Source organism: Cucumis melo, chromosome 3, assembly GCF_025177605.1.
Source record: "Cucumis melo cultivar AY chromosome 3, USDA_Cmelo_AY_1.0, whole genome shotgun sequence".
Taxonomy (NCBI): Eukaryota; Viridiplantae; Streptophyta; class Magnoliopsida; order Cucurbitales; family Cucurbitaceae; genus Cucumis; species Cucumis melo.
Window position 1 is genome coordinate 5671492 of NC_066859.1, and position 72089 is coordinate 5743580.

Sequence of the window (72089 nt, forward strand, 5' to 3'; positions counted from 1 at the left end):
ACTCGGCGGAATTTCCGTATTCCGGCCACGAAATGGCGATTGCGGAACTCTGAAATTGGGAGGGGAAGGTGGGGGCAACGGGGGAGAATTATTAACAACGGAGTATGACGATAATGCCGGTGCCTCTGTCAATTGTTCAAGGTAATCAGGAAAGCAGAGTTGTGGGTGAGAGGAGGGGGAGGGAGTAAGATGATTGGGAGGGGGTGGCAGAAGCCGGCCTCGTGGGTGTTGGTGACAAGTAAAGGGGTATTTAGGTGGGGGGACGATTGGGGTGGCCAGTGAGGAGTTGGACGAAGTAGGTGAAGTGTAGGGGAGTTTTAACATGAATGATCTTCGGCTCCACCTCGTACTTGTATCTTACGAGGGGTGGCGGCGCCGTTTTGAGCGGGAGTGGCGGCTTCTTGATATTTCGGGAATGGTTGGAGATTTGAAGTTGTTGTTTTCTTCCTTCCCTCCCTGGAAAACTCATTATTAATTAATGATTTCTTTCTCAATTTTTAATTTCAACCAAAACCAATTATTTATATATTCCTCTTTCTTTCTTTTTTTTTTTTTTTTTTTTTTTTTTAATTATTATTATTATTATTATTATTATTATTATTATTATTATTATTATTATTATTATTATTATTATTATTATTATTATTATTATTATTATTATTATATGAAATGGAAAAATATTTGTTGGTTCCTACATTTTAGTTCTCTTTTCTGTTACTCTTGATGATTCAAATTGTTAATGTTAAACTTTTTATTTACTAAGATTTTGTTTTAATTTGATTCTCCATCTTTTAAGGGATTTTTCATTTTTTAAACTCATTTTATTTCGTTAAATACTCAATGTCAATTTGTTATTAATTAGTTTAAAATAATAAAAAATTTTAATTTTAATTTAATTTTAAAAGCAATAAAAATAAAATTAATTATAGTTTGTTCGATTGTTTTTAATATTAATTAATAGAGTTTAACATTAAAGATACGGAAAATGAAACCTTTAACGAAAAGTTTTAAGTTAAAAGAACGTAAATATAAAAGCTAAATTAAAACTAAGTTAAAGGTTAAAATTTTGATATTTTAATAACTAAATTGAACTTAAGTAGTAAATATGTAACGGATATTTTGAAAATTATAGATCAAATTTAAATAAGTCCTAAAACCTACGGACTAAAAAAGTATCTTTTCCTATATAAAGATTGAAAAATACTTTAATTCATCTTAGTCAAACTCATCTTTATGCTGGCTAACGTAATATAATGTTGGATATTAAATTAAATTTCCACCCATGAAATTGAATTGTTGGATGATTTCATAGCAAGTGATCAAGGGAAGTCCAAGTAGTAAAATGATGAAAATTTAGACTTGTACGAAAATCAACTAGGTACATTCGAAAGTAAACCAATCTTTATTACATCATATTCTCCTCACATGTTCAAAAAGAATTGTAATATGTTTTTATTAAAAAGTAAAGTAATTTTGACATATGACAAATTATGGTTTGACAAGTGGGTGAATATATCTCAATAATTTTCTTTAGGGAAAAATGCACTTTTGGTTTTTGAAATTTGGAATTGGTGTCTATTTAGTCCTTGAAATTTTAAATTGAACACTTTAGTCCCGAGGTTTGAGAAATAGTTCTTTGGTCCCTGAAATTTTAAATTAAACACTTTAGTCTCGAAGTTTGAGAAACAGTTTTAAATGATCCCTAAAGTTTTACTTGCATCGATTATTGACTAATGGAAAAATGATGGGGCCATTAGATTTAATTAGTTTGGCAAAAATATATTATAATATTATTTTCTTATGACGTGGCATCATTCCCTATTCTATTCTCTCCCATTCTCTCCTCTAACCTACTGTCTACTACAACATTTTTTTTTTCTTTGTTAATTTCTAGAATTAACAAGAACAATTTTCAAGCTCCCCTAACTCACAAAGTCATTCTACTCATCATCCCCACAAATCTCTAGCCAATCTTGCAATGGGGATTTTCCAACGAGCATATAGAGTTGGTTTACAAAATACAACAAATTTGTTTCCTTATTTTATCTCTATTTATTTGCTTCCTTTCTTTCACCAAATCTCAATTTTTTTTTAAAAAAATTTCAAATCTCGACCTCCCCTTTTTTTAAGAAATTTCCATCAAACGACCAACTTTAAACCTTACTTCTTTGTCACCATTAAATTCTGCAAATTTAGTAAATAATCCTTCCATTTCCTCCGTTCAAATTCAAGATTTGTGTTTTAAAATCCTAACAAGTTTCATACAAAAAAAAGCATAACGGGCCTAACCAAATCTTTGGATTTGTAGTGTAGAGTAATATTTCTTTTCAATTTGAAAATTTGTTGCGAGAAAAAATAAAAGCCATGGGAGTGGGAAGAAAGAAAAATGAAAATTTTATGATAAAGAAGTAGATAAACATTTATGGAAGTTGGGATTGATTTGGGAGCAAAGAAAGAAAATTAAACGAAAAAAAACCAAAGGTCAGATTGACGTTTTGGATAAGGAGAGAGAATGGAAGAGTGAAGGAATGCAACGTCGTAAGAAAATAATATTATAATATATTTTTGTCAAACTAATCATATTTAATGACAACATCATTTTTCCGTTAGTTGGTCTACTAAACTTTAGGGACCATTTAGACTATTTCTCAAACTCGGTGACTAAAATATTGATTTTAAAACTTTAAGTACCAAATAGACATCAACTTCAAATCTCATGCATTTTGTCATTTTCTTTATCATACTCGATTTATTTTTAAAATGATGTTGACATGGAAAAAGAAAGAAATAGATATTTCTTGAATTTTAGATTCTATACGTGTCTATGTATCAACGACACTCGTAGAAGGCTATCCTACCCAAATCTAAAATTTGTTATGTTTTATAATTAATTGGTCTCATTTAATAACATCATTAATAAACTTAACTTTCCCTCCCTCTCTGTATACATATATATGATTACATTTTAGATACTGTCATGCTGATCTGGTTTGGATAGTTTCAAATAAGTATTATTCTTGGGGTTTTTTTTAACAATTTCTTTAAGACATTAACTACTCCCACTTGAAACCGTATACCAAACAAGGGGGCCCCAACCCTTTTAAATTCACAAATTAAGAAAAATATTGCTACTTGGTGGAGTTCTACCTCCCAGCATGGGTATGCAGACTATTCTTTTATGAGAAGATTGAAGCAGCTTGTCTATAAAATTAAATGATGGGAAAAAACAAAAAGATGGTTGATGAGGAAGCAAAAAGAGCTTGGACTAGAGAGATAGATGCCATTGATAAACTTGAAGCAGAAAACAACTTATCTGACTCTGATAGCCTTTGAAGAACTACCCTGAAAGTGGATTAAATAAGCTTACCTTCAAAGAATCACAAATATTGGCCAAAAAATGCAAGAAATTGTGGAATACTGATGGTAATGAGAACACTGTTTTCTTTCATAGAATTTGCATAGCTAGACAAAGACGGAATATTATTGCAAATATTACGAATAAGAGGGGGCATATTTGCACGGCAATTGATGATATTGAAAAAGCTTTTATCAGTCATTTTCAAAATTTATACACTTTTGCAGGATACAACTTTGTTCTCATTGAAAATCTTGATTGGTCTCCTATATCAGATATTTCAAAATCTCAACTATGCCTCAGATTCAGTGAACAAGAGGTTTAGAGCTCCCTAAAGTCTTTTGTAAATAATAAGGCTCCGGGTCCAGATGGTTTCACTATGGAATTCTTGAAAATGTCTTGGCAACACAATAAGTCTTATTTACTTGATATCTTTGAGGACTTCACATCTGGCATCATAAACAAGGCGATGAATGAAACATATATTGCACTTATTTCAAAGAAAGATAAACATTCCAGTGCTACAGATTATCGACCTATCAGTCTTACTACATCTCTTTACAAATTGCTTGCAATACTACAAGAAAAACGTGGGCAAGGCTTCTACCGATTTTTTTTTTGTTTGGGTACGGTGCGTGGTCGAAACACCGTCGTCTTTTCCTTTGCCCACGTTGTTGACGTTTTGTTAGCAGAAATTCCCACGCAAATTAAAATTGTGGGCAGAAAAGATATTTCTAGCCACGAAAAAAAAAACGTTGACAGAAAGTATTTTTGTCCACAATCATCATCATGTTGGCAAAGATATATTTTCTGGCCACGAAAAAAACGTCAGTAGAAAAGTATTTTTACTCACGATCATCATGACATTGGCAAAAATAGGCTTTATCCATGAAAAAAACGTCGCAGAGAGGTATTTTACCCACGACCATCATATCGTCGGCAAAAATAAACTTTCTAGCCACGTTTGTTTCGTGGGCAAAAACTGTTTTTGCCAACGAAAAGATTTTTGTCGACCAAAAGAAAATTTCTCCCCCCGATTTTTGTCAGCAGATATGTGTCAAATACATTAATATTGTATTCGTTATTAATATTGTATGTTCCTAACAATATATCAAACATTGCACAAAATATTTAAAAATGAAAATATTTCCAAACTTCAATACTTTGTCAAAATGTGACAAACCATAATTCTTTAGCTGTAATAAACAAAATATATAAACATGAGCTATATTAAATTTCATTTTGGCAAACCAAAATGAACAAAAAAATATATTAAATACACAAAAAATGATTAACTCAGTTAAGTCTTCAATAAAATAGTATCTTCCCCGCTACTTTGAAACTACATAAACTTGAAAAAGGTACATTAAAATGAATAAGAAAACAAGTAACTACTTGTTCCAAATGAATCAAATATGAAAACAAGTAAAAACAAATGACATGTATTTAAGATAAAAAAATCCTCCTTATATGCCTAAGTGCCCAAGTCATAAAACAACACTTATATGCACAAGTGCAACTTTGAAACTAAAGTTTAACTAAAAAGTGTGCTAAATAGGTGTAATATCTCTAACTACTTGTTTCAAATGAGTCAAGAATGAAAACAAGTAAAAACAAATGACATATGTATTTAAGATAAAAAAAAGTCTCCTTATATGCCCAAGTGCCCAAGTCTTAAAACAACACTTATATGCCCAAGTGCAACTTTGAAACTAAAGTCTAACTAAAAAGTGTGCTAAATAGGTGTATTATCTCTAACAGCTCCTTGTTTCAAATGAATCAAGTATGAAAACAAGTAAAAACAAGTGACACATGTATTTAAGATAAAAAATGTCCTTAAATTTGCTAAATCTACCTAAAAAGTCCTCAAATGCTAAGTCAAGATGTAAATGTTAAAACAACACTTATAAGCCCAAATGTTTCAAACTAAAAACGCGAAAAGAATGTCCTAAAAATGTTAAGCCAAGATGCAAATGGCTTAAGTGTGATTTTCGAACCCAAAATCTACTTAAAAAGTTCTCAAAAACTATCTAGGTGACATTTTAAGTCTTAAAACAACACTTACATGCCGAAGTGCAATTTTGAAACTAAACTGTAACTAAAAAGTGTGCTAAAAAGTGAGCTAAATAGATGTTAAATGTCACTATATGCATGATTGGCTACCGTAACTGCAGGATAGCCACAAAAGTTTTCAACTCAAGTACAAAAAAAAAAAAGCGAAATATATGCATTGGCTACCATAACTGAAGGATAGCCACACATAATATTAAGACATGCTTTAAGAATATAATTTAATTTTTAGTTTAGAAAAATGCCTAAGTGTTTGAACGTGCATCCTCCTCTTCCTCTTCCTCTCCTAGATCCAACTTTTTTTTTTTTTTTTATGTTGGCCCACCTTTGTTCCCACTTTGCAAATTCATTGGTTAACTTTTGATTTTCTTCTTTAAGGTACGTCATCTCACTCTTTTCTTTCTCGCGTGTAGATGACACATTACTGCCTAACAATTCACTACTTCTTGAGTTGACAGTTTGCATTGAGCGACTCCTTAATACAATTTCGCATGCCTTTGCACTAGAGATAGTCTGAACACCAACTTCAGTTGACACTTCAATGATTCGTCGCATTTTCAACTATATGAAATATCTAGTTAGATTAAATATATTTAATAACACATTAATTTACGTAGTCATGATAAAATGAACTTACATATGCATCTTTTGCCTTATCATTGATTCATCCTTCTTTTTCACGAAAGTGTATTTCATAGAATACTTCTACCTCGTCAACATCACAACTTTTTTTTTCTACAAAAAGAATGCAATTAAGATTATTAAAAAAAGACTCATACAATAGTATAAAAGATAATTACAATTTATCATACCAATTCATGTCGAACTTGGAGAAATGACTTCGCCTCAGTGACATGGTTGAACTTGACACCAGAGTGACTTCTTTTGTTTGTCTCTCATTTTTTTTAATTGAAGTATGGATGAGAACAAGTACATAATATGCATGTAAAGTTTTTTGCTGAATTAAGGAAAACATTCCTTCCATGCATCTGTTTCCCATCTATAACACATAATGTTCCAATCCTCATGTGTTATCATATTTGGTGGATTGGCACGAGCTTCAACCGGGTCATTAAATTCATAGTAATATTTGTGCAAATCTGCTCTAAATTCTCTAAAAGTACTATGCATATTTTCTTCCAAGTATTTTCTCACAACCATGTTAGTGGGATCAAATTCAAAATGTGTCTACATATTCAATAATATATATTATATATAAATGGATTGCTTTTATATTTAAAATAGTATAAGAATGCATAAAACAATCATAAACATACCTCCAATAGATCAATCATAAGCTCCCTTACGCCCATAGGTATCGCCTTCAAATTCTCACAATTCAATGGAATAGTGTTTCGAACTGCAATACCAATGCCTAACGCATTCTTAGAGGCAAAAGCAGTTACTGGTCTTCTTTCTCTTCGTCAATCTCTATCTTGATCTTTCCATGTTTTTCTACAAACTTGTCAAGTTCTATGTTTCAACCGTACCCTCTCACACCCGTTCCTCTCTTTTTAGTTCATGATTGAGATCCCAAAAATAAAACATATTTTAGATAATTTAAGTAACGCATAAGAAATAAACTTACATATCATATTAATACCTGATGGAGTGGAATGATCGACGGATGGAGTGTTTGTTTGTTCAACTTCAGTCAATGTCAATCGTGCTTGATATGGATGTACCATTACGCTACAAAATCAACTATATTAGTGGTTATATTTTAAAATACTTATGTCATAAGTATATACCCTTTACTTATTACCATCTGAATCCAAAGATTCTAGTTGTTCAAATTCGTCGTTTATAAAGTTGTCATCAATTGGGGACTGATCTTGATTATTTGTCTCTTCATGATCAACAATAGTAGGCTCAACGTCGCCTCTACAAAATGAGATATCGTGTATGAATTCATCAACCCTAATTGAACTCGATGCTTCTAACAACTCAAGTCTATCATCTTCTACTTTTAAAGATTATGGGATATCCCATACTTATTTATTTTGGACAATTTTCACAATTTTTCAGTTACTACGGAGTTTTGGGTCGTCAATGTAGAAAACTCATAGTTTGAGTAGCTAATGTGTATGGGTCATCAGTGTACCAGAAAGGGGAAGCATTGATTATTTTAAACCCTAAATCACAATGAAATTTGTTCTTCTTGACATTCGTGTCAAACCAATTACATTTAAAAAGACATACATGTCTACACTTAGGATATTCTAAGTCCAAGACCTCTTGCAATACACCATAATAATTTGTTTCGTTGCTTTTGATTTTTCCATATGCCATGATTCCACTATTCTAAGTAGTCTGACGATTGTCATGCTCTATTGACACTACAAGTGGGAGGGGACTCCTGACACACAAAAACGTCGGAAAAAGTGGTAAAAATGTTGAAAAATTGATTAAAAGAAATGTGTCGGGAGAACAATTCCTAACGCCTCACCAACAAGACGTCGAGAATAACCTTCTCTCGACGTTTCCTTTACCGACACCTTCGATGCGTCGACAATATCTAATTCTCGACATCAACATGTCTAACGTCACCTATGAATCGAGGATTACGACTCCCGACGTCATTATATCCGACTCACTTATGCGTCGGGAAAAACTATCCCTGACGTGTCGTGTGCAACGTATTCCCAATGTTTGTTGCGTCGGGAATTCCTTTTTATATGTAATTTCTTTTTAAATATGTAATTTTTATTTTTTTCCTAAAATAAACTATAATGTTTTTCCATCAAGTCTCTATTTTGTGAAATATTCACATTCGTTTTGGATTAAATTAAAGGAAATTCAAAATAAATTAGTAAATTACGAAATACAAAAACAAATTCAAAAAAAAAATTTAATATTGATAATATAATACAAAGAAGTTTAAAAAATATAATAGCGTTCATAATACAGAAAATATAATGTTCATAATAGAAAAAAGTGTAAAGAAAGTCGTACGTCTTCTAACCAACCTCATACGCCATTCTATACCGTGGGACCTACAATGATACAAAAGTGGCTAATACATATATATCCATATCATCACTGTATACTGGCATTTAAAAAACTTAAGAATAATGGAAGCATATATACGTACCACAAAGCTAGGGATCATGTGGTGGTTCTTGTTGTGCCCGCGTCATGTCTTATATCAACTTCCACATTTGTTCTACTTCTAAAGCTAACGCTTGGTGATTTTTTGTCTGCTCTTCAATCTGTTCCAAAGCTTGATCAAGCTTAGCTTGTAATTGAATCTCTCTTTTTGTGGACTGTGAACATGGCATCGAGGAACTGCTTGTACTCGTCGTCTTGCAAGCATTCGGTTTGGGTTCTCAACCAAGGCCTTTTGAGTATCCTGATCGTCTACCTAACACCTAATCGCATATCTCATCCCCAGAAAGTGGCTGACTACCCTTTATGGTAGGCTGAGACTGGAGTTCCAGCATTTGATTCTGCAACAAATTTAAAAAATAAGTTAGTAAGTCATAAATATATTATCAAAGAGGACAATTAATAAGGGCGTAAGTGTTGCTTTGATAACTTACATGTGCATCCTTTGCGGCCTGTGACACGAACGTCTTTGCTCAAACATGTGTTTCCCAAAAAAACTCTACACGATCGATCGACTCCCCCTCTTTGCTCAGCAAGCTCGTGATGTCAGTGTAGAAACGACTTTGACCCGCTGCTATAATTGTAAGGCTACTTCTGTCTAGCAACCTTGTTCGTTCGTGATTGCTCCTGCATGAAAACAATTATATTGTTTATTTTTTATACATATTAAAAGTTGAAATCATAATTAACCATGAAAAATGGTTCAATTGTTCACTGGAATGCACGACTCATGTAGTGGTCACAGAGGAAGTGTCAATCCTTATCACGTCTTACCAATAGGTTTGAAGTGCCTAGAATGCTCGGGGTCGCTCTACTTTTTGAAGTGCATGTGACAAGCTATACTACTACCACACCTTCAAACCCTAACAAATACAAACAAATTAAAAAAAACTACCATAACAACAGAATAGCCATCTTATCAACAATGCAAAGTTATTCAACACAAACAGGCTACCATAACTGCAGGATAGCCAAAACGGATCTTATCACATATTACATAATTTTTAATACAAACAAATGCCATTGCCCCCCTCAAATTTTCAATTCAAACTCCTCACCCCCTTCAAAATTCCTATTAAACCTCCCACCCCTTCAAAATTTCAATTCAACCCCACACTTCAAATTTCAATTCAACCAATATTCAAAATTTTCATTTCACAAACAAAAATCTATTCCTAAACAAAATCCTAAACTATCTAACAAAAATAATTCATCATCAAAATCCTAAAACAAATTTTAAAAAACAAAACCCGAAATTATATAAATAAACCTAACCTAATTAACTAAAATTAAGGATTTTAAACTTACCTCAACTAAGAATGTGTGGTAGCAGACGGTGGGAGAGGGACAACGGCGACGAGGGAATGGGGCTTCTTTTCTTCGATCGTTTGTAGCTTCTCTTTAATTTTTTCTTCACACAACTGAAACATCGAATTTATAGGAAAACTCTTAATGCAGCACAAAAACGTCGGGATATCCACTTTCTCGACGAATAACTAATGGTGTCGGGGATTACGCGTTACTCCTGACGCCATTCTTGACGCACCAAAATCACGTCGGGAGAGTGCCTTACTCCCGACGCTGTCTCTGACGCCATGCAACATGCGTCAAAAATATATGTCTGAGAAAATTAATGTTATCTAAGTTTTTTACAATCAATTCCCGATGCGACATGCATGCATGCATCGGAATAACTTATTATTCTCGATATTTTTTTCGACGTCTAGATCACGGTGTCGGGAAAGGGTGGCTCGCTCGACATGTGTAAGTGTGCTTTGGGATATTGTGTCATTCTCGATAAATTTTCTGTCGACGCCTTTCTCTGTGTTGGAAGAATCCTGATTTCTTGTAGTGTGAATGAAAACGTAATCCATTTACAAAGCAACCACTGTAAGTGCAAACTTCATTGATAGACCTCAGCGCTAAGGAGTAAAGATCATCAAATGCTTCACCTCTTTTACGAAATGAATATATCTACTAATGTTATGCAAGTTAGAATACCTACTAATAGCTCAATAGTAAAACAATATACTTTGAAGTGGAAAACAACATTTACATGTGTTCTAAACAAATCAGGAAATTCTAATTGGTGCCTTCTAAATAAATCTAATCCATCCTCTCTTCTGGTGTTTATTGAGCTCAAATTTTCTCTTCTTAGTAATCATATCAAACATTAAAAAGAATTTTGAATTAGTCATATACAATATATGAACTGACAAGTAACTGATTATACAAAATTTACCTACGATACGATTCTATTTAACAGCAGTTGTTTAGAACATACCAATGGCACATTCTCTTCTCATCTTCAGATAGCGTCTTCAGAATGAACCCCTTCCTCATTAGTTGCACATTCTGTTTAAATACATTAAAGTCCCCACAACCAAGTTGTTTGTTCATTGAGTCATCATTTCGTAGATTCCTATTGAATCTTGTCTTTATTTCTATTAGATACATCGATCAAAAGGTTAAACATTCATTCATAATGAATGCTTCTGCTATAGAATCCTCATGATGAGCTTTGTTTCATACATATTGTTTTAATGTTTCCAAGATTCTTTCTATAGAATACATCCAGCTATAGCTTACTGGACCAACAATTTTGTCTCAACTGGTAAATGAATTGCAAGATGTATCATTACGTCAAAAAATGTTGGTGAAAAAATTCTTTTAAGTTCGTTGAGAATGAGCACAATATCGACTATCAAACGATTCAGTTCACTGATACATATTATCTTCGCACACAGATCATGAAAAAAATTACATAACTCATTTATAGTTGTACACATATCCTTGTGTAAGTATGCTCGTTCAACAATGGGAATAAGTCGTTGGAGTAAAACGTGAGAGTCATAAGTCTTCAGTCCCCATAATTTTCCTTCATTGACACTTACACATCGTGATATGTTTGAGACAAATCCATCAGGAAATTTAACTAATTTCAAGAACTTACAAAAGTCTATTCTTTCGCTACCAGTTAACGTATATGTAGTATGTAGTTTTATCAACTTAGTTCTTTGTCTTTGCAAATATAATTTCTTTCGTATATTCAAGTCCTCTAGATTTAAATGGGCATTGATTATGTCCTTTGTTTTAATCAATATTTCATAAAGTGTCAAACAAGTTGTCACAAACATTTTTTTTAATATGCATGACATCCAACTTATGCCTCAAAAGAAGTTTAGACCAATACGGAAGTTCAAAGAATATACTTTTTTTATTCCAATTAATAGTACGCTTTCTTTTCTTATTCATCTTGGATGGATGCTTACTTAGTTTTGGAAAGTTCATGGAGTTTATTTATTGTAAGATCTCATCTCCACTCATTACAACTGGTGAAGGCCTGCGTTCAGGTTTCCCATCATGTTGTCGACTTCGGCGCCAACTATGATCAGATAGAAGATAACTTCAATGTCCCACAAAAGATATTTTTTCTTTTATCCTAAACGAAGACGTATCTTATTTACAAGTAGGGCATGCTTGATATCCTTTTATACTCTATCCTGACAAGTCACCATATGCAGGAAAATCATTGATGGGTCCACAACAAACATACATGTAAACGAAAGTACTCCTCATATGTACAGTCAAAGATTCGCACACCATTAATCCTCAACTCTTTCAACTTATCAATTAAAGGTTGCAAATATACATCAATCTCATTTCCAGGAGATCTGGGTTTAGGTACAAGCAAAGACATGAAAAAATTGGATTCTTTCATACACTTCCAAGGGGACGAATTGTATGGTATAAGCACCACTGACCACATGCTGTAGGCAGTATTCATATTCCCAAATGGATTAAAACCGTCTGAAGCTAAACCTAAACGAACATTTCTTGGCTCTGAAGCAAATTGAGGAAATTCTCTATCGAAGTGCTTCCATCCTGCAGCATCAACTGGATGTCGTAAAATATTCTATGTGTCAACACGTTTATCCTTATGCCATCTCATCTCAGAAGCGATATGTTTTGATAAAAACAATCGTTTCAACCTTGGAATTAATGGAATGTGACACAGAACCTTATTTGGAATCTTCTTTTCTTTTCTACTATTTGTTGTTTTATATTGAGATTCACCACATATCAAACAACTTTGACAATTAGCAAATTCTTTCCGAAATAATACAGTCATATTTGCAAGCATGGATGGAATCATATCCTAACTCTAAGTCACATAATTTTTTCTTAGTTTCTTAAAATGATTTGGGTATAAATGTACTGATTGGAAATGCATCTTTCAACAATTTTAGTAGCATATCGAACGATTTGTTGCTCCAATTATTCAAAACCTTGATATGCATTAATTTCACCAAAAAATTTAACGAGGAAAATTTGGTACATCCAGGATACAACGGGTAACGTGCTTCATTCATCAACTCCTAAAAAATGTTACTAATATGAATTTCATTGACATCTTCTGGAAATTCATCATCAAAACCATCTCCGTCATCAAAATTTTCTTCCCTCGCTACCATTGATCCTTGCAAATCAGTTAAAAGATCTAAAATATCATTGTTCTCGTCGCCAACATTAGACTCTCCATTTAATCTACCACCTTGTAATGAAGTAGCACCATGTTCAAATCGAGCTAAATTCGTTGCTTTTCCATGGTAAACCCATTTACTATATGAAGAAGATATTCCATATGTAAATGAATGGCGCTCTACTCCATCCAATGTTTGTGTCATTAAATTTTGTCAATACTTACATGAACATCTAGTTTTCCCCTCTTCATTTACATGACACTTAGCCACTTCCATAAATTGAGCAACTCCATCAATATAATCACTTGAAAATCCATTTTTTAGTTTAATCGAATCCCTAGTCATCTTCAAATAGAATGGACAAAAAGTTAACCCTATAGCAAATTATGACAACGTATTAACTAAAGTGGGAAACCGATCTAAAAAGTTAAAATGTGTTTAAGTGCCACTTAAACACTTTTTAAGTTGTTTTTTTTAGTTAAAGTGTACTTTTCTAACTCCCCAAAATGTACAAAAAAAATGGTATAAGTGGCACTTTAACTCTCAAAACAAGTTAAAACTACTCAAGTTTAACTTTCAAACTAAAAACCAACAAAAATCCAACTACTAAGTGTCTTAAACATAAAACCTTTATATGCATGATCTGATATGTTGACACTTTAACTATGAACACAAGTTAACAATGACTAAGTGCGACTTTCAAACTAAAAATCAACTTAAAAGTGTCTTGAGTCTAAAAAATCCTTTCAAAATGCCTAAGTATGACTTTCAAACTAAAAAACAAGTTAAAAGTGCCTAAATCAAGCATGTTAGTCTTCAAATTAAGTGAAAACTACTCAAGTAGGACATTGAAACTAAAAACCATACAAAAATCGCCTTATAAATGTTAATCTAAAAAAAAAACTTACAAATGTCCAAGTGTACTTTCCTAACTCAAAACCTACCCTAAAATCCCAAAAAATGATCTAAATAGCACTTTAACTCTCGAAACAAGTAAAAACTACTAAAGCATAACTTTCAAACTAAAAACCAACTACAAAACACCACAACCTATTACAACTAAAACATATAAATAAGTATGAAATATATGCATGATTGGGCATCGTAGTCGAAAGGTATTTTGCACATAACATCAATGTCAACCTTAAAACTGTAAAATTATCAATATAACTCAAAAAACAAGTTAAAAAGTGTCTATGTAACACTTTAAATCCCTAATATATATAATTAATATTCAATATATTATAGTATATATTATAACATAATTTTAAGTGTAACATTAGTTATATCCATAGAAATTCTTAACATTCAGTCAAATTACTAATGGTTGGGTCAACTTATAGCAACGAGGGGTCTTTTCGGCAAGCAAGGAAGCTATTATTGCAAGAAGGAAATCGAGGGCGATGGTCGGGGACACGTTCGGCAACCTGTTCAACAACGACAACGTCCGACGTTTTTCTCTATAAGAAGAAAAGGGAAAATTATGGAGTGAAAAATAAATAATAATTGGAGGGGGATGAACAGAACTCAAATGGGGGGCGGTGAACATAAACCAAATTGGGGGGGGGGGGAACATAAATGAAGGGGGTGGGGAGGGGGGCGGTTGTAAAAAATCAGGGGGAAAGCCGATTGTCGGAAATGAAGAGGGGGAGAGGGACGGTCATCGAAAATTAGGGAAGGGATGGGTTTTTCAAAAAAAAAAAAAAACAGGGTGAGAGGGAGTTTCGGGGAAAGAAAAGGGGGAAGAGGGGAGGTTTTTCACAAAATAAAATGGGACGGCGGCGAAGGTGGACGAAAACCAAAATCTTACCTAGGTGGGGGACACTCACCGACGATCGGTGCCAGACGAAAAGTGAACGGTGTGAGGAGAAAGGAGAAAGCTGCCGGCTGGTCTTTTGTCGAAAAGAGAAGGAGAGAGGAGAAAGGTTTATGAGGAGAAAGGAGAAATGCGAGGAAAAGGAGAGAAAATCCAAATTAAAATTATTTAAAAAAAAAAATCATATACCCACATTATTTACGTCGTCAAAAGTATCAATTTTGTGTCGCTATGAATATGTATAAAAAAGTAGGTTTTTCGCCACGTAAATTACGTCGGCAAATATCTAAAATTTCTGCTCACACACGATAGTTGGCCATAAACTAAAATAAACGCCGACAAAAATCTAACTTAAAAGTTATTCTTTAAACCATACAACTTTTTTGTCCACATATATATTTTTGTCGGCAAAAACGATGATGTGCCCACGCAATACACAACCTTTTACGCACGTACATATTTTCGTCGGCAAAAATGAAGATGTGCCCACGTAAGAAAAATTACGTCGGCACATCATATAAAGGCCCACATTTTTTTCTCCGTCACAAGGAAAAAATGTCGGCAGAGCTCAAAATTCTTGTATTGCAAAGACAATTGCCAAGAGACTTAAGGCCACCCTTTCAAGCACTACCTCTGAAAACCAAATGGCTTTTGTGAAAGGAAGGCAAATTAATGCTATATTAGTTGCAAATGAGGGTGTTGATTTCTGGAGAATGGAAAAGACCAAGGGTTTTGTTACAAACTTGACATTGAGAAGACTTTCGACAGAATTAGATGGGACTTTATTGATTATATGTTGATGAAGAAGAAGTATCCCCTAAGATGGAAAAAATTAATATACTCTTGTATCTCCTCCGTCCAATACTCTATCATTATAAATGGAAAGCCGAGAGGGAGGATTAAACCAAATAGAGGTATAAGGCAAGGAGACCCAATTTCTCCACTCGTATTTGTAATTGCCATGGATTATATCAGCAGAATTCTTCTACACCTTGAAAGAACCGACAAAAATCATAGGTTTGTTTCTAAATGATGGCATGAATTTAACCCACCTTCTTTTTGTCGTTAATATAAATAGATCAGTCTTCCATTACTCCGGTTAATGTCGATTCAAGTAGAGCTAAGATTGTTGCTAATAGATGGGGTATAAACAAACAATTCTTTCCTTTTCCTTACCTCGGAGTACCCTTAGGAGGTAAGCCCACATCTCTATACTTTTGGGAGGACACTATTGAAAAAGTTCATAAAATGCTCAGTAGTTGGAAGTACACACATATATCAAAGGGAGGAAAAACCACCCTTATAAAAGCTTCCCTTGCTTGTCTACCCACCTACAAGCTCTCGAATTTTAAAGCTCTAGATAGTATTTATAAAAAAAAATAGAGCAGATGTGGAGAAATTTTCTTTGGAGAAACAATTATGAAAACAGAGTCATCCATCTACTCAGAAGGTCAAAAGTCACTACCCCTATTGATAAAAGTGGGCTGGGAATCACTAGGATCAAGGACACAATTTTTTCCTACTTACAAAATGGCTTTGGAGATTCTATCTGGAACAAAAACCTCTCTGGAAAAGACTCATTTGGGATAAATATGACCTTGAAAGTATTGGGGGCATTCCTACAAAAAGTAAATACAGTAGCAACAAAGCTCCTTGGATTTCCATTACAAAAGGCATCAGTTGGTTTCTAGAACAAACAAAATGGAAAATCAATGATGGGAAGAAAACATCTTTTTGTCATGTTATATGCCTTAACTAAAATTATATGCCTCAACTACTAAGAAAAATGGTAGCAAGTCTAGATATTCAACAATGAGCTGAAATTTCACCTTTCCTTTGCATTCCTAACAGTGATAGGGGTCCCGATATTCCAATTTGGAAGCTTTGTTCAAATGGCATTTCAGTGTTGCTTTTGTAAAAATTGCCATTCATGTGTTTGACTCTAGAGATGAAAGCAACATCAACCCTTCGATATTCAAGAATATAGGGAAATCTTGCATTCCAAAAAATGTAAAATTTTCCCCATCCCTCCTTCACGAATGTATTAATACGGTGGATAAGATTCAAAAAAGGCTTCCAAAATTGCTCAACCTAAATTGGCGTGTCCTATGCAAAAAACATTCGGAAGACTTTGACCATATCTTTACTAACTGTTCTGTTGCTAAGATTGATCTTTTGCTAAAGTGGCAAAATAATTTCATTTCCACAACTTCCCTACGCAAACATATCAATAGCCTTAATCTGGATAATAGGAAAGGTGCCATCCTTTTCAACACGGTGTTGTTTCTCTATGGACTATATGGCTGAAAGGAATAATAGAGTATTCAATAGTAAGGAAAGAATGGGGATGGAAATTTGGGAAGATATCATTGCTCTCTAGAGTACTGTGCTAGTTCCATTGCTCTAAATATTAGAAGCTTTCATTTGATGCTTTTTCGGGTGTGTTCTGGGTTGTTCTCTAGCCCTTTTTTTTGTTTTCTCCTTGCTTCATGTATCGATTCTTTCCTATATCAATGAAACGGGGATGATGAGGATGCTAAGGGGGTATCTATCTAGCAAAGATGTCCGAGTACACCTACTAACCCATGTATCTATTCGTTGAAAAAAAAAAAAGGCAACTCCTGATTGATTTATTCTACTGCATTTATTGTATCATTATACTTTAACATTTTAAGACTTTGCACCATAATAAAGAAATATTAAAAATGTGGAATATATATGGTCTTATGGGTGCAATTTTCAAGTGCAAATTATCTTCAGTATCATTTTCATATATAAACTTTTTACAAACCCATCCTCTACAATAAAACATGGGCGTTTAATAACATTTGGTAAAACCTCCATTAAAATCCTACTTGAAGACTAATGATTTTTGGAATTTATTTCTTTTTTAATAAATTAAGGTTAGTCCGCAAATACATATCTAGTTAGGGGAATTATATGTAACCACTCATCCTAATACTTAATACCATCTTCAATTATTAAGATCTATTTTTGTAGCTAATAATCTGTATATAAGATCTAGTTTACTTAATAATCTTTTTTTTTTAAAAAAAAAAAAAACTAAGTCAATTTCTCTAACTTTTAGTTCAATTAATTTTATTTTTTAATTTTCATTATTTGGCTTCATTGTTCTTGGAAATATTGATAAAATGTAGATAAACAAAATAATTAAGGAATTCAGAAGCCATGGTTTATAATTTGTTTTTTTTTTTTTTTAAGAAAATAAAGATCTATAAAAAATTAATGCAACTATAAAAATTCATCAAGCTATTATATTTGTTTTCAAGTACTTTAGGGTTATGAGTTGATATTTTATTTTTTTTAATTATTATTATATATATAAAAAAAGACTTAATTGCTGAGATTTTTTTTTTTCAAAGTGATTGGAGAAAGTTGTGTAGTAAAGAATGTAGCCAGGAATCCATGGGGAATAATAATTACTAAAGAAAAAGAATTTATAATATTCTCAAAGCATGAAGTAGGAAGAAAATGGTGAAAAAAATTAAGTATTGAAAGTCGTACTGAAGTTGCTGTAGATTTATTAAAAAGAATATTGACTAACTACTCTATGTCCAAAATTTCACATATTAACAGAAAAAGATGAAGGAGATAAAAAGAATAAAGAATTTGAGTAGAAAGAAATGGAATTAATTACTGTTGTTACGGTGGAAAATGATTGGGTGGGAAGAACATAGGAGGCTGTTGGGTGTAGAAACTCGGCGGAATTTCCGTATACATCGACGGAGAAACTCTGAAAATGGGTTGCGGTACTGGCAAAGGCGACGGAGGAGGGGAAGGCGATGGAGAAATATTAATAACAGGAGGGGATAAAGATAAAGTGGGTGGTTCTACTTCCAATTCTTGGAGCAAATCAAAACTGTTGAAATCTTGATCAAACGACGACGGCAACGGAGTAAAATCACCGGGAGAAACGAGCGGGCGAAGAGAGGTGGGAGCCGGGGACAGAATTCCCTGTGGGTGGTCGTCCGGCTGTTGAGGATTATTATAATTGTCGTGGTGGTCACAATTACAGGGGTATACAGGCGGGGGACGGTTGGGGTCGCCGGTTAGGAGTTGGACAATGTATTTGAAGTCTGTGGGGGTTTGTACATTAATGATCCTCGGCTCCAACTCGTACTTTACTACCGGCGGCGCCCTCTTCGTCGGGAGTGGCGGCTTCTTGATATTTCGAGAATTGTTGGAGATTTGGAGCAGATGTTTTGTTCCCTCACTTGGAGGGAATTTCGAAGAACTCATTCTAATTATTAATGCTTTACCCCCTTAATTCTCAATTCTTTACATATCAAACTCTCGCAATGCTTTTTTCAACCTAAGTAGTACTACTCCACTACTACTTCTCATTGCATAACATAACATATATTGTCAATTGAAAGTCACATATTCTTTTAGGTTTTAGTCAAGTACTTGAATTGGCTCTAAATACTGACCTTTTATGACTATGTTTTCTAAATTAATTTATAGTTAAAAGATTGATAAATAATAAAGGGATCTTTTAAAATATATAAGAAAGCGTCAAAATATTTATATGCTATAAAATAATTTCAAAAACGAAAAAGGACTACGTGCTATATGCTGGTTTAGATTTTTCTATTGTTTGTTAGACGATGGTTTACATTTGTTGATTTAGATTTGGCTACAATTTATTTTTTTAATTCTATTGTTTAATTTTATTACACAATATTTAATTTGGTTAGATTTAAATTTGGTTACACCATCATTTAGATTTGATTCAAAATTTGATACTTTAGATTTGGTTAAACTATTTTTTTTTTTAAATTCTTTAGCTATTTTTTTTTTCACCGTCCTTTACTTTTTTACAAGTTTACATTTGGCTATTCCAATCTCGCAGCGAAGAAAGACAAATCTATTAATATTTAAAAAATGGATGTTTTATTATCCGACCGTAAATAGTTTGGTGTTTTATTATATTTACGAAAATTCTCCTAATAAAAATTTTAATTTAAAATTTATTAAAATTAATATAACTGAAATCGAACGTTTTGTACAGATTTGATTACCAAATTTAAACGATTTAGAAAAAGGAAAAGAGAAAGAATCCCAACGAAAAAGAAGATGAAATTAGAGAGAAAAGACAAATATGGAATATTTAAAAAATTACTAATTTTATGTAATTTATTACATCAGCCGGTGTTTTATTACATTTATGAAAAATTTTCTAATAAAAAAGTTTAATTTAAGTTTTATTAAAATTAATATAACTGAAATTGGACGTATTGAAAATATTCTTACTCTATATTACCATGATACTTTAACAGAAGAATAGCACATAGGATTCTCCCACACCCCTATTGGTTTTATAATGTTAGGATAAATTATATAAAAAAAAAAAACTCATTTTCACTTCATCTTGCTTGCTATTTGTTCATAACTGAATCACACATATATTAACACTTTGGTATATACTTATGATTTGCAAAATTCATCAAAATTTGTCTTTTAAAATTTATATTTAATTATTCTTTTGATACTTAGTAAGGGTAAAAATTTAATTAAAACATACAAAATATTAGTTATGTACAATATTGCAAAATAGATAGGAGTTTTTAACCTAGAATTTCTTTTATTCAAAATGATATCAATTTCTATCGAAAAGTTAATCTTCAATGGTTTTTCTAATATAGCAATTGTTGAGCTAGGGATTTCACTCCTAAAATAAAAATTATGTCAATTATTGTCGAACAAAGCTTACTTTCGCATTTTATTAAATTTATTTTTTTAAAATGGCTATTCATTTAATTTTTTATTTGAACTCTCTTCTCACAGTGAGGTTGCAGAGAAAGTAGAATTCAAATTTTAGTTGTTAATAATGTTCAAAAAGTTGAGAGTAGAAGTGAGTTAGGACTACTACTATAATCATGATTCATAGTTTCATCAAGAAGTTGTAAAATTTTGTTTGCAAATTCTCCAACAAAACTTTTAGTATTTATTTTAAAGAAAAAAGAGAGTAACAGTCAATTCTTGATATTTCTTTCAAATTTGAATAACAATAATAAGACTATAAAAGAGTTTGATATTGACATGTAACTCATTTCATGTTATGGTTAGAATATATGGATATTATTCTTGATTAAAAGAGGAAAAAATGAAAATTGACAATAAAGCAAAATAAATGCAAAAATGTTAATATATAATTTTTAAAAAAGCAACGACGAATTAAAGCATGAAGTGGGAGAATTAAACCAGCCCTAATAGATATGGATAGTTGCAAATGTAGCAATTATATTTAAAATAATTAAGTATATAGTAACATTTTAAAAAAATTACAAATATAGCAAAATCTGTTAAAATCTATCAATGATAGGAGTCTGCCACTGATAGACCATTGATAGACCATGTAGCAAATGTTGGTCTATCACTGATAAACCATAAGAGTCTATCAATGATAGAAGTGTTCACCAATAGATTTTACTATATTTACAATTTTTTTAAAATGTTGCTACATACTTAATAATTATTTTAAAAATTGTTACATACTATAATTACCCAATAAGGATAAAAGAATATATAATATTACATATTCTATTTGAAAGTTAAAATAGCGATTTTATCCTTTTAATATAAAAATAATAAAAATGAAAAAAATAGTGTACATTTCAATTTCAATGTAGTTGTTTTGAATTTGGCACATGTTATGTGTGCAGGTTCAACTAATTTCTTGTTTTTAAGAATTTTAAAATGACGGCTCTTAATACTTTGATCATTCAAGATTTAAATTGACTCTTAAATTTAATCATTATTTTGAAAAGTTATATTATCGGACCTTACATATTAATTATTACGTATAAACCTAAAGTTGAGTCTTGTTATATATAGAGAGAGATAAACCAAATCAATGACAATAATATATAATAATTGATAAACATAAATTATTTATAAATAAAATAAAAAGAAATCTTAACTTTTATGGGCTATTTGCCAAAAAAAAAAAAAAAAAAAAAAAAAAGAAAAAAGATAAAGAAAAGTTTTTGTTTCATAAAGGTGAAATGTAAATGCAAAGAATATAAACCCTTTTTTAAGATTGGGATTATAAACAAGAGTTGATATATATTTTTTATCCTTTAAAAAACTACAAGTGGCAGGAATGCTTTCCAAATAAAATAAATTTAATTTTCAAAGGCCAAAAGTGTAGATAATCTTCAATAATAATTCTTACAACTCATCTCAATTCATAGAAACAAAAACCAATTGGTTCATATATAGATCAATATTTATCTTTAACTTTTAATTTTTTCTCTCCTAATTGTTTAAAAAAAAAGGCCCTTTATTACAAACATTAATGTTGAATATTATAGGTTGGTATAATGTCTCAAACATAAAATGGAAATAGATCAGAAAGAGAATAACTAAAAGTCAAATATATTGTCTCTCTCTCTCTCCCTCTCTCAAAACACATCAAATTGTCAAGACATTATTATTAGAGACTGTATAGAATAACTTGAAATTTTTAATGAAGAGAAATTTCATTAATAATGTGACAAAATTTAAAATTGGTTACCCAAAAAAACAAAATGAAGATACTAAAGTATAAATTCCTCATCTCAAAGTAGCTACCCACCAAAGTATGAAAAGGAGGAAGAAAAAATAAAAAAGGACTTACACAGGCCAGCCCAAGGAGAGATGATCAAGATCATATGAAGCAATAAAGAAGGATCCATTTCCAAGTTGTAGATTGAAGAATCCAACATATGGGTAAATTTTTCTTTTGATCTAATAATGTCAGCTCCCAAAAAAATAATAATTGTAATGATAATGAAATGGTTGACAAAATTAAGAGAGAGAGAGAGAGAGAGAGAGTTAATGGAAATCAGGGAAGTTTTGTTGGAAGAAATCTAAAGATGGAGAAAAATGATTGGCAGGTATAGGGCTAAGGTCATGGAAAAATTGTGTAAGAGAGGTGAGATCCCCGGTGGCGGCGGCGGCGGCCTGTGGTGGGGGAGTACTGAAAATAGTGGGGGAAATCGGGGGTAGCAACCCCGGGGTAGGCGATAATATCCCATGAGCAATAATCCTGTCCACACCACCAGCTTGATCGTCTATAGCATCTGTAATGGGTATGGAGATAGGATCTGGAGGTGGGTGGTCATGAACAAGGGCATGGTTTGATGAGGAGGAGGGCGGTTGATGATGGCCGGTGAGACGTTGGACCAAGTCCTTGAACTGGGTAGGATCGGTGTGGATGATCTTGGGGGAGACCGTGTAGATGATGACGGGGCGGTGTGGTTGCGGTGGGGGGAGCGGCGGCTTTTTGATCTTGTGAGAATCTTTGGTGATTTTGAGGGCGGAGGGGCGGGGGCCTTGGAGTTGAAGCTCTTTTTTTTCAGGCATTTTTTTTAAAAAAAAAGTTTTATTATTATTAGTTGTTGAAGAAAGAGAAAAGAGACATGGGGATTGAAAGGTATAAGTAGAGAGAAGATTATGAGAAGGTTTAGTATATAATATAATATATATATATATGTATAAGTGTATATATATTTGTGGGTGAAGGGTTTCTTGGTGGTTTAAAAGTTTGAACTTGTCTTTATAAAAGAAAAGAAAAAAAAAAAGAAGCCTATTATTGTTTCAGTGTTGAAAGCGTCCAACCCAAGTCTTGAGTACGGTATTTATCATTATTATGTCTTTTCCACGTCGGATATTATTTCCTATTTGGGCTGACCTGGTATTTGTTTTCAAACCTTTTACTTATCTATATTATTACTTATCCCATATCTCTTTATTTTACTCATCATCTTTCACAAGGTTTCATTTCACCTTATACTTATAGTTATGGTGTTGAATTGGGTTTTAATTTTTAAACAACTTACATCCTTTTATTAAAGCCTTCTTTTTCCAATGTTGTAAATTGCACTAAAATTTTATTATTTAACATTATAAATTTAGTTTTTTTTTTTTTTTAATTTTGCAATAAATTTAAAACATTCAATATTTATAAATTGTTTCAACCGTTTTTTCGTTTTTATTTTTTTTTCTTTATTCAAACTCAACTCAATTCAATTTAATTTTTTAGGATCAAATATTTAAAAATTATTTTTTTAAAAAAATAAAAAGTTAATATGTTATTTCAAATTGTATTATGAAATTTGTCCTTTTAGAGTGGTAAAAGAATTATTCCTAGAAGTTGTTACGCGAATAAAAAAACCAAAAAAATCATGAAATTAAAATAAAATTATAGATTGTGGTCAAATACAACACAAAAATATTTACAAATATAGTAAAACACCTATGTCTATGTGCATTATATCGATAAACTATAACATTTTTCTATATTTTGAAATATCTTCGACGATTTTGTTATTTAAACCAACTATCTATAAATATATGTATATTTAAAAATAATTTTTTTAAAAAAATTGATGATAGGGTTCGACTGATTTACAAGGTTATATTAGCTAGATGAACTCGTTAACAACTCATTAGGTTGACTGGATTATATTCTCCAGACCATCTGATTCTTTTTAATCCCCTTGATATTTTCAATAAGTTCATTTAATTTGTCAATAAGGCATGTTTTAGCCAAAGCATGCTCTAAAAAAATATGGATGAAATAGAAAATTTGATCGATGTTATGTTAAGTTGCTGTATGAACAATAATTTATAATATGTGACAAGCTGCTATTAGTTTTTATTTATTTATTATTTTGGGAAAGTATGTAGAAGTATTGGTCACGGTTAATTTTGGGGTTTAGGTTAATTATTGTTGATTGATGATCTTGCTATATTTATACAATTTTAATTTAACGTACTTAAGAAGTTTTGTATTATTATTATTATTATTATTTGAAAGAAGAAGAAGATTTTGTATGTTTGGATTCAAACAAATTTGTATGATTTTGTGACTTTTCTTCTACTAATTTCTTAAAGAAAACACAAATTGTCCATGGAATAATATCTTTTTTCTTTTTGTTTTTATAAAGTAAGAAAATTTATATTTTCTATTGATATTGACACCTAACTCCTTATATTTGATCTGATTTACAAAAGAAAAAATAAATAAATAAAAGCAAATTATTCACAGAAAATGTTAAGGGTTAGTTTTTAAATATAGCAATAACATAAGCAAGCTTGTTTGAAAATATAACAAAATTTTACTATTCATTTATTTTTGATTAAAAATATTTTCGATAATTATTTAAAATATTAGAGAATAGTAAAATAAAGTAAATATGGTGAATTTTGTTTCAAATATTGTTGTGAATTTGTGACTAATTCATGTATTTTTCAAATGGTATTTGGGTGGAGGAATTGAATCTTGTACGTCAATTTAAGCTATATTTAGTAATTTGGTATTTCTAAAATTTCCATTCCATTTACAAGTTTACTGTTAAACTTTTAAATTTAATCCTTTTAATTTCTTAACATATTTCACGAGTTTCAATTTTGTATATAATAAATTTTAAATGTTTAATGAAGTGATTTTTTTTCCAGTTTTTGAACTGTCAAATATTTCTACCTATTCAACAATTTTTTTTAATAATTTATGTAAATAAGATTAATAGTTGAATTAATTTTGGGTCTAAGATGTTATATATATTGGTTACGAAATTAAAATTTGATCGGTCTATTAAATATTTGGAAAGTTTAAAATTTAGTTATAGATATTTAATTTATTACAAAACTTATAATAAAAGCTGAATGAATTGGTAGAGTAGTGGGTGTAGGTCATACAAATGCACGAAGTTTGTGGTTCTTAATTACCATATTGTGGCAAAGGAATAATAACAATAATAATTAAACCTGTATTTAATCATAATTATTAGAATAAAATGTTCAATTTTGTAGCCCATTGGGCTTTGACTTTTCTAATTAATCTTTATTTTCTTTGGTTAATTATTACACCTTTTCGAAAAAGGAAAAAAAAAAAAACTGTTAATTATTAATTTATCAATACACAAAATCCTTTATCTAAAGTTAAAGTTTTTTTTCTTTTTTTTAAATTTTTATTTTTAAAGAAGAAAGTTGAGTCTAATATATATAAGCAAATCAATGACGCCAATTATTAATACTTATGGTAATTAAAAATAAATTATATATGAACTGTCAAATAAATTTTTCCCGCAAGAATTAAATTTAAATATAATCAAAATATAAACACTTTTAATTAAATTAAAGTTAGAAAATAGGATCAGTGACCTTAAAAGATAATCGTCAATTTAAAAACTCAATAGGAATTAGGAAACATTCTTTTTGAAATAAATACAAAATGTGTTTAATTTAAAGAATTTAAGTTTAAAACAATAGAAGGAAAATAGTGTCTCAATTAAAAGAAAGATTCTTAATGTCATGAATTTGTAAATTTTCTCGAACAAAATAGAAGAAGAAGAAGAAGAAAAAAAAAAAGTCAAACGTTTCTATGTGTCTAAAACACACATGAAATTGTATATTACTAAAAAGAAATAGGGTTAGAAATTAATTGTCAAAATGGATGAAATTAATATAATATAAGTAAGTGTAGGTTCATACATTATTTTTGTCCATTTGTTTAATCTTGACTAATTTATTTTATTACATGATTATTGGTTGGGAATTCCATGAGAATTTGTCAACCAATTACTTCTCGAATCAATTTCAATTTTAGTCATTTTTGACATGGTTTACAAAAAGGTCATTAAGAAATTCAAACGAATATTCTATACGAATTTATCAATTTTATTTTAGTGTTTTCATCTTTATTTTCTCCTTTTCTTTTTCTTTTCTCTAGATTCAACTTTTGGAAGAGGATCATTAATTCTTGTTATCTTAAATAATACAGCTCTCTCTAATATGCCTGAAGATTTGAATAGGTCACAAAATAAAAATTAAAAAATAAAAAGATTCCCGGCAAGTTATCGTAAATGTATTCCGACTAGGTTATGTTCGATTTGTTCATCTAATTTTGCAACATTTGAATATCAATAAAACTTATAAATTATTAAATTGTAAATAGGTGACCAAACGTAAATTAAACTCATGTAACCTTACTTTTTAGACTAACCAATAATTATTAGCTTTTTTGGTATATCAAATTGTTATTATATATTCAGTTTTTTCAATTTGTTTTTCATTTTAATATATTAAAGCTCAAGAATAATTTAACTTGTTAATTGATATTTGAGTCCTAATAAATAAAAATTATATATTAAAAGTTAGTTTTGTTGTTTAATGCTTTATTGCACTAACGATTATTAATTTTCTACCTTTGGAGTAGTCAAAATTCTTAGTTAAAGTTTTTGGAAGAGACGTTTTTAAATACAACAAAATGAATCAAAATATTTATGAAAGAAGTAAATTTCATATTCATCACTTACAAATCTCGATCGACTTTTAATAAATAATATTGAATAGACATTCATCAATCTCTCTATTTGTAAATATAGTTTACAATTTTGTTAATTTTGATTTTAAAAATTCAATGTTTTTAGTGCTAAAAATTCTAAAGTTACCTGGAAGGAGACTAAAGGCAAAAACACTTATTTTTATGTCCTCCATCTCTTCACAGTACAAAAACGAGGTTCGAATTTATTTTTTTTAAAAATAATTATTTATTTATTTATTTATTTATTTTGTTAGGATTGAGAAATAGGGGAGTTTTAATTAATTTTTAAAAATAATAATAATAATAGTGGGATGAAGGGATTGAATGCCAAAGCATCTAAAATGGAAGTTTATGGTATGCAGCCATCTCTTAGATGAAATAATTAAGGTCAGCATATACATATATATGGCTTTACATTGACTTCCTTTTTTTTTTCCTCGTCCGCAATCTTCTTATTTATGTTTCTTCCTCAAATCTTAATATACCTTAACTAAAGAAATCTATTGATTCATCAACATGAATATACATACAAATTAAGGTTACATCTTGGATTCTCTCGGTCCCACATATAAATGAAGAATTCTTCTCTAGTTCTACTTTTCTGTTCATTATGAGCTTCCTAATTAATTAAAAGAAAGGGAGATATGAAACTTAGATGATGAGTATAATAATGATTATAGATGTAGGAGTCAAAAAGGAAAGATCTTGAAAGTCATCATAAAACTAAGTTGAAATAAGAAGCAATAAATAGGAAGAGTGTTGAATAAAAGAGAAAAAAATATGGAAAATTCAAAGGTGGGGGATTAGGAAGGAAGACTCTTTTGTACAAAAATAAGATTGAGTCTTTGCGCGTGACCAGACTTTGACATTTTTTTTTTTACAACCCTCGGGGGCCACAAATACGTACCCTTTTTGCCTTTTCAAAAGTAAAGTTTATGGTGTGTGAAGTGAAGGAGTTGGAGACGTCTTGAGCCTACACTATGTTTGCGGTGTTTAGGTTAAGAAGCCAAATTGTTCACAGTTGCATATATACTTACAAAAGTGAAGCTAAGAAACTATGGGGTTTGATGATGATAGATTTTGGATCAAACCAAAAGTACTTGAGTTGTCTTATAATCTCACTATTTTAACCTGCAAAGACGTTTGGAGTGTTGATCAATTATTATTATAGTATGTGTTAGTGGTACTAGAGAATTTTTTGGTCTAGATTATATAATAATTTGTGTTTGTTGGAATAAATGATTATTGTTTGTGTTTCTTCATGAATGGATGCATCATGAGTGGATGCATCATGAGTGAAAAATATTGATAACTAAATTATATAAAAAGACATGACTTTTCGAATGGCTACGAATAAATCTATAAATAAAGTCTTTCTCTATTTGGTTGAAGTAGAGATAATTGTTTATAATCCTTTGTCTTTTTCAAAAAGATTTCTCTCCATTATTCACAATCTTGATGTTCGGTAGATATACAAAGTTTCGTTCGCTGATCTTTTAGATGAGGTGTTACTTTTACTCTTAGAAGAAAGTTGATTTGTTCTGTTCTAGAAGACAATTACTCTCAAAACTCAAGCACTAAGATGAGTAAATTTGTCTTAATTAAGAAGACAACGCGAATTCGTTGGGCTCAAATCTATAATACATATATGAGTTTCTGTTTATTGTGATGATAATTTTGATAACAAGTTTCTTACAGACAAATTTAGTGCATCTTCTTTTGTTAAGAAAAAACAAATTGGTTCTGTTTTATATTTTAAAAATTGATTTGCGGGCTTTGGATTCTTCAGAAATAGCAAAATTTATTTCCTAGAGTCTGTATTTTTTCTTTTGAAACACTAAATTACACATATTTTTTTCTTCAAATTTAATTCTACGTTACTATTTTTTTAGCGTGTTTGGTTTTTCTCAAAATTTGTCAAAATTTGAGTTTTTATGAGATTGTGTACCACATTAACTATTTTTGGCAGTATAGAATGTAGAGTCTTTTAAAAAATATAAAAAAACGACAAAATATTTATACTCTATAAAACAATTCCAAAAACGAAAAAAGTTCAGGGACCGGTCATGATGTAAAATACTAAAAATGCTCTATCAACCACGCCGTAAACAACGCACGTGTAATATATTTATTGATCGTTTAGATTTGGTTATTGTTTGATATGCGATTGTTTAGATATGACTAAAATTTATACGTGATCGTTTAGATATGGCTACAATTTATACGCGATCGTTTAGATTTGGTTACATTTAAATTTGATTACACGATCGTTTAGATTTGGCTTAAATTTTGGTACACGATCGTTTACATTTTGCTAAATGATTTTTTAAAATTCTTTTGGTACACGATCGTTTAGATTTATGTACACGATGATTTATTTTTTGACACGATTGTTTATATTTGGCTACTCCAATCTAAATGATTTTTCTCAAGATTCTTTATACCCGATCGTTTAATTTTGTTATACGATCATATTTAATTTGGTTACAAAATCGTTTTTCAAAATTTGGTAGACGAATTTTTAATTCTTTTAGTACACGATCATTTAGATTTCTTTACACGATTATTTACTTTTTTTACACGATCATTTATTTTTTTGCACGATTGTTTACATTTGGCTAATCCAATCAAAATGATTTTTTTTACAAGATTCTTTATACACGATCTTTTATCTTTTTTACACGATCATTTAGATTTCTTTACACGATTGTTTACTTTTTTTACACGATAATTTATTTTTTTACACGATCGTTTACATTTGGCTAATCCAATCAAAATGATTTTTTTACAAGATTCTTTATACACGATCTTTTATCTTTTTTACACAATCATTTATTTTTTTTAAACGATTGTTTAAATTTGGCTCCAATCTAAATGATTTTTTTTCAAGATTCTTTATACACGATTTTTTATTTTTTTACACGATTGTTTACTTTTTTACGTTTACATTTGGCTATTCCAATCTAATTGATTTCTTTTCAAGATTCTTTATACTTTTAGTTTTTGCTATTTTTTGTACATAACGTAAAAAAAAAAAAAAGATAATGGAAAGAAATCACAGCGAAAAAAAAAAAGAAAGAGAAAAAGTAGAAAGATGATGGAAAAACGAAAAAAAAAAGAAGAAAAAAAAAAGAAAAACGATGGAAAGATTAAACGACGTAAATAAAGAATTGAAAAATAAGAAAGATAATGGAAAGAAATTACAGAAAAAAAATAGGAAAAAGGAATGACGAAATCGTAGAAGGAAGACAAAGAAATAACAGGAGGAAGACGAATCGCAAAAGGAAAAGATGGAATGGCAAATTTGAAATATTTAAAAAATGGCTAACTTTATGGGTTTTCTTATACGAGTCGTAAATAGTTTGGTATTTTGTTACATTTACGTAAGTTTTCTAAGTTTTTTATAGTAAGATCAAATATATAGCAATTTCTTAAATTTAATTTCTGTTTAGTTTTTTGTAAGGGTATATATTAAGAATTTGTTTCCATTTCTTATATTTATTTTTCCAATCCTTCACACAACTAAAGTTATATGTATGCTTCTCTACTATTTTCTTTTAAGGATCAACTTTGTTAAATGCTTTTATATTATTTTGTTTATTGTATTTCATTTGATTTTTTTTTACATTGTTTTAAATTCTCCTTTTAGTTTGGTATATATATACACATGTATCTAGATACATATATACATATATATATATATATATATATATTCTTTTTCAAGATCACATTAGCATATTGACTTGATTGTTATGTATATATATATTTTGGCATTCGTTTGTATGTGAGTAGTATATTCATTTGTTTAAATTTGTTCCAATCTTTTTCTAATCATAAACTTGTTCCAATCTTTTTCTAATCATATGTTTAATTATCTTGTTTTGAAGATATGACTTCAACAAACTTTAATACAGTTCTTGTAATTGGTGTTGCCCATGGAGAGAAACTTGAAAATTTTGAATTTAGGTTATTAAGACAAAACTAATAATTTAATCAATAACACTTATTGAAATTATAATAATAACACTTTATTAATAATGGTCAATGGATTATATTTACAATCTATGAGTTTTAGGACATAAAACCCAACAAAAGTAACAAGAAAATGAAGTTTTTTTAGTGAAGGTTTAAATAAAAAACCGCGATTTACAAAAAAGTTCAATAACAAGTGCTACAACTACAACAAAATGGGACATCAATCTAAGGATTGTCGTAAGCCAAAGAACTTTCAGAAAAAACATGCTCATGCTCATATATCATAGAAGTTGATGAAGTATCGGATGGTGTTGCAGATATTGACCTTTGTGCAGTCATTTCAGAATGCAACATGGTGGACAATTCCAAAGAATAGTGGGTAGATACTGGGGCTACTCGTCATATTTGGGCGAACAAGAATATGTTCACATCATATGTGCCAGTCTCTAATGGAGAACAATTATTTATCGGTAACTCCTCTACTTCAAAGGTTGAGGGACAAGAAAAAGTGATTCTTAAGATGACCTTTGGCAAGGAACTCACTCTCAAGAATTTGTTTCATGTTCCTGACATTCGCAAAAACTTAGTTTCTGGTTCATTGCTTAGTAAAAATGGCGTTAAGTTGGTCTTTGCATCTGATAGATTTGTACTTTCCAAGAATGAGATGTATATTGGAAAGGGTTATTTGAGTGCTGGTCTGTTTAGATTAAATGTACTTACAGTTGTACCCAAAAGTATTATTAATAATAAAGTATCTACTATTGCTTATATTGTTGAGTCATTTGTTTAGCATGACAGACTAGGACATGTCAATTTCAACTTTTTGGCGTATTAATATGAACTTGATTCCAAAATTTACTTTTTACACAAATCATAGATGTGAGGTGTGTGTGGAATAAAAAATGACTAAAACACCTTTTCATTCAAGTGAGAGAATTGCCAAACCTTTAGAGTTAATTACATTGATATTTGTTGTTAAACTTTCTAATCCTACCTTAGTTAGGTGTCGAAGAATTTTTGGCCATTAATTTATATGTTGTTAAACTACTTCTCTTAACCTTCATATGTTGTTGTTGTAGTCCGAGATCGATCTCCAATATGTTTTTATTAGAGTCTCAATATGTTATTTTATGTTTGTATAATTTATTATGATGCGTATTTACTCTTGTTTCTACTTTATCTAACTTTTCTATTAAACCTCATTTGTTTCCTATTTAAAATTTTCAACTCTTTCTAATTAAAATTCTTAATATTTTAAAATCCTTCTAATTTAAAGTTCTCCAAGTTTTAGAATCTTTCCCAAAACATTTTTTAAATCATTTATAATTTTTTTCTTTTAAAGTTATAATTTTTTATGTCTTTCAAGAGTTCAAATTTTAATCTATGATTTCACAAGGTTTATCAATCTTTTCTAATAACTTATATCGTTTTTCTTAAATAAAATCCTACGATGAAATCTAGGAAATCTGGGAGTCCGATTTTCTAGAATTCTTGAGGCGAGGGATCAAATTTTTTGGAGTTCATGATTTGATCCCAAGAAAAAATGATTTTAATTAATATTTTAAAAAAATCTCTTTATTAGAAGGATATTCTTATGACGGATTTTGAGAAATTGTACTAATTTCTCACTATCTAGAGGTGAGAAGATTTTCTTCACTATAGTTTAGTTGATGAAATGCTCTCCACTTATTTTATGAGATCATAACTTCAAATATTGGAGTAATGAGGGGTAAAATAAATTTTTTTTTAAGAAATTAAAAAATATTTTCAATTCAAGATTTAAAATTTGGCCACCGTTTTCTAAACGGTGTTATGGGGTACTAACACCATTCTCATACACAAATGACTCTCGAACTAAACTCTATTTTCTCACACATTTTTTTTATATTTTATTTAAAATTGTTTACTTTATTTCGATGTCCAATCATACCGTAAAAAGGATTTGAGGTGCCTCCTATTTTGAGGATGTCGGCTGCTCCGCGTCATCTCGAACACATGGCGACAGTTGTAATGAAGTTTTTTTTTCTTTAAAATAGAAAAAATAAAAAGAAAAAAAAACCATGGTTAACGCTTTGATATCTGACATTTCATAATATTTTATTTAGGCTCTTTTCTTCGTTTGGTTACTATAATAAAAGTAATATTAAAATTATTGAGTATCGTATAAATCTACTAGTTTGCGTTATTGTCGAAATTCGTAAGTTTAAACTAGAATAGCCTAAATTGGTATATCACTTTACATAATGAGGTTTGTTGAACAAGAAATTTTGGCCAATTATATCGCACGTCATCACAGCAAATTTGTGATGATTATAATTTGATTGGATTTGGATAGTTAAGTTTCTCATATCCAACTCAGTTTTCAAGCCTCTGATGAAAAATTGAGCCAAAGAAATAGCGGACCCGAGCCACAAAACAAGTGGATTTGAGCCCGAGCCTACCAAGAAAATGGACCCAAGCCTAGAAGCAGATGGGCCCAAGCCTAAGCTTAACAAGCAAATGGGTCCAAGCCCACCTAAAGCCATGGAAATTCTATATAAATAGAGAACTTCCCATTCATTTTGGGATCTTTAGATGGAAGGAAGAACTGAAGCTCTGAAGAATTGAAAACTCAAACTTCTAAAAGCTCTCAAGACGTGCAAGTTCTTATCAACATCGAGATCATCATTTTCTGAAAGATCGAAGATTTGGAAGATTAAAATTTCCTTGAATTCCAGAAGATTGAAACTCAAATAGACTTACAACCACAACTTCCTGAAGATCCAAGATAAAAAAGTTCTAAGTCTTAATTTGTATTTGAGAAAAAGAACCAAAGGAGTAATATTAGAGATTGTATCCACAACACTATAGAAATCAATATACAAAGTTCAATTCCACAAATTACATTTCTCCTGAAATCTCGTGTGAACAGACCTTTTTCACTAAGAAATTTCAGAAAATTCCTAAATGGGCTATCAAATTTCACAAATGTATGACTCAATTTACCTCATTACCCATTTCTATTAAAAATATGAAATAATAATAAAAAAAAGAATGTGCAATGGCATTATAGACGTGAAGTATGGTAAGTGATTAATTTTATTATGCTAAGTGATTTATTATATATCATATGTAAATATGGTAAGCTATTAATTCTATTACGGTAATATTATAATAAAAATTACTCCTTAATTATTTTTCTTTTGGTGATTTTGTTAAAAAATTATTCCCTACCGATCTCTCTCTCACTTTCCAATCTCTCTCTCAGTCCATTCTTTCTTTTGTTTTGCATTGTTTTTCATATATTCTATGTAATTATAGTATATATTTAATGTTCTTTCGTATATGTAATGTTGAGGAAAACTCAACATGTTTGCGATGTAGGGACTTTGATTAAAATATTGAAGATCCAGAGAATTGTATGAAAAAATGGTTGAACGGGGAGAATATGTTAAATTGGTTTATGAATAGTATATATGAAATAATACGTTGTATATTTTATGAATGAAAGGTTGTGTTTTCAATTTTTTAAATTGGTTTATGTATTTTATTTCAAATATTCATATTATATGTAATAAATAATAAATTATATATGAAACAATAGTGATTATGTATGAAGGGTAGTATATTAAGTATAATAAATTGAGGAATTTTGATTAGTACAATTGATGGGAATTTATGGAAAAATGTGGAAATAAAATAATTGAACTAAAAACTGGAATATGAATATTTCAAATAAAAGTCTGAAACAATATACTAAAAATCTAATAATAAGAAAGAAAAGCTAATTCAATAAGGAAAACTTGCATCTTTTTTTGTTATGGCCAATACGTCTACAACAGCCACATTTAACGTGTTTCTTGAACTCTATTTTAGAAGGAATTCTAATCTTCTTTGGTCGACCAACCGAACGTTTTACATTCGGTGGGAGAATGACAACTTCAATTTCTATATTATTGAATATATGCAGTAGTATATTTGTAACAAATCACAGAACATAAATGTATTATGCAGTAGTATAGATGTAAGAAATCAAAGAAAGTACTAATCAGATCGAGAAAAAAAATAAAGAAAACGATACGAAACATAAAGGAAAAAAACTGAATTATATGTCACTAAATACGTATTATTATATATATACTTATAACATCATCTGTGTAGGCAATAATATATAATGAAATTCAACTACAATTTATGTATTATTGAATATATTCAGTAGTATATATGTAATAAATCACAGAACATAAGTATGAATAAGATGTATATATTTGATAAATCACATAATAGAAGTAGATTAAATAGTGGTATATAAATGTGTATATTGTTCACGGAAACTTTAGTAAACAAAAATAAAAATAATATGACCAGAACATGCTTTAATTATACAAAATATTAAGAACATGAAAAAAAAATATGTGTATGCATTATTGAATATATGCAGTGGTATATATATGTAACAAATCACATAATATAAATGTATTATTTAGTGGTATACCACAATATATACGATGACGAGACATTTAATAAAAAATCTATGTCGAACATGACAGAAAGATGAATTGAACAATAAAAAATTAAACAAAATATGACGAACATGACTAAAATATGCTGTAAATAAAGAAAATATGCCAAACATGAAAGGAATGTATGATAAACATTACTGGAAGGTGTTGTAATTAAAAAGAAAAATGAAGAACATCCCTGGAATATATTAAGAACATCCCTGGAAGGAAAAAAAAGCTATGAAAATGAAGGAAAAAAATACTAACCGAATATTCTGAAGCAAATTGAAAGGGAAGAAAAAATAACATAATTTTTTTGAAATAGAAATCAGAGAAAAGAACGAATGTTGTCGAAATTGCTAATTGTGAAATTAATACTTTTGTTTTGATTATGGATTGAAAATATTTAGTTTGTACAATAATTAAAGATATTATTACCATATTATCTAATAATTTATACTATATTTAGAAGGGGTCTTTTAAAAAATATAACAAAGAGGCAAAATATTTACACTATATAAAACGATTCCGAAAGCGGAGAAAGCCCACGGGTCCAAAATGAAAAATACCAAAAATGCTCCATCAACCACACCGTCAATAACGGGCGTAATATATTTGGTATACGACTATTTAGATTTGACTATTGTTTGATACACGATCGTTAAAATATGGTCGTTTAGATTTGGATAGCCAAATCAAAACGATTTATTTTGTCAATTCTATCATTTAATTTGGTTACACGATCGTTTAGATTTTGCTACCCGAATCTGAACAATTTTTTTTCAAAATTTGGTACACGATTGTTTAGATTTGGCTAGACGATTTTTTTCAAGATTCTTTTGGTACACGATTGTTTAGATTTGTTTACATAATCATTTATTTTTTTCAAGATTCTTTGGTACATGATCGTTTAGATTTGGCTAAATGATTTTTTTAATTCTTTTAGTACACGATCATTTAGATTTTTCTACCCAATCGTTTATATTTTTTACATGATCGTTTAGATTTGACTATTCCAATCTATATAAACGATTTTTTTCAAGATTCTTTATATTTTAGATTTGGTTACCCTAATCTAAACGACGTAAAAAAAAAAGAGAAAAAGAAGAAAGACGATGGAAAGAAATCACAACAGAAAAAAAAAGAAGAGAAAAAGGAGAAAGACGATAGAAAGAAATCAGATTTGGTTACCCAAATCTAAACGACGTAAAAAAAAAAGAGGAAAAGGAGAAGGACGATGGAAAGAAATTGCAGTGAAAAAAGAAGAAGAAAGGAAGAAAGACGATAAAAAGAAATTGCAGCGAAGAGGAGAAGAAAGACGGAAGGACAAACCTGAAATATTTAAAAAATAGCTAAGTTCATGGGTTTTGTTACACGGGCTGTAAATGTTTTAGTAGTTTGATATATTTATGAAAACTTTCCTATATAAAATGTATCCAAATTAAATTATATTCCAGTAATAGATACAAATATATAAGTATTAATAGTTATGGAAGTTACAATTTATATAATAAATAGGGGTCTTTTCAAACGTATAACAAAGCGACAAAGTATTTACACTGTATAGAACAATTTCGAAAACGGAAAAAGCCCAGAGGCCCACCGTATAAAATACCAAAGATGCCCCCTCAACCACGCCGTCAATAACGCGCGTGTAATATATTGCGATCGTTTATATTTGGTTTTTGTTTGGTACACCTTCATTTAAATGACTACAATTTATCGTTTCAATTCTATCGTTTAATTTTGTTAGACGATCGTTTAATTTGTTTACGTTTAAATTTGGTTACACGATCATTTAGATTTGATTGTTTAGATTTTGGAACCTAAATCCAAATGATTTTTTTGTCAAAATTTGGTACACGATTTTTTTAATTCTTTTGGTACACGATCATTTAGATTTCTCTAAATGATAATTTTTTTTTGTATATAATCGTTTACATTTGACTACTTCAATCTAAATGATTTTTTTTTCAAGATTCTTTACACGATCTTTTATTTTTCCTACACATCTTTTCTACACAATCGTTTACTTTTTTTACACGATCGTTTATATTTGACTACTCCAATCTAAATAATTTCTTTCAAGATTTTTTATACACGATTTTTTATTTTTTTTATACAATCGTTTACTTTTTTTTACATGATCGTTTACATTTGGCTACACCAATCTAAATGATTTTTTCCAAGATTCTTTATACACGGTCTTTTTTTTTACACAATCTTTTACTTTTTTTTACACGACCGTTTACATTTGGCTACTTCAATCTAAATGATTTTTTTTTCAAGATTCTTTATACACGATCTTTTAGATTTTGGTATTTTTTGTATACGACCCAAATTTAAACGACGTAAAAAAAAAGAGAAAAAGAAAAAAGACGATGGAAAGATTAAACGACGTAAAAAAGAATCAGAAAAGAAGAAAGATGATAGAAAAAAATCGCAGCAGAAAAAAAGAAGAGGAAAAGAAGAAATATGATGGAAAGAAATCGCAGCAAAAAAAAGACAATGGAAAGACATCACAGCAGAAAAAAAAAAAAAAAGAAGAAAGACGATAAAAGAAACCGCAGGAGGAAAGACGATGAAAGAGATCGCGAGGAAGAGAATAAAGATGGAAGGACAAACCTAGAATATTTAAAAAATGACTAACTTTATGGGCTTTGTTACACGAACCATAAATAGTTTGTTGTTTTGTTACATTTATGAAAGTTTCCCTAATAAATATGGTATTTGATAAATAAATAAATTATTTTTTTATGATTTTTGAAAATCATTATTATTAAATAATGATATGAAGGTGAAAATTGTTCTTAAAAAACTAAGGGGCTGTTTGGGGTTAGGGTTTGGGCTGTGGGGTTGGGTTAGCCCAACCCTAACCCCCGTTTGGGCCCAATGTTAAGGAAACCCTAGTGTTAGGGTTTCCTTAACACGATTTCATTTCTCCTTCGAACGCCGATAACGCGTTTTCGTGAATCCGGTTTCCTCCTTCAGCGCAATCCGTCTTCGATTCATTCTCAAACCGATTTCATTTCGTCCTTCAGCGCAATCCGTCTTCGATTTTTCGTTGAAATCAATTTCATCTTCTTCTCAACATCAAATTCCTCGATTCGATTCATCCTCAAACCGATTTCATTTCGTCCTTCAGCGCAATCCGTTTTCGATTTTTCGTTGAAATCGATTTCATCTTCTTCTCAACATCAAAGTCCTCGATATTTTTCCTTTTTCTTTGTTTCTGTCATTTCCCGCATGGAAACCACGAACCGTTTCGTCTTCTACCTCATGTCTTCTAGGGTTTCTGTACATTTTACTAATGTCCGGTCGATTTTTGTTTTCTTCCTTTCATCCTCTAATACACTCGTTCCGAAAGGGTTTCTCCCTCAATTTTTGTATGGTTTCTGTTCGTAATATTTTGTCCGGTCGATTAGGGTTTTTTCCGTGGAAATCCTTTAATCCATTCGATGGTTTCGTCTTCTCCCTCGATTAAACCATTATGCCCTTGCGTTTTCGCGATGAAACCGGATTTCGTGACGCCGAATCTCTCTCTAAATCTCTCTCATCCGTCTCTCTCACTCCGAAAGGGCTTCTGTGTTCGTTGAAGCCGACGAATTCGTTGGCTCCGAACACGATTTCCTTTTTGGAATCGTGGCTTTTGGCTCCTTGAAACCTTCTTGCCGCCGTGGTGTTCTGTATGCTCTCGGGTCCTTCGATTGGCAATAGGACAGATTCTTCACGTACCCATTGGAGCTTGGTAGGGAGGTTTGGAGTTCTCAATCCACTTTTTTTTAAAGCCGATGATGAGTAATATTTTTTGCTGAATTGTTCTCTATTGTTTACCAATTTCTTATGTGTTCTGTATTGTTACCTATGTCTTATGTAATACTCTTACAATTGTTCTCTGTTGTTCTGTATTGTTTACCTCTATTGTTGTAATACTCTTACAATTGTTCTCTGTTGTTCTGTATTGTTTACCTCTATTGTTGTAATACTCTTACAATTGTTCTCTGTTGTTCTGTATTGTTTACCTCTATTGTTGTAATACTCTTACAATTGTTGAGTTCATGATGAGTTGAAATTTCTGTACAATTGTTGAGCTCTATTGTTGTAATACTCTTACAATTGTTGTTACCTATGTCTTCTGTATTGTTTTGTCCGGCCATGATGAGTTCAAATTTCTGTAATACTCTTACAATTGTTGTTTTTTGTTTACAATTGTTTTAGTATTAGCTCTCTGTATATGTATTCTTTCTATGGATTTTTAGTCTATGGATTTTTATGCTCTCTATTGTTCTGTATATGGATGTTTAGTATATGGATTCTTTGTATCTATTGTTCTGTATATGCTCTCTGTTGTCTCTTCCATGTATTTTTAGTCTATGGATTTGACTTCACATTTCCTTACTAAATTAATTTCACTCTTCTATTCTATTTAATTGTTCTGTTACAAAATATATTTTAATCTTCTCTGTATTCTTTCTGCCCAGTGTTGTCTCTTCTTCCTTTCTGTCCAGTGTTGTCTCTTCTTCCTTTCTGTCCAGTGTTGTCTCTTCCATGTTTTTGTAGGGTATGCTTCTGTTATAGGTTTTAGTATATAGGCTTTGACTATGCTATGCTTTATGTCAGTTGGTCTTTATATTTTTGTTGACCTCCCTCTAAGTCCTATCAACTTGCCCCATATTTCCCCTATATATTGGCACCTTTCCTCTTTTCATTCACTGCATTCTTCTTCCTCTTTGTATCATCTCTGTGCTTTTAAGTTACATTCTGTAAGTTCTCTTCTTCTTTACTGTTACTATGTGTCTTTTGTACCCTCTATGTGCTTGTAACTTATCACATCTCTGTGCTTTTTGCTATATGTTTTCTATACATTTCTGTCCTTTATTTATTTTCCTATAACTATGATGGAATTCCATTCATTTTTTTGGAATGGAATCAAAACTCTGAGGCTACTAAATTAAAATGAATCTTGTTTTTACGGTTTCCCGATTCAATCTTCATTTCGAGTTAAATTTATCGTCCTAAAAAGGTATGTATATTTAATTTTTTTTTCATACGTTTTCTATTGTGTTTTAATTAGAAATAATAATCATATTCTTTTCTTATGTAGGACGTTGCGACGAAGGAGTTCGAAATTATTTTTGAGGTACTCTTGTAATAGCCGTTTGTAGGCTTTGATAATGTAATTTTTTTTCGTTTATTTCCGGTTTTGTATAATTTTATAATAAACATTTTGTATATAGAACATTCGGGTTAATTTGTTACATAATGTATCCTTTTAATTTTCTGTTTTTTAACAATTTTTTTTTCTATATAGTAATAAAGTTTGTACAAATGTGTTTGACGCTTTCAAAATTTAGTACACACGTTCCAACGTTTAATCACATTTTTTTTTCGTAATTTATTCCAAACCGTTTTAAACATAAATTATAACTTTTATTTTTCTACCAACAAATAATTACAAAGTGTAATAAAAACTATTGTATATAGAATTCAGAGTTCGTGGCCAAAACTTGTAAGAACTATAAAATGGACATAGTTTGAGAAAATAGAGATAAAAAATATTTTGTATTTTGTTAATTTATATTTCAAGATCAAATGTTGAGATTAGTAATTATGAGGAATATAGAAGTCATAAAAAAATTCCTATACATTCTAAATAATTAGGTTATGTAGCATATTGTGAAATAATTAGGTTAAAAAAAAAATATACATTGAAAATACGTTTTTTCCTAAAAAGAAAAAATAAATACGTTATGTAGCATATTGTGACGTTAAAGAAAGAAAAAATGACTTCTATTTTCAAACTTTTTTCCCATTTTCGATTATAATGTTCTTAAGCCTCATTTTAATAAATACCAATTTTTATATTTAATTTCAAAGTAATGAAACTTCAATTTTTTATAAAGTTATTTTATTCTCACACATTTGTATGAAATTGTATTTTAACAACAAAGTTATTAATATGTTTTGACCACATACTTTTTTATTTTATTTTTACCTTATTTATGTTTCGTTCAATTTTGTTTTCCAACAAATTTCATTTCTATTTTTAAAATACTTATTTTACAACTAAAATAGATTGTAAAAATTGTTGAAATAACCTTCTTTATTGTTTGGATTTCAATTGTTCAAATAATCTAATTTTTTTGTCGGGATAGGGCGACCGGTCGGTTCGCTGAGACATTTGCGGACGTGGGGTCTAACGAGCCAGGTGGCGGATATGACAGATTTGATATGGGGGATGGAAACGAGGACTTCCCGCCCGTGTACAGCCAGGGAGTTGACATCTCGCAGGACGATGTACGTGCATCCCGACCTTCTCGCGCTTCAGATGGTAGGACCGGATCAAGTGGATCGAAGAGGAAGAGGGGAAGTCAGCGAGACTTCGAGCTTGAAGCGATACATGTGGCGCTCGAGCAAACAAACGAGCAACTCAGGGAGATTGCGCAGTGGCCAGCACGCAACCTTGCAAATGACAACCACGTGCGCACGGAATTTTTCCGCATATTGCGTGAGATGCCAGAACTTACGAGTTTGGATAGGGCGTTATTGCAAAGGCATCTTTTGTCTCGTATGGACGACCTCCGGGGTTTCGTACTCATGCCTGAGGATGAAAGGGAGGGCTTCTGTAGAGTCCTCCTACGAGACATAGAGAGATAGTTTCTGTTTGTAGTGACCTGTGTTGCTTATTATTTCGTTACGTATTTTTCTGTATCATGTATTCGATGGTTTATGCATTTTGTATTGTCAAGAACTTCTTTTGTTCATTCCTAATGTTTATTTTAAATGAAAGAAACTAGTCAGAATTTTCGAAAAGCGTTATAACGGCTATTTATATAGGTTTAAAATTGGATGACTTCGCTATCGGCCATTCGAAATATTGAATAATTTTTTTTATCTTTATAAGAAATTAATTGTAATAAATTTATCACAATATGTTCAGAAATTAATTTTAATTTGGCCAACTGTATATATTAATTTAATAACATTACACATACAACAAATAAAATAGGAGAATAATACGGATTCGAGGATTTCGTAAAAAAATATGCAATAATTTTTTTATGATATTTACAATTGAATTTAAAAATATTATACAACATAAAAAATTAATTAACCCACCCCATTTAACAATTTTCCCAAATAAAATTTATCACAAAATCCACATAAACCTACCCACTTAACCCTTCCCCCAAACACATTTTATCATAAAATTCCCATAAAACTACCCACCTAACCCTTCCCCCAAACACATTTTATCATAAAATCCCCATTAAACTACCCACCTAACCCTTCCCCCAAACACATCTTATCATAAAATCCCCATTAATCCTCCCCACCTAACCCTTCCCCCAAACACATTTTATCATAAAATCCCCATTAACTCTTCCCACCTAACCCTTCCCCCAAACACATATTATCATAAAACTACCTTTTTAAACCCTTCCCCCAAACAAGGGTTATGATAAAACTAGGTTTAACTTAACACTAGTTTTATCTTAACACTAACCCTTCCCTAAATCAACCCTTCCCCCAAACGCACCCTAAGATTTCTTACCTAAGATATTAATTAAAAATTTAGGATATGAGAAGGTGATTTGTGTAAATCTTTCTTATTCCTATTATAAATGGGCCAATTTTCTTGTGGGCTTGGGCTTCACACGTTATAATACATCCTGTCAAAAGTAAAAGAAAGATTTAGATATATATTCGACGTCAAAAAATTGATTGTTGAGTGAATACTAAATAATTATTTATCAAAAAGAAATTTCCTTGTATGAACACAGAAAATAGATAATACTATTAGAATATTAAAACAATATACTTCACCATAAAAAATTAGAAGTTTAAATCTCACTCTTGTAGTATAGTTAGAGCTGTAGTTGAAGTCTACCCACTGTTTTATTAGAATATATAATACTACCAACTTACATGCAGATTAGAAACAAATGACTAACACATTAACCCAAACATTTATATACATATATATATATATATATATATATATGAACTATAAGTAAGGACACCAATAATTATGTAGAGTGATGATACTTTTTGGAAGAGATTATAATTAGACTTAGTTATATCTGCTCTTTCTGTGGACTTGTTGCCATTTTATAGCCACTTCTGCCATTAGCTTTATATTTTAACAATTTTGAGAAATTGTAATGAAAGTAGTCATATAATGGCCTGTCCGACGATGGTGGAACATTGCGAAATGAAATTGTTGGCATCACAACAGATGGGTTTTGAACACGGGTGAAAATACATGTAACCAACCATATTCATGTCTGTCAAACAGTGAGTCGAAAGTATCGTGTGTGTTGTGACCCCAAGATGCATTTCTATCGTCATCCAAGTCACACGGTGCATTGTTATCGTACAATGAAGACATAAATGAAATACCATGTGATGGAGATGGAATGGTTGGGACTGTCCGCATAAAGGGAGCACCTAATGTGACATTCTATATTGTACTCCTTGTACATATATAATTTGTATCAACCCTATTAGTTCCTTTAGCTATCATTGATATACAACGACATTCTAGATGCTTCGTTACCCTTCTAAAAAAATTGACATTTTCATCGTTAGCTGTATGGGTTGGAGGGGCTGCAACATTCAACTAATAGTAGCACTTGATATATATATATCGAACATATCCAAATCAATATTTAGTCTTTTGTTGTAGATAACTCATAAGTTCGAAATAGGAAATATCATTTTCCTAACCTTCAACCCTTTCGTCTGACCCCCCATATATTTTGGAAGGACTAATCTCATTCTTCACCAAAATGTACAAATATTCGGAGCATGTCTCTATTTATATTATACAATCTTTGAACCATATACTGAAAGATCGAGAGTAATTCAAACTAAAGTAAAAGACTAAACGATCATCTAGATCTTCATACACGCTCATTTAACATTATATAAGCAATCGTTTGGACTTTGTTACACAACCATGCATGAATATTCAAACGATCGTTTAATCTTTGTTACGTACGTGATCGTGTATAAAGAACTAAACGATAGTTTAATCTTCGTTACATGATCTTATATACATAACTGATCGATCATTTGGGCTTTAATACATGGTCATGAATGATTGTATAAACGATCATGTAGAAAAAAATAATCCCTCACACTTACAATCCGACCCTTTGTTTCTGAAGATGAATCTAAGCAAATATTTTGAAAGGTACAGAGAAACCGAACTTTCACCTTCAAATATATTATGAGAAAGTTCCATGGGGGAGAACAATTTTTTAGCTAAGAGTATAGAATGAGAATTAATGTATGAGAGTCTCATTGTTTGATACCGATCATTCAATGCTTATGGATAAATATTGGTTGAAAATAAATATTCTGGTGGAATGTTGGTGAAAGATGAATCGAAGAAGTTAGTTGGAGAAAGATAAAGGAAATACAAAGTTAAGTTGTGTAGAATTTAATAGATAAGTGTAAAAATGTAAATTTAAATGGCAAACGAGTTAGTTATAGTAAAGATTTTAGAAATGAGCCGGTAAGAAACTTTTTTACTTTCTAGGTTATTTTATGAAAATTTCCCATTTAGGGACTTGTAAAAAGAGAAAATCGAAAGTTTTCTTAATACTTATTATATACATTTTAAAAAGTTTTTGGACTTATTAGTTATTAGACAAAAACATAAAAGACTAAATTTATAATTTAGCCACCATAAAAATATAATTAAGATAAGCAAAAATTGATCAACGAATCAAGAATAATCATAATAAATGGGTGAAATGACGTAATTGAGGGTTTGCTTGGATTGATTTTTAAAATAATTTATTTTAAGATAAATTGAGGTTGCATTTGTTTAAAATAATTTTTTTTAAAAAAATAAAATTATAAAATAAATCATTTTAGAGAAAACACATGCAACCAAATTTTAGAATAAATGTTTATTTAGTATGTAATCTGGAATCCCTCCCAAATATCTATTTTTCTTCTTTTTGTTTTATTCATCTTTCCTATCTATTTTTCACTTCGATGTTCTTTTTGTTTTGTTGTTTTTTTAAATGCTTTGAATAATTTTTCAATGTGTTCATATATATTTAGATATATAAGTTTGCAAATGTTTCTCTCTCGACTAAATCTACTCCACCTTAACATATGTGAAAGAAATCATGAGAACGTCAATGAAGAACATGATCGTTGAATTCGTAAAATGAAAATGAATGAAAAATGTGATCGAATTGTGCATACCTCTTTGTCTAGTTGATATTATATTATCTAGAAAAAATTAATCTTATTTATATTTTGTTGTTGGCCATCAATTATAATTTTTTATGGTTATGTATTTATATTTCAAAATATTTGTGCTTCTAAGATTGAATTGTAAAAAAAAATTAATACAAAAAAATGAAATTAATGTTTATATTAAACTTCAATAATTTCAAGTAACTAAAAAGTTAATAATTTCAATGTAATGTGTGCGATTAATTTCAATATATATATATATATATATATATATATATATATATATATTTTTAAAAAAATTCAAAATAATTATTTCTTTAAAATTTAGTTCATGATGTCTAATAGTCTTCTTTTATGGTAATTTGACTTAAGTATAAACATTGTTAGTTTAAGACAAACCAAATACATTTTTGCATATAAACATATAAAGAGATCAAACCAAACATATAAACGTGTTGGAAAATTAAATGTTGATCATCGTTGTTGAGCTGTGTCGAACCACTACCTTGAAAGCAAAATTTGGCGCGACATTGGTGCTAAATCACTTATGTCGGTTGCTTCCCAAGGTTAACACAACTTTCCTTACTCAAGCGTGCACTCGCAGGAGAAAGGAGTGGAATCCAAAGAAAATCGATCAAACAAAAGGTAATTAGGGTTTTTTTTTCAAGAGGAAGGACACCTCCCTCCAAATCTTTTCTTTAAAAAAAAATATATGAAAAAGAATAATGGTTTTTGAATAATAAAATATATTAAATAATAAAAATTATTATTTCCAATTCAAACCTTAATTATAAAATAGTACAATGATAGTCATTCTCAACAATCCCCTACGAATTGCTACCATTGCATTTTAGTTAAAATAGTAATAAAAAAAATTTTCTGAGCAAAGAAAGAAGTAGTATAAAATTAAACATCAATATCTTTCGATTTGAATTGATGTGTAGTGAGGTGGGGCAACAATAATCCAATTAAAGAAAGTAAGTTACCTTTTGAACTTTTAATAATTATGGTTGAGACCCCCACAACACGTTTTACTTCTTAATTTTTCATCGATTTCACAATAAAGTCTATCACAATAGACAACCCATAATTGTGCTATTTAAGGCCATGCACATAGTCGGGTCAACGTGAAAGCTTTAGAAAAAGATCCTTAAACTTTTTCATAGAAGGCGACCACACTTTCACAATCACCTTTATTGCTTCATCAAGTCTATCACAATAGACCACTCAAAACTGAGCTATGAAGACCTCACAACTAGTCCATATTAAAACCAACTTCATCAAATCTGTAAAGACAAACCACTCAAATTGAGCTATAAATATTTTACAGTTATCCATCAAGTTAATAGCAGAACCACCCAAAGAAGAGCTATGAAATTTTCAAAGGTTTTAGTTTCATCAATCAAATCAATTTAAGGACTACCCACATGTGGCTATGAACAATCAAGTCTACCGTATTAGACCACCCATAATTAAAAGGGTTATGGACCATTAAATCTATCGCAATAGACCGCCTAGAAAAGGGTATGAACCATCAAATCTATCGCAATAGACCACCCAAATAAAAGGCTATTGACCATCAAACGTTTGAGTCTCATACTTGTTGAAATTCCTAGAATTACTCTCCTTGTTAAGCCTTTGGAGAGATGATCTACAATATTCCTCTAAGACCTTACATACTTCAAGAAGATATTCTTTCATTCAATAATCATTTCACAACTCTATGTTTATCAAGCGAATATGCCTTCTTTTGCCATAAGAGACTATTCTTGGCACGTATGAATCTCAATAAAGATATACTACTATACAGGTCCCCTACAATGGTACATTTTCCATTAGGCTTCTATGTCATTCATACTAATGTCCCCGTACAATGGTACATTTCTTTATTAAGATCACATATCCACTAGTAAAGGCTACTTCGTCATTCTAAGTTACCCAGTTTGCATACACTACCTATTTAGTATGGTAGACAATTATTACAATGCAAACCAAAATCTATTGTAACATTAAGATATCTTAATAAATGATGAAGAGCAATAAAACAATCTTAATCAGGATTATGTGTATATATATATACTCAATCTTCTCACAACATATGCAACAACTTGTCTTGTACAATTTATAAAAAATGTAATACTTCCTATAATCTTTGCATATTCAGATTGAGAAACACCATCTCATTTATTTTCATTAAGGCTCATTACTAGCATCATAAGAGTACCATCAAACTATTAAAATCTCTTTAATAGTATCTAATGTGTGATTGACATAAATTAAAACATTCTCAATAATACTAACCTCATCACACTAGTCGTGATAACTTGAAATCTCTCATGGTTTCAAGATGTGATAACTTTATAGCATTGCTAGCATTTATGTTTGTATCACATAAATCTTTCACATCAATGTACAAACATATAATCACACAATAAAAATACACTACTCGAGACATTGTTTACAATGTTATTAAAATTTTTCCTCACCAAACTTTTCGGAACTAGTTAAAAACCATAAAAAAATTTGACTATTCCAAGTTACCATTGAGGAATCTCATCTTTACATACATTTGATGTATTAGAAGATCACATACAACTACAAAGGCTTTTAAGGCTCTATAGTGGCTAATTTAGTTGTACGAGAACAATAATCAAAACATTCTAAATTCCACGTTTGATTAAAAGTATTTTTCATAAGTCTAAAGTTGCACCTATGTATTTATGATCAGTTCCCTTATCTAATGTGGGACTTTGGTCGCATTCCCAACGATCCTCCCCTCGAACAAAGTTCCAACTGAACCTCCTCTAAAATAGACATCCATCCATTTAACTCTTATTTAGGCTAACTCCTCTCTAGAGAATACTGCCTATTCAGTAAAGCTCAACCATGAATAACGCGTTGACTACTTTTAAGGTTCTACTATACTTTTGTTCGACCTTAGGATTCTATCAACAAGGCTAAACCAGAGACATGACTCTTTATACCACTTATTAGGGACTACTTGGGTGTAAGCCCTCATGTCTTATAAACTTTCACTTATTTTATAGTTTAGACAATGATTTATACTTCCACAAGATCCTATGAGCTTCATAAATAATGAATTTGCATAATTTTCATCTACTAGCAATCTTTAGTAATATGCCAAATCATGCGATAATTCATGACCTAAGTCATGTATAACTTTGTCAAATATAACATACATGAAATATTTTCTTGACTCATGCCATTATGTTTTTAGTCATGCAACACTATTATGAGCATAATCAATAAACATAGTCAAAGGTTTTCAATCATATCATAGATTTCTTGAACACAAGATATGCTACCTTAGTTAGACACCCCACATTTCTAAATTTCTAAATATTTGGGTGCATAACATATCCAAAGTTCAATAGTACTATTTTGTTGACAAACTCAAATTCATCACAACTAGCATTCTATTTATGGTATATATTAACAACAATACAATAATTATGAACCAATATGTTTGTCAATGAAATATTCAATATATATTTATCAAACATATATTGAATATCATGGTCAAATATAGCAATGAAATAAAATTGTCAAATATTCTCAGGTCATATATAAAAACTCGAAATATTGTTGAGCCTTAAACTATAGGAAAACCAAACCCATAATAAAGATCAGTCTAATAAAGTTCAACAAGATTTAAAAGGGTACAAGTTACCAACGAGAATAGTTTCACTACATATGAAAATTTTAAAAAAATTGCATTGAGATTTGACACAAATCAATAACATCGTTATCTAATTTTACAAAAACTTAACTCTCCATCACATGTATCATAAGATAATTTGCTACTCATGAAATATCTAAACATGTATTCATCAGGTATGTATCAGATATAAAAGATTAAAACCACAACAATTCAAAGCCGAAATATCATCAATATGATTGAAATCTAAACTTTGATTTCTATCAAGATTACATCAGAATAATCATTGTTTCGTATTATTCAGATATGGACAAATCATCAAAATATCATCACTTAAAAAGGAAAAAAAAAACATTGCATCTTTGATGATCAACAATCACAAAACCCATTACACATGTGTAGCCACCTAATTTCATCCTACATTTATTTTTATTATTTAAAATATATAATAATTGTAATTTTGGCTAAGATTTCATTTTTAAAAAAAAAAAAAAGAAAAAAATGGGTAAAATATTTTGTAATAATATAAAATCTTATGTTTTTTAATATTTTTATTAAAATAGAAAATAGAGCCATTAATGAGAATATCTATTATTTAAAAAAACTCAAATCATTTTTGACTTATCATTTTAGGAAAAAGATAAATACAAAATATTTTCTGATTTATCATTTTAGTAAAAAAAACAAAGTATTTTATTAATATCATATTTGATTTATCATTTTAGGAAAAAAAAGTAAAATAATATATTTCATACAAAATTATTTTAATTTATCTTTATCATTTTAGGAAAAAAAAAAGTATTTTATTTTATAAAAAATCTTTAAATATCATATTTTTACTATTTTAGAAAAAAGAAATTCAATAAATAACCTAATTTGATTTTATAATAATTTTTCCTAATTTATGGCACACCCCGAAGTCTATAAATAGAGATCTTTTGTCATTTGAAAAGGGAGGAGAAGAAATTGTTTTAGAGAAATTCTCTAAAAGAAAAAAAGTGTATTAGAAAGAATCTCTACGAGAGAAAACAATTTTTTTTATTGCTTAGAGAATCTCTACAGAATTTTTGTTTTAAAGATACATATTTCTATGCAAGATGCGGGTTATTATTTCTTTTCGCTGTATTTTTTTATGCGTTATTTTCATTTTTATTTATTTACTTGTCATTTTTTTTACCCTAAATCTAATCCAATAGAGAAAAACTTAGTTTGAGGTTGCATTAGGTAAGGATTTATTCCCAAGGATCCGCACCTCATTCAACAAGCAATTTCCTTCGGGATTGAGTCCTTATGTTTGTTCTTCTCTTTTTTAAACGTAAAGAGAAAGAAAAATTGCATAAGGAAAATTTCCTTTTTTTTTTTTGCTACATTTTTTATCGATATGTAAAAAGAGAATAACAAACATAAGGACTCAATCCCGGAGGAAATTGCTTGTTGAATGAGGTGCGGATCCTTAGGAATAAATCCCTACTTAATGCAACCTTCAACTAAGTTTTTCCTCTATGGGATTAGATTTAGGATAAAAAAAATGACAAGTAAATAAATAAAAATGAAAATAACGCATAAAAAATAAAGCGAAAAGAAGTAATAACCCACCTTTTGTAGAGAAATATTTATCTTTAAAAAAATTACGTAGAGATTCTCTAAGCAATAAAAAAAATTGTTTTCTCCGTAGATATTATTTCTAATCTACTTTTTTTCTCCTAGAGAATTTCTCTAAAACAATTTCTTTTTCCCCTTTCCAAATGACAAAATATCTCTATTTATAGACTTCGGGACGTGTCACAAATTAGAAAAATAAGTATAAAATCAAATTAGGTTATTTTATTGAATTTCTTTTTTCTAAAATAGTAAAAATATGATATTGGAAGATTTTGTATAAAATAAAATACTTTGTTTTTTTTTTCCTAAAATGATAAAGATAAATTAAAAGAATTTTGTATGAAATATATTATTTTACTTTTTTCCTAGAATGATAAATCAAATATGATTTTAATAAAATACTTTGTTTTTTCTAAAATTATAAATCGGAAAATATCTTGTATTTATCTTTTTCCTAAAATGACAAGTCAAAAATGATTTGAATTTTTTTTAAATAATAGATATTCTCATTATTGGCTCTATTTTCTATTTTAATAAAAATATTAAAAAAAACATAAGATTTTATATTATTACAAAAGATTTTATATTATTACAAAAGATTTTATATTATTACAAAAGATTTTACCTTTTTTTTAATGAAATCTTAGCCAAAATTAGAATACTATATATGTTAAAGAATAAAAATAAATGTAAGATGAAATTAGGTGGCTACAACATGCACATTTGACCATCAAAGTATAAAATCTCAAATCAAAGTTCTAACTCAATATGTTAATTTACGTTTCGTCAAGTCATGGCAATGCGCCATTTTGAAAATAAGTGCATAAAATTTGGGTTTTCTTAATTTTCTTTTCAATTTGCATCGAAAAATTCATCCAAATTATACCTCTTAGCAATAACCTAAAAATTAGAGATTCAATAATTTCTTTCCAAACTTTTTTCACACAAACTATTCAACCATCAGAATGGGCTAACAAGTCTAGAATTGATATTAATTGAGTAAATCAACTCCTTTCAATTTTATTAAATTTTACTCCTCAATTTGGAAAAAGAATGACTCCTTGTTTTAGGTTGAATCATATAAAAAAACTTTTTCCAATCAGTACAAATATTGAAGCTACTATGATATTAAAATTAAAATTAATACCTTGCAGTCTCAAAGAAACCCGCTTCTTGTTCTCGAACTTGCACAGCAACCGAGCAGCCTCATGAACCGAAACCTTCTCTTTCATAACCATGAAAAACTTATCCCCACCAACATTAAAATCCACCAATCTAGCCTCTTTCCTCAACTTGCTAATAGATCATCGGTGTAATTGGTCTCGATTTTCCCATGAGCCATTGCATCCACCACAAAAATCGTTTCTGCGTCTTTGGAAGACGAACATATGGTTTTAATTTCAATTAATAAACCTTTCTCAGTTTTCGCATAAACAACTTTCAATCTCCCAGCCTTTGCAATTCGGCAATCGAAAATCACCAAAACAGATTGATGCAAGATATAAGGTCTGTAATCCCCCGAGTTTCTGTTATTCCTCCGCAAATAATTGGAGTGGTCATCGGAATTCAACACCTGATAATTCTTTTTTTTTTTTCTTTTTTCTTTTCAATTTCCGGTCGATCGTTTGTATTTGTTCTTTTTCTTTCCATCGCTCGCCACCGCTGTGAAAATATAATTCCCACGTCAGCACCAATTTCCTTTCGTTTCTCTCAAATTGTATCGACATGAGGCCTTCATCCTACCGCCAGCATGGTTTCAAAGGATCATTCCGCCGTCGCTCCATCTTTTGACCCTTTTCTTTTTTCATATTCCCCAAATTTCAAGATCGGAAAATTTGAAAATTTCTTTACGGATAATTTTTCAGATTTAATCAACATTTGAAAATAATTTTACTTTCAAATGGTTGAGAAAATAAATGTTGACCATCATCGTTATGCCATATCCAACTACTATCTTGAAAACAAAATTCGACACGACTTGGGTATTAAATAGCTTAGGTCCGTTTCTAACTTTCCTTACTCAAGTACATTTGCTGAAGAAAGGAGTGGAATCTAAAGAAAATCGTTCGGACAAAAGGTAGTTAGGTTTTTTTCGGGAGGAATAACACCTTCCACAAAATACTTTCTTTTAAAAAATATATAAAGAAAAAAGAATAATGGTTTTTAATAATAAAACGTATTAAATAATAAAAATTATTATGTGTAATTCAAACATTAATTGATAATGATAATCGTGTAGATTTTAAATTCATTCTATAAAAAATATTTTTTAAAAGCGTATTCTTAAAAAAAACATTTTTTTTTATAAACAATTACAACGCACTCTCAAACATTTAAATGATGGTTTGCAGTATGGAGATGGAAATTATATGTTGAACTATATGTGTGTGCGTGTTGAAAGTCACCTAATTTATTTAACTTATGTTTAACATGCCAAGATTCATTAAAAACTAGGATATACCAATACCACCTCAGAAAATGGTTGAATGTGATTATGTGGAGACTTTCTAAAACTAGGATATACCAATACCACCTTAGGGCCCGTTTGGTAACGTTCTTGTTTCCTGTTTCTTGTTTCTGTTTCCATTTTTTAAGAAACAAAAGTGTTTGATAACGTTCCTTGTTTCTCGTTCTCAAAAAAAGTAGAAACGTTTCTCATTTTATAAAGAATTATTGGGAACAAAAAAAAGTAGTTTCTTCTGTTCCGTTTCTCAATTGCTTTTATTGGTTTCCTTTTTCTCAATTTATTTCTATTTGTTTCCTTTTCCTTTTTCTCAATTATTTTTTTCCTTTCATTTTTCTCAATTATTTTTATTGGCTTTTTTTCTTTTTCTCAATTATTTTTATTGGTTTCCTTTTCATTTTTCTCAATTATTTTTATTTCTTTTATTTTCCTTTTTCTCAATTATTTTTATTGGTTCATTTTTCTTTTTTTCAATTATTTTTATTGGTTTCCTTTTCCTTTTATCTCCATCGTCTTCTCCAAATAATCATCCTCTTCCTCTTTTACTCATCGTTTTTCTTTGCACACTGTCTTCCTCTTCACCTCTCACCGTCTTTCTCAACAACTCGAATTCTTCCTCTTCGTCGGATCCATAGTTTTTGCCTGATTGTTCCTCTTCGTCGGATCCATAGTTTTCATCTTTCTCTTTGTGCAAATCTGGATTTTCGTTGTGAGTTTTTCTCTAAAGCATCATAGGTTAAGAGTTAAAAGTTAAATTTTGTTTTGTTTCTTTCAATTCTGAATATTGAAGACATAATAATTTACTTTAAAATTAATATTAAATTCTAGATGTCACGAAATAACAATGAGATTGTAGAAATTGATGGATTAAAAAGAGAAATTGCCTGAGTAAGAGATGATATTGCCAATCAAATTTGGTAACATTTGAAGGATAAATATAATTTTATGTTTATGTTATTATTTTTATTCGTGCATTGATACTTCTTCGTATTAAATGAATAAACTTTTGATAGTTTTATTTGATATATTTGATGGATAGACCTATATTTTTGTTTAATGTTTAATTGAAGTAGATGTGAAAAATAAAAAATAAATCTAGAAGAAAATCAATAAACAAGAAACAGTTATCGAACACTTTTTTTGTTTCTGTTTCTTTTTTTTTTCAAGAAACAAAAAATAGAAACAGTTATCAAACGTATTACTGTTTCTTGTTCTAGAAAAAGAAGAAACAGGAAACAGGGAACAAGGAACAAGAAACAAGAAACAGAGAATAGAAACGTTACCAAACGGGCCCTAAACAACACATTAATTATTTATTTAAAAAGTTTAAGGTGTAAATCATATACGAACATCATTCTCTCCCCAAATCTTTTCTTCAACTTAAGCTCGGATCTTCACCTTCGTTGTAGTTTGTTTTATTTCTTGGTATTTCTCTTTCTCCTTTATGAACTTTGAGTTTGTTGCTTTCTCTATTACACTCCGTTCTAGCTTCTGCCACTTGCTTAATGATAAATAGTTTTTAGTTAGTGGACTCTTTGGAGACTTGTAGTTTGTTTTAATTTACTTTTTTCTTGGCTTCTGGGTGACCACTACTACAAATACTGACTCTCTTTACGGTTTTAAACTGTCAAGAATGAGTATTCTTGACGTTTTCAAAACCGTCATTGAATCCAGTGTCAAGAAAAGCCATTTTCTTGACGGTTGTAAAAAATGTCAAGAATTGATATCGTTGACACTTTTTAACCGTCAAGTATTCAATTTTTCATGACAATTGAGAACCGTCAAGAGGATACGTTTTTATGACTGTTTTGAACCGTCAAGAATGAGATGATGAAGCCCAAAAACCGTCAAAAATACGATTATTCATGACATTTCAAAACCGTCAAGAGTGCATTTTTCATGACATTTTAAAACCGTCAAGTATTCAATTTTCCATGACATTTTAAAACCGTCAAGAGTACTCTTTTCCATGACATTTGAAAACCGTCAAGAGTGCTTTTTAATGACATTTTAGAACCGTCAAGAATTTTGTTATTTATGACATTTGCAAACCATCAAGAAATGTATTGTTAATGACATTTGAAAACCGTCAAGCAATTTTTCATAATTGTAATTTATTTTATATTATTCTTCCTGTATTATGCTCTCATTGGTCCAAAAATTCAACTACATATAAACGACAAATATACATCAAATGGCAACTAAACATCATCCATTCAATATCATTTTCAAAACTTTGCATCATATTCATATATCATTTACAAAACCAATATATATATATAAACAATTTCAACAGATTTCCAAGAATTGAACTAAACATCATCTATTTAACTAACCTAGCCCAAAAGTATATGAACAGTTCACCTATCAACATCCTTTCTACTATTTAACTAACCCCCTACATATATGAACAGTTCACCTATCAACAATTCACCTAAACTCTAATCCTCTACAAAGTCTCAAAAGTATATCAATCAACCCCTCCCCTCCATATGAACATTTCAAAAAATCAGCCACAAAAAATAAAGTTAATTTCCTTTTTCAGAGATGACGCCATAAGTCCTAGATCACATGTACGAACCCAAAAACTCTACCAACTCAACCCGCACTTCATCTAACTCGGCTTGTGAGTATGTTTTTCGTGTATCAATCTGTAGACATGCAAAATAAATGAATTAGTATTCATGAAAATTATTATACGTACAAAAGAAATAGTTTGATATATAACATACCGAATCCGAGATGACAATGCTTCCCCTATTTACAATTTCTCTCATATACTTCATGACATAGTATCCACACGTAGTGCTCCCGACTTGTAGTGGACACTATAAAAACAATAAATTAGAATACCGGACTAGTCTTAATTGCTAGTAATCTACAAAATACAATTGAATTTAAATATTTATACTTGCCTTTACTGTTCGTCATAAAGTTTGTTTCCTGCTTTTATTAATGTTCTTTTGCGAGTGAAATATTGCTATTACTCTGTTTTGCCAAGATAAGATTGCACATATCTTAGAATATTGTACATGCATTAGAATTAAGAGCACTACATGATATAAAAGATTAAACTTACGTGTCGGTTACATATCTTGTAGTTGCTTTTGATGTCGTCCTTAGCGAGTCAAGGTAAAACACTGTATCCTCATACGCATTTATAGCAAGCAGTGCCCAATGACCCCTAATTATACAAAAATGTAGGTACTATTTTATTGTCAATGCAACCAATACCCTAACTAAACTTACCCGGGATTAAAAGGAGCAAGAGCTACTTGGTCGGGTTTGGACACCATCAATCTACTACACAAGTTTCGAATTCGAGATTCTTGTGTGTTTCCAGAAGAGATTAGGGACGGATCTACAAAGACATACTGCATATTTTCTTTCGAACCACTAACAGATGAATGCAAGTACATACAAAATATATAAACTCGTAAAAGAGATACATAAATTTAGATGCAAAGGAATGAAATTGACTTACATCATATAGGCCACCAATGTAAACGTTTTCACTTCGTTCATGTTACAAAGATCAACGATATCCTCACGAAGCACAGAAGTCTTTCGACTAACGCCAAAAAGGTCAGCGGGTAGTGAAAAAGTGATGCTGGAATCTTTCTCCATTACCTTTTCAGCATATCTGAGAATCGACTTCAACGCTAATGGAAAAGTTGATGTCGATTCACATACAACTTCTGTAGGCATTTTTATTAAGTCCCTCTCCTAATTCAAGAACATCCAAATTCTGTAAGACGTACAATATTAGACATTCGAGTTTAATAGTGGATTACATACCTTCAAGACGTCCAACTCTGGTTCATTCATCTTCATCACCTCCTTCCCTTTCTTTTCCTTATGTTTTGGTTTGTCCAACGATTCCATTTCTATTCTCTTACCTTTCTCTTCAATCCCCTCTAACACTATTGGCCTTGAACAACTCCCGTGTGCAGACAATGGTGTAGATAAGTTTGAGCAAATTTGTGCCTCTAATTCACTAACTCGCCTACGGAGTTCTTCATTCTCAACTAGAATGTTCGCCTCATCTTTTGATGTTTTCTTAACTGAATGAAAGTACGTTGTTGGAGTAACGTATCCACCAACCCCACGCACACGACCATTGTGCTCTTTCGTACCCAATGCTTGTGTCAATACATCATTCGAACAGTGTCTATTCACAGACGATGAATCTGTATTCATTGATATCTCATCCTAAAAAGATAGCAAAATTAATGTAAGTTATAGAAATGATTGCTTATGTAATGGATAATTGAAATGTGTGATTTACATGTAATGACTTACTATTTTATGGACGACTTGCTGAATGTCGTCGTTGTCGTACTGTCCTTGTTTGTTAACTCGAGCTTTCTTTCATAGTTTAGCTCGATCAACATAAACTTCATTTGAACCCTCCTTCTTCATTCGGGAACATGGAGTTCAATTGGTAAACATATTAGCTTGTATGCCATTTTTGGTATAAAGCAAATTTAGAAGAAGCAAACAACAAACTTACAACTTTTTATGCAACCCTTTACAAGAAACAAACAATCCCCCCCCCCCCCTCCCTCCAATGACAAATTCGTACAAGAATCCTAGTTACAACTTTTTATGCAACCATTTACAAGAAACAAACAACAAACTTACAACTTTTTATGCAACCATTTACAAGAAACAAACAACAAACTTACAACTTTTTATGCAACCCTTTACAAGAAACAAACAACCCCCCCCCCCTCCAATGACAAATTCATACAAGAATCCTAGTTACAACTTTTTATGCAACCATTTACAAGAAACAAACAAACTTATACCACGCAAGCAAAGAGGAGCATTACACCAGATATCCAACTAGACATCCCAAATTCTATAAGGTTTCTTTGGCAACAAAGAAAGAACAAACTACAAAAATGGGAGTTTCCTCCTTAGACATCTAAACATCTTACCATTTCCTCCTTAAGATTGGCATACCCCTTCCTTGAGATTCTATGATTGTATTTGTTCTTCGATCGTCTATCTTGTTGTAATTTTCTTTTTTCCTATATCTAAATGTATTTGTTAATGAGAAAGTAGCAAATATTATTCCGAATGATTTTCATGTATAAAACTTATTCATACCTGAAAGGTCTCTGATAACCTTGACCTTACAAACTCTTCCCAATGATTTTGCTCAATGAAGGAATACTTTTCAGGTGGAACTTGAAGCAATTGTGGTTCATCTTTATGTGGGATGATGTATTTCGTTGTTAGCCAGTTCTTAAACTGACGAAACGAAATACTTGCAGTTTGGAGAACATTTTTCCTAGATCTTGGATCAATGACGAATGTAGCCTAAATATAATAAAAGTACTTAATCAAGTGTCCATACAACAAGAACATTATCAAATATAATAAGTTAACATTATCAAGAAGAACATTAAGTGTCCATACATAATATTAAAGTTATATATACCTCAACTGTAGTGAATATCTTATCTTTCAGTTTTGCAGGCACACTTTTCCAAGACATATATGTGATAGGGACATGATAATGAGTTGCAGACCCTATGAAAGACTTTAACTTCGCTCCATTCATCCCAATAGGTGCTCCGTCTTCATTGTACCTCACCACCTTCTTGTCTCCCAAACTTCTAATGCGAGTTACATCAAACATAATAGTAGGTCCTCGTCGTCGCTTCAACTCTTTTGGGGTTTCTTCAACTGTTGCATTCAACTCACCGACACCAACTTCTTCATTAAGATCGTCCATATTATATTATGCGAAGCTGTCAATCAAAATGAAGAAAAAATTAGCATGATATACAAATTTTAAACAATAATAAATCAATCATAAATAAACTTATGGTGTACTTGTTTGAAATTGTGAACACACCATTATAATATTATGTAGGTAGCCATGTGCCTTCACAATCTGACCTTACGTACGTTGAGACATTTTCATCCAAATCATTGTTTAAATAGACATCTGGCATATCATTGGGTATTCCTTCACACCGGAGTATTGTATCACCAAGTTCATCGTCATTATATCTATCTTCAAAGTCTCTTTGTGGTGGAGTGAGTACAACTGACCATCTAACATCACTTAGATCCTCAACATAAAACACTTGCTTTGCTTGGCTTGCTAGTATAAATGAGTCTAACTTGTGTCCTACTCTATTTAAATCAACTAAAGTATAACCAAGTTCATCGATCCGAACACCACCACTATTCTGAACCCAATCGCATTTAAACACCGGAACATTAAACGTATTATACTTGAGTTCCCATATCTCTTGTATCACTCCATAGAATGACATATCTCCAATGACGGGATTTTTATCTTTAGAACTAGACACTTGCATTGTTTTTGCAACTAAACTAACTCCACTATTTTGTACACTTCGATCCTTCTCAGAAGATTTTGTGTGATAGCGACATTCGTTTATTGCATAACCACTATATGTAATAACAAATGAATGAGGGCCATGAGCAATCCACCTTAAGTTATCTGAAACTCCACTATTTCCAACTTCAAGCTCAGTTGATACCTACCACAAGAATTATTATTTCAAGTTCAACACATAACATGTATAACTAAATTACAAAGTTGAACACTGTACCTCTTTTCGTAACCAATGTATAAAAGTTCGATTATGTTCCTCTTGAAGCCATTTCTGATTTTTAGACTTGTTTGGATATTGTAGTTGCAAAGCCTTCATATGTTTTCTTTGTAGTCATCATTCAAACATTGTAATATAGTTAGATTTAATTATTTAAAAGTGAATGAAAGAATGAAGAAATCAATTGTATTTTCCAACACATATCGATGAGCTTGACGTAGAAGTTCTTGTTTAGGTTTGAATGGAACTCCCATGGACAACGGCCTACCAATGTTTGAAGTGTCTAAATGGTCTTGTGACTTGCGAGTCCCAAGCCCAACGAGATCCACTCCAGATAAGAAATCAGAACAAAATTCAATAGCTTCTTCTATTAAATAACTTTCGGCAATACAACCTTCTGGACGATATCTATTCCTCACAGAGTTTTTGATGACTTTCATGAATCTTTCAAAGGGATACATCCATCGAAGATATATAGGGCCACAAAGTTTGACTTCCTTAACTATGTGTACTGTGAGATGAATCATGATTGTGAAGAATGAAGGGGGAAAATACTTTTCAAATAAACACAATGTTACCACAATATCTTCTTCCAACTTGTCTAATTGTTGAGCATCTAACACCTTGTTGCATACAGAATTGAAAAAGATGCACAACCTAGCTATAGCATAACGAACATGTTTCGGTAGCACCGATCTTATCGCAATGGGAAATAACTGTTGTATGAGCACATGACAATCATGAGATTTTAAACTATTAAGTTTTAAATCTGTCATTGACACAAGGTTTCTAATATTGGAAGAGTAACCTTCGGGAACCTTTATTCTTGACAAAGTCTTCAAAACACATCGTTTTTCTTCCTTTGTAAGAGTATAACACGCAGGAGGAATGAATATTTTCTTCTCACTGCTAATAGGGGCAAGCTCTAGTCGAAGTTTTAGATCAACTAAATCACGTCTAGCATTCAACCCATCCTTACTTTTACCAGGAATATCAAGAAGCGTACCTAAGATATTCATGCAAACATTTTTTTCGATGTGCATCACATCTAAACAATGTCTAACATGAAGATCTTTCCAATATGGCAACTCAAAAAAGGAAGATAACCCATTCCAACAAATCTTTTCACTTCTGTTCATCGATAGGTTCTTATGGATCTTCTTTCCTTTAGGAAATTCAAGATCTTTCAATTTCAAGTACACATCCTCCCCAGAAAGTGGTTCTGGAATTGTACCAAGTTCTTTTTTATCGTTGAATGACTTTTTTTTTACGTCGGTATGGATGATCGCGTGCTAGAAATCTTCGATGTCCTAGGTATGCTATTTTCTTCCCATGTCGTAACCTTATAGAATTTGTATTATCTCCACAAATTGGGCATGCCTTATACCCTTTAACACAACATTCACTGAGGTTACCATATGCAGGAAAATTATTGATTGTCCACAACAAAACCGACCTTAAGTTGAATACTTCTTCTTGATAAACATCATAACATTCAACACCATTTTCCTATAAAAGTTTTAAGTCTTCAATTAGTGGTGTTAAGTATGTGTCTATATCATCCCCTGGTTGTTTTGGCCCTGAAATTAGCATTGATAGCATCATGTACTTTCTTTTCATACACAACCATGGTGGAAGATTATAAATAACCATCACTATTGGCCAACAACTGTATTTAGAACTCATGTCACCATGAGGATTTACTCCATCAGCTGACAATGCTAAACGAAGATTTCTAGGTTCAGAAACAAAGTCTGGCCATTTAAAGTCTACTAACTTCCATGCTGGAGAGTCCGCGGGATGTCGTAACTTACCATCCTCAATTCTTTCACTAGCATGCCAAGTCAGGTTTTCAGCACATTCAATACTTCTAAATAGCCTTTTGAATCGTGGAATGGGTGGGAAGTACCATATCACTTTTGAGGGAATTTGCTTTCTCTCTTCATTTCTATCCTTAACGTTTTTCCACCTCGATTGACCACATTCAGGACATTCTGTTGCATTAGCAAATTCTTTCCTATAGAGACAACAATTATTAGGACATGCATGAATCTTTTCATATTCCATTCCTAATGCACCTAATGTTTTCTTTGCTTCGTATAATGAATTTGGGAGTTCATTGGTAGTTGGCAGAATTTCCTTCAAAGTTTTAAGTAATTCTGAAAAACTAATATCACTCCATCCATATCTAACTTTTAAATTATACAATTTAACTAGAGTAGACAACTTGGTTTACTTTTTACATCCTTCATACAATGGTTTTTCAACATCAATAAGCAACTTCTCAAATCCATTTTTTGAATACTCCTCGTGAGCAACTTCAATCATTTCTTTTACACTTCCAACATCATTCTCTTCACATGTATGTGTGTCAAACTTTGAACATTCTCCATAGAAAGATGAGTTAGGAAGTGCTTCACCATGCCAAAACCAAATTTTATAACTTTCATCAATACCATTAACATATAAATGATCTCTAACATCCTTTCTATTATGCTTTTCACAATTCCCACATTTCAAACAAGGACAACGAATGTAAGAGGTACTTGTATTCGAAAATCCAAATTTGATGAAATTTTCCACGCCCAACTCATATTCTTTGGATAATCTACTTTTATGCATCCATGATTTATCCATAATTGTAAATCTATTGACAAATAAAGTAAATTAAATTAGTTCAAAAAGTCTTGTTGAGATATATGAAAGAATACAAGAAATTCATATGAAAGAATACAAGAAATACAAGATTTTAGCAACTTCTACTAACAAAAAGAATACAAGTTACTATAGGCCATAACCAAATCTATAACATTAAAATCCAACAATCAAAATACAGAGGAATAAGAAACAAACATCAAGAAACTTCATATCCCCTCAATCTCCTTGCCCAAGTCTATGGATGGTTGAATCAACTTAGAAAATTTGATTGCAACACAAAAAGGGAAAAAAAGTGACAAAGAAAGTTTGGGATACTATAAGGTTTAAGTTACTTTCAACCTTCTAATTTTTGCTAATATCAACTTGTAACATTGTTATTGGTCCTCATTACCAACTATTTAATGAAGTATGGTACGATATTTTGATGAACACAAGACACACAGCAAAGGGTAAGAAAGTTCCACTTTTCATTTTCCTTAATCATAACTTTCTTCAAAGCATGACTTCTACCGTTGCATAATAAATAGGAAAAGGAAGGGATTGGATATGTAATTTCTCTAATGTAATAATTTAGTGCTGAATTTTAGTTGGTCATGATAATAACAATATGACAATTTTTTTTTATCAAAAGTTATCATTTTGTTTTTAAGTTGGTTCCATTTTAGCCTTTATAATTTCAATCCATTTTTGTCCTTTACATACAATAACTTATTTTTTTTCTAATTATTATTGTTTAATTTTGAACCATACTTGTAAGTTATTTTATTATTGTCTAATTTTGAACCATACTTGTCTGAATACTAGTATTAGTATATAATCAAGTTGAATAAAATTTAACCTTTTATGGACTGAATTCCATTAAAATTAGATAGAATTTTCAACTTTTTTTTTTTAAAAAAAAATAACTTTGAAAATTTACCAAAACTGCTACAAAATTAAAAGTTCTAAATAAATCAATGTGTTTTAAACGTATAAAATTTCCTGAACCTCATCATTATTGTATGGACTCAAAATGGATAGGTGTGGGGATTGATTAAGAGATCTGAAGATGTAAAATTGAGAAAATAGAAGAAAAAAACAAAAAAGATTTTACATTTTAACTCAGATAGCTAAGAAAAACACAGACAGAAGACCTTCTCTTTTCTTCAACTTTGAACTCAAACTCCGAAACCAAATAATAAACTATGATAAAATGACTTACGGCTGGGTGGTCGTCGATGAATGAGGCGACACGGCGATTGTCGTCAGACGAGAAACAGTGGATGGTCGCAGCCGGATTGACGCGATGAATGATGCGAGGCGGTGGTCGTCGTCGAAGCTGCTATCGTCGAAGCGTGCCGCCGTCGAAGCTGCTATCGTCGAAGCGTGCCGCCATCGAAGTTCTTCTCGTGGGAGCGTGCGGCCGTCGAAGAAGTTAGATGAGGAAGAAGAAGAAAAGTTAATTAGATGAATGTCTAGGGTTTTTTTTAAAAAAATAAATTTAATAATAATAAAAAAATTAAAAAAATAATATAAAATAATAAAAAAATAATAATATATTTTTTAAAAAATAGGTTTTTTTTTAAACATTCTTGACGTTTTTAAAACGTCAAGAAACATCAATAAATTTGAAAATGAAAATTTTTGACGTTTTAAAACGTCAAGAATTTATCGACATTTCTTGACAGTTTTAAAACGTCAAGGATAAATATATACATTTGACGTTTTAAAAAACGTCAAGAATATCGAACTCATGATAATTCTTGACGTTTTAAAAATGTCAAGAATGTAAAATAAACAACTTGACGGTTCCAAAACGTCAAGGAAAAATTGCATATTACTTGACGTTTCAAAACCGTCAAGAATTCTGTAAATTGCCTCCCCTCCGCCTTTTAATCAAAATTCTTGACGGTTTTTTCATTAAACCGCCCCTTTCTTGACAGTTTTTCAAGAAACCGTCAAGAAAAGAAAAAATCAACCGTCAAGAAAGGGTCTTTTTCTAGTAGTGGACGATGGAAATTGAAGATCATAAGTGCTTCCTTTCTATATTGTTTCCCTATTCTATGGCGTTAGATTTGACTTTGCTGATCAAATTTGATTAATACTTTCTCTTTATTTCATAGATTTTCTTTAGAAAATGTTTTCGAACTTTTATGGTCGTAGAGATGCCACTGATCTACATTTGAATGTGATGTTTGATTGAAATGTTGATGGATTTTTGTTATGTTGAAGAAATAAGACATGCTCTAGCACATGGTAGGATTTTTGTAGTTGTCAAAGTTTGGAAGTAAAGGATACTCGTGATAGTATGATGAGACGAGTATCGAGCTGCAGTCAAGGTCGTTTATGTTTTATGTTAGGATCTTTGATTTGAGACTACTTAAGCCTTGACGAAGAGTAAATTACTTGTTAATTTGAGCTTTGATTTCAATGTAAATGATCTTACTACTAGAACACTTAAGCTAGATTGGAATTTGTTTGTTGATAGGATAGTAGGTTGCATGAGTTACCTAATTTTTTATATTGTAAGAAAAAAAATTGTAGCTCCAAGATTAGCATATTATAAGTATGGATAAATCATGGATGTCAAAGAGTGAATTATCTAAAGAGTTTGAGTTGGGTGTAGAGAACTTTATTAGATTTGAATTTTCAACCACAAATAATACTTCTATACATTGCCCTTGTTTAAAGTGTACTGGAAATTGTCCAAAACATAAAGCCAATGGTATTAGAGATCATTTATATTTTAATGGCATTGATGAAAGTTATAAGATTTGGTTTTAGCAAAGTGAAGAATCCTCTAAGTGTATGTATGAAAATAATTGTGATGGAAATATAAAAGAAATGGTTGAAATTGCTCATGAGCAATATTCAAGGATGTTTAGAAGTGTTGAATATGCTAAAAACTTAACTTGGCATTCTAATGAAAGAGAAATTGACGATAAATTACGGCACCCTACTGACTCTCCAACTCGAAAGTTAGTCGACACCATGTGGTCAAATTTTAGTTTTAAACCTAGAAATCTTCATTTAGCATTGTCATCAGATGGAATAAATCCGTATAGTGATATGAGCTCCAAGTACAGTTGTTAGCCAGTTATGATAGTGATTTATAATCTTCTCCAAGTTTGTGTATGAAATGAAAGTTCATTATGTTATCAATATTGATTTCGGGTCTAAAGCAACCAGGAGATGACATTTGGATGTACTTAGAACCATTGATTGATGATTTAAAACTTTTGTGGAAAAGTGGTGTGCAATGTTACGATGCCTATAATGAGGAACTATTCAAGCTAATAATAGTTCTATTAGAGGTGTAAGAATAACCCAAGCAATCCGACAATCCGGACTACCCAACCCATATTATATGGGTTGAGTTGCGGGTTGGAGGGTTGAAAAATTTAGGTCAACCCAACCCAACCCGAATTAATATAATAAATATGAATATTAATAAATAAATATATATATATATATATATATATATATATATATATATATATATTATATTTCACTATTATTTATTTATTTAATAAAAGTTAAACAATCTTGAGTTCCGAGAGATTTTTGTTTTTTGCTTAACTTGATGCAAAACATATTCGATTTACAGTTGATAATTTCCATTTACAAATATTAAAATTTAGAAACAAAAAAAATAAAAATAATACAACCCGACAACCCAACCCATATTTTATGGGTTGGGTTGGAAACTTCATTCAGGTTATTTGAGTTGGCAAAACCCAACCAATCTGAAAATATGGGTTGGGTTGAGAATGTCTCCCAACCCAACCAGTTTATACCCCTAAGTTCTATTATGGATGATTAAAGATTTTTCAACATATGGAAACCTTAGTGGATGTAGTGTGAAAGGGTACAAGGCTTGTCCAATTTGTGGAGATAACACATCTTCAATACGATTGTATATTACACACTTATTGTATATTTTGAGTTGTACTATGTTGTGTCTATCCTACAGCTATGGTAACCAATCATGCATACATTGATACTTAGTGCATAAATGTTCTTTTTTCTTACGCATTGTTTGGTTTGTCTAGGAAGCACTCGTAGTTGATGGTCGAAGTAAGAAGGCCATTATGAAAATGGCTGGAGTTGCATTTTGTCAATTCAAGAGTTGGTTGACGACACAATATATTATCTCTTTTATGGATCAACCACAACTCTTTGTAGATCCACCTTCATTGTATTATCACATAATTGATACACATGTTTGGCAAGAGTTTGTCAAGTCAAGATTGTCTCCAGAATTTCAAGTATTAACTTTTTTTTTTTTTTTGTAATCAAATCAATCATAATATAAACCACGTTTGTTATTTTAATCTTTTTATGTAAATTTTTTATAGAAAGTGAGAAGGAAATGACAGGATCAAAGAAAGAGGAACAAATATAGTCATAGTATGTCTAGACAAGGCTATGCAAATCTTGTTGAGGATATGGTAATTTGTATTTTACAAATATTCTTAATTTAACTATGGTGTGCTGAATGATATGCAGAAAAATGATATTTCCAATGAACAAGATTTTAGATGAGCTAATATATGGAAAAAGGCTCGGACAAAAAAAATGAAAGATACATAAATGAAGATGTACAACAAGTTGCCAATCAAATAGTAAGATTCTCAATGTTACATTTGCACCAAATCACATGAATATATTTTTTACATATTACTGATCATATTTAACTTTTTTTAGGATGAGATTTTGGATAACTATGCAGATCCACTCTCCAATAAAAATGAATCACCTAATGATGCATTGACTCAAGCTTTGGGTACTCGAGAAAATGGTGGCCGAGTACGTGGTGTGGATGATTTCATTACACCTATTATTTATTTTCACAAAGCAAAACTAAGAAAGTCAAACAAGATGGATACAACCGAACAAATCATTAATGAAAATGAAACACACCATAAACACATTCGAGAGTTGGAAGAAAAAGTTCAAAACATGTCAACATCTGAACATGGTAGTTGCTCCAAGAGTAAAGTCCAGGAGAAGGTAAAATGTTTGTTTCTAAAGTAAAGTTACAATATTAATTGTTTATCAAAGTGAAGTTATCATTTACTTGTGCTTTGGAAATTTGAATGGTTTTAGGAGAAAGTTTTAGAAAACGTGACAAAAGAGAAGAAAGGGATTGCTACTAGTGTACCATTGATATCTCTTACATCAAAGAAGAATGTGGTAGAAGAGGAGACAGTGAAATAGGTGGAAGTGATTGTTACTAGGCCACCGATATCAAAGAATGAGGTAAATGTGAAGGTGGATTGTAAACAAACAATTTTACGTATATGAGTTATTAGATTGTTACTTGTATCAGGTAAAATCTTCAAGGTCGATGACAAAGGAGGTGAAAATTACTAGTAAACTATCCAATTTACCAATACAATTGAAGTATATTCTCAGATATGCTAAAAGGGTAATGGTTGATTGGTCTAGTTTTTTCTTTCAGGTACCTCCTAAGCTATTTGGTATATATCGAAAGAATTACGTTTTGCGAGAAGATGACATTGATTTTTGCAACATGAAAAAAGTGAAGACTTTATTAATGGTGGCTTATACTATGTAAGTAAATGTTACTTCTTTATGATGTGTGTGTGTGTGTATATATTCACACTTTTTAATATAATAATAAGTTGATGTGTGCAATTGATTTATTATAGGTACTTATCTCACTCATTATTGATTTGAAGAAGGTTTCGAAGTACATTTTTATAGATCCATCTCTTATATTTCAGCTGGCCGTAGTAATCGAGAGATTAGAGCTTGAAACATTTGTAGTAGATTAATAACTTTCGAACAAGATCAATTAGTTGTTGCTTCTTATAATCCCGGGTAAGTATAATTTTTATCGATTCAAACTTTCATTAGTACCAAAATACTAATTACTTGCATATATATTTCATTTTGTGATCATTGGTCATTAGTAATCATTAATGCATATGATGATGTGGTGTACCATCTTGACTCGTTGAGAACAAGCTCCTGAAATGATATCAAATACATAATGAATATGTAAGCTAACTCCCTGTTTATGTTTTTTTTTTTTTTTTAATTGATAAAAAAATTAGTTCATTTTGATTTATACTATACTTTGGAAAATTTAGAGTCTTGACGATTTTCCAATCACAAAAGAATTTGAAAAAGACTAGAAAAACAACATTCTGAAAAGTGGTAAAGGTAAATATATTTATAGAATAATTTACAATTTAATATATCACATAATCTAATATGCATTGTTATTTGGTTTTGTGTTATAGTGTCATTTACAAGTAGGTACTGTTGAATGTGGATATTATGTCATTAGATACATGCGCAAAATCATGAGTAAGGACACAAGCATTATTACTGATGCGGTATGTTTTTAAACTACTTACATTGTAACATTATAAATAGTATAATATGACTAATTTTTTATTTTTAACTAAGTGTCTACTCGACTTTTTATGTTTTATAGATGGATATAAGAAACTCATACTCATAGCTTCAATTGGATGAAGTACGAGCGGAGTGGGCTGAATTTTTAACTCGGTACATATGATAGACACACCTAGGTATGATCTTGTTAATTTTGTAATGGCTAACACATGGGAATGTCCATAACCTTTTTTGTGTAAATGTTTTGTTCATAGGCATTATGCTTATATACATGAGGCAATAGATGTAAGACGTAGACTTTAGTTTTAGTATACAACACATGTTTTTGGTTATATAAGATAGTTATTATCGTTGTTGATTTTGGAATATAAGCCACATATAGGAAATTTTAGTTAGCTATATTGGATTGGAATTGTGTAGTTGTTGATAACATTGCTGAGAAGAATGAAATTATTGTTGATTTACTTATTATACTAAATTATTTTTCATTTTTTTGTTGTCTAATGACTGGTTGGAAAATTTATTTTGTTGATGGATATGTTTTATTGAAACAAATGTACGTAACACAAGAAACAAAAAATGGAAATTAAATTTTTGTATATTTAATATATTAATAAACAGTATACATGACGTTAAACACATGTCAAGTATATTATCTTACTTGAATCAAATATACTATTTTACTTGATGGATAAATAGTGTCAACTATACAATCTTACTTGACGTGTAAATAGTGTCAAGTATACTATCTTACTTGACGGGTAAATAGTGTCAAGTATATTATCTTACTTGATGTGTAAATAGTGACAAGTATATGATCTTACTTAACAAGCAAAAACTGTCAAACACAACATCTTACTTGACACATAAAAAGCATCAAGTATACAACCTTACTTTATATGTAAAAAACGTCAAGTATACGACCTTACTTGATACGTAAAAAGCATCAAGTGCGATAGATTACTTGATGTTAATACAGTGTCACTAGAAGAAATCGGACCTTTAATGTCAATTCGAAAAAATGAAAACGGAGCTTTAATGTCATTTTTCAAAAGGCGGATGTCTAATGTCGATTTAAACCGACATAAAGAGGGAGCTTTAATGCCGATTTAAAACCAACATTAAACATCCGCCTTTTGAAAAGCGACATTAAAAGGTAATAATTTTAATTTTTGCCTATCCCCTCATTTGTGTGTTTTAAGGCTTCCATATATGTCCTAAAAGATGAAGGAGAGATTGAGGGGTGTGCAGCCAGTAGTTACCATAGAGAGAGTGTGCGAGAGGTTTTTCTCTGCGAGCATCGTCACCACCGGCTGATGGTGTATTGACGTCAGCTAGGCAACGGGATCGAGCGAGGTTTTACAGCTTGTTCGATAACTTTTTGGCATTTTTTCGAAGTTCCAACGTGGAGAGAGAGCATCGGCATCTGACTTTGGTGTGGGTTTGACGACATTTTGAGTGGACCGTTCCTGCATTTGCTAGGCGTCGAGGTTTGAGTGGTTTGGATACAGATTAAAACGGTTTTCAGGTGAGTTCCAGCCGTCTATGTTCTGTTTTAGCCGTGAGTTCTTCTTGGGTTTTCATCGGCTTAGATTGATTGTTGAAAAATTGTTATAATTGTTTATCAGTGACTTTCCAATGACGACCACAGGGTGGATTTCTTACTAAGATCTATTCTTTCATTCTTTGTAGGTGTGGGATGCAGTCACTAGAGTTGAGCAGTTTAATTTTGAGGGCCATGATGCACCTGTGTATTCTATATGACCACATCATAAGGAAAACATTAAGCAGTATGAATCTCATTATTTTCCATTCATCATTTTTTTTGTGTGTGAAATTGAGCATTATGTAATTTATCACAACTGTCAATTTTCTTTTTGGAAAAATTGCATCATCTTTGGAAAACTCATCCTAATAAAATTATCAATTCTAAAAATTAGCTCCAGATATCTTTCAAGTAGTGAAATTCCGTGGACAAATCTACTAGCTTAGAGTTGTCCAAATATTCATGGACAAATAAAAAATTGAGCCTTGATTATTCAAATTGGTATTTGATTTCTGAAGTGGCGTGCTATATAATTTCATTTCTGTTCCTTATGGTTAAGATAGGCGAGAAATTTGTGTTGAGAGTTACTCAAATTCTGTTTTTGCTTCCCATTTGAGGTTGGCTCTACCACTTGTGAAATGTTACTTATATATAGGGAACTGTTTTTTTTTCTTTTTAAATTTTTATAATGGTCGTTGGTGGGTTTTTTTTTTCTTTTTCCTTTTCCTCTCCTAATGTTGTTGTGATGTCTGTTTAACCTTAAGTACTTCTAAATTTTGTTGAAATAGTGATTGGGATAGCAGATCGCAAGCACATTGCAACCTGAGGTTGAAAATTTGTAGGATGTGTGATTATTGATTGATAATTTTAAAGAATCATGAGTTAGTCTTTTCTCTATATCTTTAGTTGAATACCAAATTTCATTGTTATTTGATCACGTGTTTTTTAGGTTTGCGGACGTCTATGGATAAGTTTTTTCTCTATATGTGTTTTTTGGTCTCAAGGTATTGTTTCTTCTATTTCATTGTTTATTTGTTGTAACCCTTATTTGATTTTTCAATTTTTGGGATTTTCTTAGTTTTGTTTACTCGAATTCAGCGTGTTTGGATTTGGGTACTTGGCCTTGCAAATAATTGTTAATGGTAGGCTTATCTTTTCAACTCCAAAGAAAAAAAATAATAGTTTGAAATGTATACTTTTATTGGGTATTTGAAAGAAAGGAATGATGATAGTAATGGAAACTTTATTTCTATTTCTTTCTTTCGTTCATTCTTGTGCTTTGGAAATGGTATGTGCTTTAGAGAGACTGATGCATTTCAAATAAAGGG

General features: G+C 30.7%; 1 protein-coding gene and 2 long non-coding RNA genes across 4 annotated transcripts; all 3 read right to left on the reverse strand.

Annotated features, from left to right (window-relative positions):
• Positions 1-14135: 14135 nt before the first annotated feature.
• On the reverse strand, positions 14136-14999 carry LOC127148358 (uncharacterized). Its single transcript, XR_007819249.1, has 2 exons — positions 14828-14999; positions 14136-14477 (listed from the first exon to the last, which is right to left on the reverse strand). It is a non-coding gene; the product is annotated as an uncharacterized LOC127148358 (long non-coding RNA).
• Positions 15000-22672: 7673 nt separating this feature from the next.
• LOC103485735 (protein MKS1-like) lies at positions 22673-23203 on the reverse strand. Its single transcript, XM_008443430.3, has one exon. It carries the CDS (start codon positions 23201-23203, stop codon positions 22673-22675), a length of 531 nt encoding a protein of 176 aa, XP_008441652.3.
• Positions 23204-56514: 33311 nt separating this feature from the next.
• LOC127148359 (uncharacterized) lies at positions 56515-59886 on the reverse strand. 2 transcript variants are annotated; one of them, XR_007819251.1, is made up of 9 exons: positions 59459-59886; positions 59039-59351; positions 58705-58917; positions 58533-58631; positions 57892-58005; positions 57388-57801; positions 56839-57315; positions 56669-56773; positions 56515-56577 (listed from the first exon to the last, which is right to left on the reverse strand). It is a non-coding gene; the product is annotated as an uncharacterized LOC127148359 (long non-coding RNA). The 2 variants fall into 2 exon arrangements; XR_007819250.1 differs by having other exon boundaries at positions 56669-57315.
• Between the last annotated feature and the right edge of the window lie 12203 nt (positions 59887-72089).

What these genes read in the sequence shown, in the direction of transcription:
- LOC103485735 (XM_008443430.3), bottom strand. Translation starts at nt 23,203, where the DNA reads ATGCCTGAAAAAAAAGAGCTTCAACTCCAAGGCCCCCGCCCCTCCGCC.